Source organism: Carassius gibelio, chromosome B8 (assembly GCF_023724105.1).
Source record: "Carassius gibelio isolate Cgi1373 ecotype wild population from Czech Republic chromosome B8, carGib1.2-hapl.c, whole genome shotgun sequence".
Taxonomy (NCBI): Eukaryota; Metazoa; Chordata; class Actinopteri; order Cypriniformes; family Cyprinidae; genus Carassius; species Carassius gibelio.
In genome coordinates this window covers 3,121,591-3,193,679 of record NC_068403.1, presented here as the reverse complement: position 1 = coordinate 3,193,679, position 72,089 = coordinate 3,121,591, and the positions used below count along the sequence as shown (strand labels likewise).

The following is a 72,089-nucleotide window of genomic DNA, read 5'->3' as shown; positions in this document are numbered from 1 at the left end:
TGGCACTTCTCGGTGGCAGCTGTGCGGGGCTGGTGCTGGATCCTGGGGGCAGAAGCCTGCAGTGATCTCCGCTCTGTTTCTACAGAGGTCTCAGAGCTCTGCAGAGACTCCTGGGAGATCACGAAGCCACACGCGCTCAGATCTCGTGATGCACAACCACCCAGATCCAAGTTCGCCGCGCATGTAGGCCCGTATCCAACACACGTTGCTCTGCGACGCGCGCGCACGCTGCGCTCGAGAGTTTTAATTAGGCAGCTTGGAAACACACCGCGCTCCCCTCGCGCTCAGATTTACTCATCTCGCAAAGAGCCACACTCGGTCGCTCTCCGAAGGAGATGGCACGTGCGCCACCTCGGAAATTTGAGGGAGCACCGGTGTGGCTGTCCTGGAGAAGCGGACGGGACAGAAGCCGTGCAGCTCGAGGAGGAAGCGAGATGCGCTTTTATACACAGCCGTGTTTTCAGCATCTCAAACTTCACGCGCATTCACACCGACGATAGTGACACCACACTGCCATCCAGGGTCCACGGGCGGCAGCACAGGCTAACAAGTATTGTGTGTGATTTGGTGAATATACTTTTGAAATTAGCATATGCTTTGCATAAAATAATATGAGGCCCATTCAAAGCATATTTGCCACCTGATTCACTCCATAGCCTATGGACCATATGCACAGACTGTGATAACGCATTTCCACAGTAACATTGTAAATCTAGCAACGTTATATATATATATATATATATATATATATCTTACTTTTTAACGTGTTTTATTACCTTGGCACTAGGCTAAATTACTGAAAAAAATGTGGTATGTGAGTGTTATCTAGTGTAACAGCTGAGTGACATAAAGAAAATTTGATATCGTTCTCTGTTTTAATGCAATAAACATTGTTTTCCTTCTTTGGAAAGTCATAGCGTGAGCTATTTTCTTTAAAATAGTGAGACTTTGCTTCATTTATAACTATCGTTAAATAGCTAAGAATAACAATGTGCATTAAAAGTGTGACCCCGGTCTCATAAAAATGTTTATTAACAGAATTTTTTTTTTTTACATGCTATTTATATGCAGAAACTGACTTTGGCGTGTTTAATGCTAGTAACAAAGCACAATAACAGACAATGACCCAATTATTTTAATAATCTCATGTATTTTGAACACACAACATTTTGACCAATCTATTAACTGTCAGCCCCCCCCCCCCCCCCTTTTTTTAACATAGACATAAAAGTGCACTATTCAAACTTAAATTGTTTAAAATTTCATTAAAAAATAAAAGCATAAAGTTATAGAAGCTTAAATTTACTGTGAAAAAATGTCCTGTATTATTTTTATCTTATAAAATAAATATTTTACAAAACGGGTTTCAACCCAAAATTGCTTAAAAATTAAAGCCATACATCTAAATAAATTGTGTTCCAAATTTGAAGTTGATATAAAAAAAAATGCAGGTTCCTATGCAATTTTGTTTAGGCGTTATACTACAAATAGCCACTGGGTGCCATCCACTTATGCATTTTCTGTCACAAATGTATCAGTTTCACTCACAGTATTATTTCTATCACAAAATAACCAGTACATTTGGAACCTTGAGACTCAGACCTTTCCGACGATATGTATTTTGTTAAGATTATGAAAAGTTTTGACACCTTCTGTGTTGTTATCATTAGCACAGAATTAGAATAATAATTAAATATGAACAGGCTTCAATCTCTGTGACATTCTTGAGTCCCTCCTTCGGTGTATATCTATAGGATTTTTCCATGCACTTATTGCACAACTTTCCTCAACAATTTGACGTATAACATCTGAACACAAATTATGCAGTGTATGTTATGCACTGCAGTTAGTGATTGTTCCCTTGCATGCAGCACTAATTAAAATTAAAACAACATAAAAATAGACACGACTGACCTCGAGTCAGAGTAAATGAACTGTTTGGCTTTAAACACGATCTGCGAAGTGTCTAAACAGTGTCATAACCGCTGGTCCTCTCCGAGTGTGGGAGTGTGTGACCGTCACAGTAATAGAGGATCGCAGGATTGACAGATTGCTCTTGTGGTGGGCGTATACGGCTGTGTGTGTGATGCACAGATGAGAGAGAAAGACAAGAGCAGGAGGCAGGGAAGAAGCCATAGTGATTTTCGATAGGTCTCTCATCCTGATCTTCTCATGGCCTGTGGCCTCTCTGGCCCCAAAACGAATCAATCAGACTAACCTACCGCCTGCAGTACACTAATATCGAATGGTGTGTGTTTGTTTATGTGCGTTGAGTAGTTAATGAAACCCACTGATATGTTTCCGTGCAATGTGTGTGTTCAAGCACTCATGAATCTTTGCAACAGCTGCCAAAAGTATGTGGTAGTTTTGAAGGAATTTGTTTAAAATATACATTTTAAAAGAACTGTAAAATAATAATGCTGACTCTCAGTCTGTAAGTATGTTTTTTTATTTAAAGGATTTGCCACTGATGATTCAAACTCCAGTTTTGAGCAGAGTAGAGAAGCGTTTTTTGTTTGTCGATTCTCTTCTCACAAATGCAAACATGGTTTTGTTTACGTGGCGCGATACGCAACACAATGCATTAAAAAGACAGTATAAGGCATTATAATCCATAATTATGTCCCCACTGGATGCAACAAATGCCTAATTTCAAGCGTTTCAGAAGGCGGGGCATAGAGGAGAAACAAAAATGTACATTTTGTGGAGAAATTAAGTGTTTTTTTAACATTAAACCGCTTAAACATATTTAATTACAACAAATACACTAAATAATGTTCTTTTTAGCAACGTCATATGACCCCTTTAAACTGTGTTATGAAGACGAATGAAGCTTTTACTGGTTTGGAACAAGACGGGGGGTAAGTGTAAATTAAATAAAATATGAATTATAATTAAATAAATATTTTGAAAAAATTCAGTTGTACTTTCAGTACTAAATTGGTAAATTAAAGTTCTAATAAAAAAATTTTTTACGATTAATTTCAACTTAAATTATATAAAAATAACTGAAATAGATTCGAAACTTGTATAACATAAAAAATGAAGACAAAGTTTGTTAAATTAATGTAAAATTTTTAAATTAAATTTAAATTAAACTTTAAATTAATTAAAGTGATTGAAAAATGTATGTTGATGACAATTGTTTACATTGTAGCAAAGCTGCAAAATAACGATTCAATTTGCATCACCTTTATAAATTTGTATAAAACATTTTTTAAAAAGCAAAAACGCGTTATGTAATTTTTATCGCTCAAGTATAGTTTAGAAATCTTTCAGATTTTTTTTTTAGAAAAGGTACATCGCCATCGAGCTTTGTACAAAGTGACTTGAATGTGTTAGATGTTGTAAACTCGTACATACAAACTTTGGAGAAATAAAGAAAAAAATTAAGTAGATCTATTTAAAGTCAACATGTTTAAAAACAACAACTATTAAAACTGACAAAAAAAAAACTAAAATTCAAATGAAAATGGATAATTTAAAAACTAAAAAAGGTGGAGAAAAGGTTTTTACCCAGAAATTTCTTGTGAATTAAACATGAGCATTTAAAGTAAAAACTAAGCTTTTATTTTCTTGCAAAACACTCCAATAACCTGGTTTATGTACAACTTATAATTCACACCGTTCCTTCTCATACTGTAAATTCCTTTAATCAAAAAGTTGTTAGATTAAAATAAAAGAGATTATTAAAACAAGCAGGTCGTTCTCTGCTTACAGTGTATAGTAAATTATACAAAAATAACACTCGTCTATTTATTAGTTGCAACAAATGGAAATCAATGATGTTTCTTGATGTGCCACAATATGCAGAAATGAAGTTTGAGATCTGCTGAAGAGGGAAGAATTTAAGTCTTACTGTAAGTCTGAGTCTGTTCATCTCAGATTTATCATATGACTATATGCACAATGCACAAGAGATGATGCTCTATGAGCTTAACAGCATCTGTCCCCATTGACTCTCACTGCATGAAAAAGAGCAACGTGAACATTCTGCTGATCTTCTACTTTGAGAAATGAAACATCATGATGGTGAGAAAATCAAACAAATGAAATATTTCGATGGAGGATCTGTCAGTAGGCTCAGTGTGAAGTGCAGGAGATCATACGGAGGTTGTCGGCCGTTCTCAGCATTGTCTGGTCTCATGATGTGTTCCTCTGCACAGCGTATGTTTGCAGACTCGTGAGGAGTGATCAGATGTATTGTGCTGGTCTGTTGGGGGTCTGAGCGGCTGGTCATCTGTTGTGAGGTGGTGGAGATTATGCAGCTTTATCAGGAACAGCTGATCCTTTACACCTAATTAGCCTCATTAACAGCCTCACCTGAACTCAGCGTGCAGCACGGCCACCTGGGAGCCACCGCAGGTAAAGATACCTCACACAGGAACCGCCCTCCGTTATTATTACACCAGCTGCACTGTCACACACAGCAGCTCACCTTTCACTCACACACACACACACAGAGAGTGTGTGCACATTTAACACAAACTGTGTTTTACTGCAAAAAAAAAAGAAAGAGAAGGACACACACACAGCTCTTACAAAAATAATATTACCATGATCTTTTGACTATGGTAAGACTGTACCATGCATCGATACCAGACAGCGTGTTGTTACTGTTAACTAAATATATTAAAATAGTTTTTGGTAATTGAATTGAAGATAAAAAATATATTTATATATTAGAGAAAAAAAACTAAGAATTCTAGAAGTATTAAACCTAGAAATTACTAAAACTCAAACTTAAAAATTAAAGCTAAATAAATAAATAAAAATTAAATTATGACAAAAAGAAATCCACAACACAAAATTACTAAACCTTAAAGTACAATCAAAAGAAAACTGAAAATATTAAAATAAAAGCTAATTCAAAATATTTTTAAATGCTATAAAAGTATGTAAATATGAGTTATACCAGGCAGTGTTGTTATTGTTAACTAAAATTGAAACTATTTAAATTCAAATTATTATTCAGGAATTGATGGCTTAAATAAAATAAAATATAAATATATTATGAAAAATTTCAACTTTAACAAAAATTTTAATATTTGCCTTGGCAATCAACTGAAATGAGTTTAATTTCTAGTAGTACTAACATTATTAAAACTAAAACTAAAATAAATTAACTAAAGCTGAATTAAATAAAAATACATTGTGACCATTAAAGTTAAATACAAATATAAAAACATCAATAAATAAAAATAAATAAATAAAAGCAAAATATTTTACTCACATTTTTTACAGTAGCTGAAATGAATAAAATAAAATAAACATTACATAATTTTTTTTAATTAAAAAAAATTACAACTGTTGCCTTGACAACCAACAAAATACATAAAAAAGACAAAAGCACATAAAATTACTAAAAAGAAAAAAATATTAAAATAAAAGCTAATTCAAAAATATTGATAAATACTATAAAATTACACATACAATAAAATACTGTACCATTTACATGAACATGTTGACTGAACAGGACTGTGGTATAACCATAAAAAGATTTTTATATTATTATACATTATTATTATTATTGATACTGTTATTGTTGTCATATAACTATGGAATTATATATAATTTACTGTTTCCATCACAGTACTTTTTTGGATGAGATAAATGCTGTAAACAAACACATTAGCCATAACTCAGAGATGCATGAAGACATATGAAATAAACAAAGCACTGAAGCATTGCGTGTAAAAACAAATCCCCTGGCTACAGTGTGTGTGTGTGTGTGTGTGTGTGTGTGTGTGTGTGTGTGTGTGTGTGTGTGTGTGTGTGTCCCTGTTGAACACCAAGCACTCCACTGTCACCAAGACAACCAGCACCAGATGAGCTTTGCCAGATTTATGCTATGGTCCACATTTCAAAGCAAACTAAAGCAAGTATCACCATTTGTGCACTTTATCCTCATGCAGTAAGTATTAATGTCAGGTGTGTAAATACAGAGTTTCAGATTCCTCAACTCAAGTGTGTGTTGTTGAGCAGAGCATGATGCTACATTACTAACTGATCAGACACAATAATTTCACCTGCTGAACCAGAAAACAGGAGACAAAATAACCATCCAGAACACATGAGCACTGTGGACAAGTACGTTTTGCAAGTTGGTAAAATATATGTTTTTTTTAATTTAGAAAAAAATCAATGATTCAATATAATAGAAAATATAACTCACAGTTTGAGGAAAAAAAAATTAAAACATATTTTAAAAATGTATTGTAGTTTTTCCTCAAATATATGTATTTACAGTGTACATAATTAACCCATGAACAACCATCCAGAACACCTTATGTGTCACGCTTCAAGTCCATTGAAGATGAAGATCAAAGGCAAAGATCAAACTAGTAACAAGGTTTATTAAACATATAAAATCAGAATACATGGCAATTAATGACAAACAGGAACAGAGCACAAAGGAAACAGGAAAAGGAAAGCAAACTAAAAGTCCTCGATAATAAAAAATAATCATAATAATAATAATAAGACAGAACGTGACTTTATAATCATGGCAGTAAGAATAAATAAATTCATCAATTAATTAAAGTAAAATTTAAAACATAATTAGAAGTAGAAAAACATAAGTAGAAATACATTTATATGGTAATAATATTGTAAAATTAATATAAATGTGAAAATAATTTTTAAACGAGATGTTTTATATATATATATATATATATATACACACACACATACAGAGTAACATCCAAAAATTATGGAAATGTACAAATACACTTGGTATTCCTAATTTTGTTTTATATTTTAAGCAATACTATAGATTTTGTTTTTTTATATAATTTTTCATATTTCTCAAATTGTGGTATTTCTACAGTAAACATTAATACCATGACTCTGTCCAATCAACGTGCAAATAAATCATGCTATGTGGATGTTACAGTACTGTGCAGTTATACACTGCCACACAAACACGACACAAGAAAGATGTTAAATGTGGCATTGTTCATTTAAAATGACTGCTTGCCATCCACTGAGCCGCCCACCCACAATTCATTTCCTCTCTCTCTCTCCCTCTCTCTCTGTCTCTCTCTCTCTCTCTCTCTCTCTCTCTCTGTTGTCAGTCCCATGTCTCAGCTCTCCTCCCTTAATGATGTGTGGAGTTTAATTAAACACGATCTCAGTCATCTCACCTGTCAGCTCTTCTCTTTCTGCCAGCTCAGAGTCTGGCCCCCTGGGTAAGAGCCACCGTCGCTCTCCCTCTCCTTCTCTAACTCTTTCTCCGTCTCTTTCCTTTAATCTCACATCCGTACAGCCATGATGGCTCATCTGTAATGTGTTGTATTGTACCATGGTATTCTCTGACATACTTTATGGTAACATTTAAATACTATGGCATATAAGACTTTTTTGAGGAAATTAATAGATTTATCCATCAAGGATGCAATAAGTTGATCAGACGTGACAGAGAAGACATAATGTTATAAAAGATTTCCATTTCAAATAAATGCTGCTCTTTAAACCTTTTTTTAGTCATCAGAGAATCCGGAAAAATAAAATGTATCATGTTTTCCACAAAATTACTGGGATGCACAACTGTTCAACATTTATAACAATCAGAAATCTTTGTTCTTATATCATTGTTTTCAAACTTGTTATGAGCCACTGCACAAATTCACTACATTCAACAAAACATTCATAGACAATTACTGTCAGTTTTCACTTATTTTGTCTTGCATGCACATGCATGTTGTTGCATCAAACTCTAGTAAATTAGTTACATTTAGTACTTCATTTTATAAGATATATTCAAACCTGACATTGGGCAAGAAAAAATTAGTTTTCTCTTTGCATTTATAAACATTTTCTCACCCCACTGAAATATATTCATCTTGTTTTCAGCATAAAGTTAATATATCTGAGTAAAAAACAGAATAGTTTAATACTTTTAATGACATCAATCCCTAAGCATCATAACTATATTAAGACCCTGCAGAGGTTGCTTCAGTCAGACTTTATTTTTGTCCGTTCTGGTTGATCATGGCCACTCGTGTCGCTGCTATAATAATGATGTGTCGTCTTTATTGTAGCAACAGGCTCTTGTCAGCTCGTCTGTCTCTTTGCACGCTCAGGAGTTCCTGTACTTCTGCTTGCCTCCTCCTTTGTCTTTTGCGTTCGTCACAATCTGTCGTGGGACGCTTGAGTGTGTTGTAGGAGGTAGGGGGTCAGTCAGGCGTGCGGCGGAGGAGACAGGAGTCCCCCATGTGGAGATTCCTCACTGTCTGCTTTAATTGAGACGCACTGTCATAGTACTGACAAACACATTTGCATGGTGAGTTTCTGTGGATGGAGGGGTTTAGAGAAGAACTCTGCTGTTAATCAGCTCTCCATCAACATGAACGACAGAAACGAGGCTCGTCTTTTGACGGTGACAGAAACCGTGCTTTTATATTCCTCTAACTCTTGTTTGCTCTTCTCATCCACTTATGTTCAGTGCACACTCGACTGATGTCTACAACGGTGTGTCCTCAGCTGAGGAAGAGTATTAAGGTCTTATGCATGATATATTTTTCCCTCATTCATGATTTCTTTCTTTTTCTACAAAAAGGTAAGTTTTCTTATGAAATCACCACCTTAAGATAGTCACGATTTCGACTCCGCAGACATGAAACAACGCTCGTTCTGCACTAAGTCGCGGGTCACGGCACATTGTTTGATTGCACACTGACAGACATAAGAAATCCTAATTGCACCGATGCAAAGATTCAAAGCAAGGTGGAACCCTGCCGCTCAAATGCATTAGCATTAGCTCGCATTAAACCAAAATGGAAACACGAACTAGCCGTTCTCATTGGCGGATCGCTGAGAGAGATTTTGCACTCTGCCATAAGCAAACTCAATATGCATTAATGAATTCCATTGAAATGCAAAGTCTAGCAGCAATTTGTTCCATAAAGCTCTTAGGGAAATATGGATTAGACAGGGGGGCGATACATTAGGTGTTTTAAATAGCTTTGAGACGTTGATTTTTTTCTCCATCTTGCTTGTTCTTGACTGAGAAAACCTGCTGTGGTTTCAATATGCATGAAGCCCTTTTCATGTAGGCCATTCGCGCTCTTTGTTTGGCTCTGTAGGTGGCATGAGGTGGTCAGTAGACACTCAGGCTGGTTGTTCACATGTTTATAGAGTCACAACAAAACCTGATTTATTGTTATGTTGCTGCAGGCAGGTCGAAGATATTAGAACTGGGCTTAAGTTTGAATCAACTACATAAAGGACTTCTAATCTAAGAAATGTTGGATGGGTTGAGAGCATGATTTATGCAAATGTATGTTCAAGTAAAGAAAAACATAAGGTTTGTATATCTATAGTGCCATAGATTGTTATATATGGTTTGCAATCGATAATAATGTCAAGCCATAAATGTCCATGTTGATCGGAAGCCGTGTCTCTATGCAGGGTTCACTGTTCTAGATTCACATTGAGTTAGGGGCTGTCTGTAGAAAACTTAAAATGTATTTGCATTGCCTTGTAACAAAAATTTATATATGTTTCAGTTCAAAAGTCGGTATGATTTATTTGAAGGAAGTCTTGTTTGCTCACCATGGACGCATTAATTAAATGAAAAACACAGTAAAATATTTTTGCTATTTAAAACAACTGTTTTCTGTCTGAATTTGTTGTAAAATGTCATTCATTCCTGTGTTGCAGCGCTGAATTTTCAGCATCATTCCTCCAGTCTTCAGTGTCATCTTCAGAAATCATTTTCATATTGTGATTTACTGCTTAAGAAACATTTCTGATTATCTTCAAAACAGTCATGCAGCGTAATATTTTCGTGGAAACCGTGATACATACTTTTTTTTGCAGTATTCTTTGATGAGAAGAAAAGAACAGCATTTATTTGAAGCATAAATGAACATCCACCTGTTGCTTTGCGCTGGATTAGCACACGTTGCACAAGTTCACAGTGTCTCCATGTGCACTTAAGACCATGTTGTCTTCAGTACTTTATAAATGGAAAGCATCCTACTTAAATCTCATTTGATGTAATTATTTTTTGGAACCTGATGGACACAAGACAAGGCTGGCACATATCTACGATGGTGCATGGTATAGCTTCAGGTCACCAGAATGAGAGTAATTCCCACACACATTTACACTTCCAGGAGGCCCCTGGTGTGGAGAAGAGAGCCAGACGAGAGAAGGGCCAAATCAGTGACAGCAGTGACTGTACGGCTGCTGTTAGACCCTGAAGCGCAGACTTAATTAAACAGACCCTCTCTCTCTCACTCTGTTCCAGGGGGTCTTTAATGAAGTGGTCTCCTCCATCGATCCTGCTGAACATTGGGTCTCCTTCCTCTGCTGGTTTGGCTGGCAGCCATTTGGCTTCGCTCTGTCAGCTTCACGCAGCTAATTAGCTCTGTTGTTCTTTTGCCTCCCTGAGATTTCCTCCCTGTTTCAAGTTGAGGAGGGAAATGCAAAGAGGGCTAGATCAGGCATAACAAATCCAACTGCCACCAGTCTTTCCATTAACAGCATCATGCTACAGCATTGGAGAGACGTAGCTTCATGAATAAAACAATGGCCAAAATGTCTGTATTACAGTGTGTGGATCCATGTCAACAAGTTATATCACACTAATAAACTCTGACAGTTTTTGAACAGAGTAAACACCATATTTAATATAACTGAATCGTTTGTATAGCCTATTAAATATAGCTTTCGTTTTTTAAGTGATGTCAAACTAGGAGCTTATTCATTGGGAACTGACAGGATTAAAAAGTCTCTAAAAATGGCAGTGCCCATTTTAAGCAACGTAGGGTGTTTTCCCCATTAATTTCTTTCAAAGGGATTTTAAAACATCTGCATTCAAGATTTATAAGCCATGAACCAAACCCGCCAGCTGCAAGGTGAAGTGCAAATTTTCTTTTGAAGCAAACAAAAACTGGACAAAATTTACTTTAATGAGGGAAAGAACCACAATCTATGGGCTATATTGCAAAATATGCATACATTTATATATAATATGCATGGCTTCTACCTTCAGCTTTGGAGGAATCTTATTAATTTTATTAGAAATAAACAATACAAATACTTCGAACTGGAATTTCACATTGGGTTTGAGTCAAACAATACAGTCAAAAGCTATATAGTCAGTTTCAGTGTTTAAATTGGCATTCTGTGTGTGTCGGGTTGAAGATAACAGCGGTGACAGGAGATATTTAAGGTTAGCTCATATCAAGCGCAATTGCAGCGGAACTGCTTCATTGGCGTCATATTCACACCCACCGAGCCAATTTAGCATCTGGGAAGCAGCATAATAACAAGATATACAATTATATGCTGGACTGACCCGAAACCATTAGACGGAAATTGTGTCTTATTCAAATAAGACGCGAGATATCTCCATATGTGGGCAAAATGAAGCGCGAGAGCCGCGGAAATCCTGTGAAAAGGCGGGAAAGCGACTGCCGCGCGCGAGGACTCTGCGAACTCGGGAATATTTTTATTTTTATTGACGGGGATACTGGTAATGAGGAAAAGAGAGGTTAGCAAAAACAATTCAGCTTAGATGTGAAGATATTAAGCGCTGTAAAAGACGGGATTCATTGCGTCAGCTGTGAGTTTCCATTAAATGATGAACTTGGTAAAAAAACAAAAAATTGTTTTTACTATTTTGTTACTATTGTGATTCTTTGTACGTTTTTTTTTTTCTGTAAAAACATTTAAAATTACTATTTTTTATTATGTTATTTCCGTTTTCCAATTATATCAGATACGATGGCATTATAAAGGTGTATGCTTAACATATTAATACTTAAAAATAATGTGGTACTTTTAGTAATCTTTTTTTAACCCTGTTCAGTATACTTTGTCCCGCAGAGGATTTTCTTTTGATAAAAAATGCTAGTTAATATTATCGAATTGGACTAAAACTTACTGACTTTCCTCTCATATGCAGTGTAACACTTGAAAATTCACTTTTTTCTTATTTTACTCTTGTGATGTTACCAATCAAAGATGGGCTACAAAACATTGCTTGTATATCTTTATGCTATAATATTACCAAATATCAGATTCACTCTTTATATCAGCTTGTTTTCTTACAGTTAGAACAGCGTTTCTTTTTGGAACTGATTAATTAGAGCCCTCACTGATCTGAGTTTATGCACCTCAGTTTTTGAGTGAACACTTGATAATTTTTTTTTAAATATTGCATTTTTCACAAAGGGTTAAGATAATCTTGAAAGTTTTTTTTTGAAGGCATCAGATTCACAAGCCAGTGAGCACGTGAGCTTGTTCTGCCCTCTGCTGGTGAAAAACCTGAAGTGCTAAAGGTGCTTCAACAACTGCAACTGCATAAATATGCATCAGGTATATGATTGCAAGTTAAAAAGTGCTGTGCCTGAGGAAAAAATGCACATCTATAGGTTTGCTTTTATCTTCCACAACCCTATCTGAGAATATATAGCTATATACGGTTCTTCTAAAGGAATTTCCGAGCTCTATGCATGTCATCACAACGACATCCATCTGTTTTACCTCAAACGTGTTTGCAAATGAACGGGCCATACCTGTGAGTTTATACAGTCCCTCAGTCTTCCTCACATTGGCCTGAGTATCAATGTTTTAGCGCAGCTGACAGCCCCAGAGAAACACATCTCTAATCATGGCAGGGTGTCTGAACACAAACACCGGGAATGACATCCCGTGCCAACAATGCACATCCGACACTTCTCTCCCCCTCCAGATCCCTCCTTTTTGCTCTCGTGCATTGTTTTCCACGCTTGTCTCCCAGCAGCGAGAGCGTTTCTCTCTCTTAGTGTCAATTAAAAGAGTGAACTCTCTGCATTTGTCAACACATCATCTCCGGGCCCCGGCGTGACGCGCGGATGATTTGTCGGTGCTTCCTGACACGGTGTGGGAGACGGTGATCTCCCTCATTAGAGACAGAGCGAGAGCCATCATATCTGACATGATACTTACCAGCTGAACCCCCCCACCCTCAGCCACGAGTCTGTCAGGCCTGTCACATCAAGCCCCCTCCACCGTCTCCTCTCAGGGAGAAGCCAAGACTGAGAGAAGAGTTCACACGGGCAGCCATTTACTCACAAAGTCAAAGATTTGGTGGACGTGCACTCAAAAGTTTGTTGATGTAAGGATCTCATATAGATGAATCTCTCAAACCTGTCAACATGTCACCTTCAAATTATAACTAAAACCTTACCATTAAGATAAAAAAAAAAAACTGGTGAAGGTTTACTGATATAACCTATTCTGCTGCTGTTATAGTTGTAGTCATATTTTCTACTAGAAATATTTATATTTTGTTTTAATTTTAGTAATTTTATTGTGTTTTTGTATATTTTTGTTCTTTTTAAATGTCATAAATATAGCACAGGTATATTTGTAGCTATTGTTTGGTTCAAAATTATAGATCTTTTTTATGTTAATAAAAGATAAAATAATGACAAAGATTTTTATCTTCTCCCACTTTGGCCTGAATATTCGCCATACTTTTTCAAATTATGTTACCTTAAAGTAACAGGCTTTCTCTTTATAATAGGGAAATTAGTTTGACTGTAATGATCAAACAGCTTGCAAAATAGAAAAACCAACACAACAAGGAATCGTGATAAAATCATATTTCTTAAAAATATAATTAAATTTTTGCCATATCTCCCATCCAAACAAACCCATACACCCTGATCATCCCCCCAAACCATATATATAATGTATAATGTAATGTGTGTGTTTGCATGTATATAATGTAGATGTATGCACCACATATGCACATGCACCTGATGCCGATGACAGCAAGTGTGCAACCGTTCCTACCTACCTAAGTTATCAGTTTTCACCAGTGCAAACTGTAGAAGCTTGATTTTGCATTACTTGGCAATATTAAACACGAAGCTAAGTTAACTGATAGGTTGCCTTGGGAAAAAAAGTGCTATAAGAATATAAATTGACTTAATTCCAACAAATGCTACACAGAATGCAAAAAGCTGTGCTACTGTTAAATTAAATTAATCACTTAGCTGAGGCTATTATAATGCACATATGGAAAAACCATGTAAGCAGTGCAACAATACTGAAAATCAAGAGTAAACCAGAGCAATACAAACCTAGAGAAGACGTGTGTGCAGAAAAGATAAACAGGAGAAAATAAAGTGATTTTCTTCATCTGTACTAAAAGTTAAAAAACTTAAAAGTTAAAATTACTTAAAATAAAATGCCCACTAACTGAAATAAAATACAATATAAAAGTGTTTAACTTGATTTACTAAAACAACTAAAACAGAAATAAAACATTTTGTTAAATAAAACTATTTATTTTAAACATTAACTATACTTTTAAACTTTAATAATTTCACCTAAATTAAAACTAAATAGTAATTTTAAAAAAAGACAAAAACAACAAATTTTAGACTTTAGAATTAAAAATTTAATTGAAAACAAAATATAGAGATGATCAAAATATAAATAAATAAAAACTTGATATCTCAGTGACACTAAAATAACCCTATCTAGTACAAATATTTATTTGAGATGCATAAACATTTTTTTTTAGAAAGCAAGACTTCTCATCTCATGACATGTTGCATATTTGTACATAAAAACAAAAATAAACATTTATTTTTTGCTTGTTATAGTTTTTCAGAAAACTTACTTTTTTAAAATTAAAACGTAAAACATGAAAATAAAATAAAAATAAAATAAAAATGTTTATAAAACTATAAGTATCTTAATGATACAAACATTTTGAATAGAACACTTTTTTATGGTTTTAGTTTAATTTCAGCAAATTTACTAAAACTTTAACCAAAATTAAAATGAACCTAAATATGAAAACAGAAACTTTAATAGTATTTAAATCATATTAAAACAACATTTTGTGGAGTTTTCCTACGTGCGCCTACAATACGATGCGCATTCAACCATTGATATATGTGCATTATTAGGAATGATGTGAAGTAAAGTCATGTGATAGATGGAGCACACTCACACACCTTTGAACCCCCAGAACACGAGGACCGAAACACATTGATAAGATCTTCACAGCTGCCTCTGATTTCACACGGCGTGCCACTCGCATTCGATCACGTTAACTGCACATCCAGAACTATCACCATCAGCACTGGTGCCCCTCAGGGCTATGTTCTCTCTCCGCTGCTCTTACTCGTTTTGCCATATTTTCTGGAATAGAAGTAAGATCCAGTGTAATTTTAGTATCACTGAGATACTATTATAGTTTTCATCACTAATGGGATATTACATACATACATACATACATACATATATATATATATATATATATATACACACACAAAATAACATTTTTTTTAGTTAAAAGTTTAGTTTTTGTCATTTTTAAAAGACTATACCGATTTTGATTATTTAAATTTTTTTTTTTTTTTACTGCAAAAAATAATTTCCTTCCTGAGTATTACTTTTTTCAAGTACAAATATCTAAACATTCTTGAATCAACATACATTTACTAAAGAAGCAAAATGCCTTAAGATATTTAGCTTTGTTAACTGAAAAATGCATTCATTTTATTAGTTTTTGCTTAAAACAAGAAAAAAAAATTGCAGATAAAAGTAGGCAAATTATAATAATAAGTCAATTGATTCTCAGGTATTTTAAGAATGATGTCTGTACTTAAAAACAAGACAGAAATTACATTTCTTTTCACTGTAGTACATTTAGCGCATTAAGTTTAACTAAACTAAAATGAGAAAAAAATATTTGTTATTTTTTTTTTACTTCCATTAACAATTATTTTTAATGGTTTAAGTTTTAGTTTTCTATAAAAATCTTTTTTTATTATCTGACTTGCAACTTACATTCCAAATTATTTGTATTTGTGCTGAATGAGAGATTTATGTGAGCCCACGTTTATTTCTATAGGGCATTTTCCACACATTTCAGTTCCAATAAATTAGTTTAAGATTAGCATTTATAATAAATTAGGTTTTAGAAAAATAGAAAATGAATTATTTCAGCAATTTTCATGAGTTGAAATTTAGAGGTTAGGGTTCGGGAAAGCCACGTCCAAATTGAAAGGAGGTATTTATTTATATTATGCATAATAATATTTTAAATATTATTGTGGGTGTCGATAGATAAAAGACGGATCTTGGTAAACATCTGAGTTTTGAATACTTAAAATGCTTTTTAAAGATGTTCTTTGGTTGTGGGAGAGCAGTTTGCACCAATTCTATAGAATGGCCCTTATATAACCCTACCTCTAAATGAAAACATAACTTACATTTTTATTATTGTTAAATTAAATTACTTTATGCATGGCACGTTTGTTTACAATAACAGACCAACACGTGCCTGTATGTTCACAAGGACACTCATAAACGCACGCACACGGACTCAGTCGTCAATTATTAAACAAACATGATACTGTTCAGCGAGAGAAAGAGATCACACAAGCCACAGCCATTTCACACACACACACACACACACATCTGATCCTGAACGTCGACACACTCCCGCTGGATATTTCTCAGGATTTTTCTGCATCCTGATGATCTCTGACCATCCCTGATGGACTCAGGTAAAGACCGGCCTTCATCATTCATGCACAAACTCATGAAAAACTTCTGTTTATCGTCACGTCAGAGCGGTGGCGAGGCTGGAAAACAGCCAAGAATTTAGCTATTGTTTAAACGCATCCGTTTATAAAACACACAAACAGGAAGACTGAAAGAAGACTAAAATGAAAACAGCAGATATGAAACGAGAGCTGCTTTTGTTTGAGCCACTGTTATTTTAGTATCATTGATATACTATTATAGTCTTTTTAAATATTGTAAATTATATTAAGTTTCGTATTTTCTGTTTTCACTTCAATTTTACTTAAAAATAGTTGTTTTTGTCATTTTAATTCGTTTTTTTAATGTCTACATTTATTCATTTTTATTAATTAGTTGACATTTCTTAGTTCTTTTAGTACTTCAACAAACTAAACAGAAATGTTGCCTTGGATAATATCTGAACAAAACAAGTATTAAAAAAAAGTAATAATTCAGTTAACCCATGTTTTATTTCAAATTATGAAATTGTTAGTGAAATTTAGTTTGTTAACAATATTAACCCTGGTTTGACCATGTCTTTATGCAAAACAGCTATGAAGTAAAAAAAAACACTTTATTAAACAGCAAAAATATTTTAAATCTACAAAAAAAACGAATAAATACTGCTCTCACTAAGATTACAGCTTGTGAAATGGTTCATTATGTCTCTTTTAAAAGAAATCGGTTTTAGATTAGCTATTTATAATATTCAGTGCACACTTAAATTAAAAATAAAAAAAGAAATTCATAACATCTCTGCTTCTCTAGTAAGAGAATTGCATGTTTATGAGTGTTTGTTATTTCTAAAGTGTGTCAGTTAAGCTGAGAATGAGAAACCTCTTTAAAATGTCCTTTTCTGAGCGTTAAAGGGTCTTGAATATCATGAGTGAATAATTGATGGGCTGTTGTGCAGGTGAAGGTTTCTTCCCGAGCTGAGTTTCCGAATGGAGAGTGAGTTTCGAATAACTCTCAGGTGGAATATTACTGTGATGTGTGTAGCAACAAAAACAAAAATGCAAAAAAAAATAACAGCCTCAGCCAAAGTATTCTTATGCAATTACCAAAGAAATCACTCAAACTCATGATCCTGGTATAAGTCAGAATTTGACATTTGAAAAAAGTTTTGGGTGGATTTTTTATTTTTAAGAAATAAATACTTTTATCAACTAAGGATGCATCAAACTGATTTTAAAAAAATGTGAACATTTATAATAAAACTTAATATTTATTTCAGCTAATGTTTATGTTATTACAAGTTTAAAAAATTAGGGTTTCGATTTTAAGTAATTAAAATATAGATTTTTTAAGTAATGATAATTGAGCGTGTCCATGAAAAACTATTATACATTATAAAACGTTTTATTAAACAGTAAAAATAATAAAGATTTGAATATTGTTTTAAATAAATGGATCTGACTCCAGTAATTGTAAAATTACTGGAGTCAGAACTGTTCTCCAATTAAATGAAGTTTGAGATCAGTAAGATAATATTTTTATTATTATTACTAACTTTTATTTATCAAGAATGCACCAAATTAATCAAAAGTGACAGTAATGATGCTGAAAATAGAGCTGCGTCTTACAGAAATAAATTACATTTTACAATATGATCACACAGAAAACTTATTTTGAATGGTAAATGTATTTTGTTTCATGAAAATAAATGCATCTTTGGTGAACAGAAGAAAAAAATTCTAAAATTCTTAAAAAATCTTGCCGACCCCAAACTTTTTAATAAAAATTAAAAATAACAGTACCCTTAACCTTCCATCTCTCTGTCCCGTTCATCAGCCGCTCCTCCGAACATCCCTGATGACCGAACTCATCCAGGGCCTCCCGGCCTCCAGGAGGCTCATGATTCCTCCAGACAAAGAGAAGCCACGACATTACCCAGCGTTCCTGCATACGACTCGGTCAGCATCCTCACCGCTGGACCACTGAATGACACTGACAGCATCCAAACATCCCATCATGCATACGACACGGACAGCAACCGCACCCTAAACCCAGCATTCGACACGGACAGCACCCACACCCTGCACCCACCGTACACGAGCCCCGCTGGAGGAGACGCCTCGACCAGCAGCGTCCCGGCCAACCCTCCTCCATACAGCCCACCGGACCCCAAAGCTGTCTACGTCATGTACCCACAGTACCCCAACCAGCCCGTCATCGCCTGTCAGCCCGGAGCCAATCTACCTGGAGCTTTCTACCAGCCCTCCTTCCTCCCGTCGTCCACTTACCCGTCCTACACTATAGTAAGATCCCACTTCACCTCTGACACTGATTAAATCAAAGTCTCAAGCAGAAACATTTCAGTTCTGGGTAGTAACTGATTCAGACCCGGTTCTACAGTGTAGAGGGTGACACGGGAGTCTCCCATCCCAATCCTACGAAAAAAACTGGTAGGAAATCCCGTCCTGTCCCAAACCCAGAAGAATGACTCCCATTGCCTTCCACTCCATGCTGTTTTTTTTTTTTTGGCCTGAATCTGAGTTATAGTAAAAAATATATATATACACAGTATAGATCACAGCATGCCCACTTTAGCATGCCCACCCTAAAGTGTAGTTTTTATTTTTTTATTTTATTGATCTGAAATCAGCTTAAACAATGCACAGTGTGTATTGTACACACACTAAATTTCAAATCATCCATGCAAACACACACACACACACACACACACACATATAATTATATAATATATGTGACCCTGGACCACAAAACCAAGTCTTAAGTAGCAAGTATTTCAAACTGAAAGCTAAAATGTATAATATTTCCATCGATGTGGTTTGTTAGGATCGGACAGTATTTGTCTGAGATGCAACTATTTGAAAATCTGGAATCTGAGGATCCAAAAAATCTCAATATTAAGAAAATCATCTTTAAAGTTGTCCAAATGAAGTTCTTAGCAATGCAGATTACTAATACCAAAATTAAGTTTTGATATATTTACGGTAGGAAATTTACTAAAGATCTTCATGGAAAATGATCTTTACTTAAGTAATATCCGAATGATTTTTGGCATAAAAGAAAAATCTATAATTTTGACCCATACAATGTATTGTTGGCTTTTGCTATAAATATACCTCAGAGACTCAAGACTGCTTTTGTGCAACGTCTGACTTCATTCTGATTATGATTTTCGCGGCTATAAAGTGCATGGCAAAGCCTTCTTCTTCTCTTATATTATTGGTGGTTGGAATTGGCAATTCAACTTGGTGCATTAGCAGCTGTTACGGTGTGGAGCACGTCATTCACTTAACCAGACACACCAAAGCAAACAGGAGGAGAGCAGAAAGAGCAACTAGAATTAAGTATTAATTATTTAATATACAAAACGGTATATCTGTGTGTACAGTTGGGTATCATAGTGTTATTATGATTCCCGGTCCCATCTACTACCGCTGACATTTTTTCCAGTCCCGTTCCAATCATGTGATTCCAATCCCGTGGGATTCCCCCAAAAAATGTCAGCCTCTACTACGGGGGGAGATAAAGAGTACAAAGCACCTTCAGTTAAAGATTTTGCAAACAGTTTAATACTTGTAGCAGTGTAGCAGACATGAACTTGCTGAATAATATGCATCGAGTAAAAAAGGGGGTAGAAACTATTTTTGCTCAGAAACAGCTAGCAAATTTCACAATGCGTTAAAAGAAACGGCAAGTAACATTGAATTAAACGTAGAAATTTTGAAATGAATTGAAATGAATGTATAGCATTTTCTTGCAAAACCTTTCTTTTGCAAAAGCTTTACTTGCAACATTTTATTTGCAGTGTATTTGTCAAAATTGATTTACTACTTTATTTTTTATTTACATAAATAATATTCTCAAATTGCATTTATTAAAATTGCTTAGAATCAGCTAATGTCCTACTGTAAATATATCAACATTTTTGTTTATTAATATGCATTGCTAATGACTTCATTTAGACATTTTTAAAAGCCGATTCTCTCAATATTTGGATTTTTTTTTCTGCGCCCTCTTTTTTTAATAGTTGTTTCTCAGCCAAATATTGTCATATCCTAACAAACCACACATCAATGGAATGACAATTTATTCAGCTTTCAAATAATGTCTAAATCTCAATTTCACAAAAGTTGACCCTTATGACTAGTTTTGCATTGCAGGGTCACTGGAGCTTCAGGACTAGTCAGTTTTTTTATTCTTGCTGTTTGGATGTTAACGTGTAACACTTGATTTCAGTACATGAACGGTCCGCCGCTGGGAGAGGAGCACCCTCCGTTACCTAAAGATTACCTGGTCGAGTCTCTGCTGGTGACCATCTTCTGCTGCCTCATGAGCGGCCTCGTCGCGGTCATGTACTCGTATGAAGTGAGCACCTGAAACACAGCGCATTAGAACAAATACACCAGCATACTAATATCAGACTGACACTGATTAATGATGACCTCTGACCTCTTTACAGACCCGTGCGGCGCTGACCAGAGGCGACATCCGTGAAGCGGAGAAAACATCCCAGAAGGCTCGTCTGCTTGTCATGTTCAGTTTGATGTTCGGCATATTTATTTTTGTGGGCTGGATTATTTATGTAGTCACAGTGCTCTGTCCATAGAAACTTTCTCATGCTAACCAAGCATTTATTTAATCAAAAAAAATCTGTAAAAACTGTTAAATATTATTACAACTTAAATAACTGTTTTCAATCTGAATATATAGTCAATTGTAATTTATTTCAGTGATGCAAAGCTGTATTTCCAGGCTTCAGTGTCCTTCAGAAATCATTCTAATATGCTGATTTGTGCTCAAACATTTCTGATTGTTATCCATGTTGAAAACAAGTTGTGCTGCCCAATATTTTTCTGGAAAATTTAATGCATCCCAGCTAAATAAAATTATTAATTTCTATCAAAAAATGTAATCTTACTCACCTCAAACCTTTAAACATTAGTGCAATTGCTGTGAAGATACTAATTTTATAGATGTTGTCCGAAGGTGCACCATCACTTCTTTTTCTTAACTGTTATTTTAAAATGTGATAAATAGTAGTAAAAGTTATGAAGACTATATGGGAACTATATCAGTCGAAACGTCATTCAAACATATGACTGTGAAAAATGTTGGAAAAGCAGACAGAACTGAAAATCATTGAAAGGGACTTTCAAAAAGTGTGAGATTCAAACATTAACGTCTTACGTTTTAAACAGGTTCACCCCTGATTTATTGCATCATGTTCTATGATACTGTATGTACTTTCAGATGATAATCATCAATGGTTTGTATTTTTCTGTCACTGGTAATAAACCTATTTTTATGTAAAAACTACTATCATCTATGACTGTGAACAAACTGAATTAGATGAACAGTCTTTAAATGTTTATAAGAAGAACTATTGTGTGAAACCTAATGTGTTTATGTTGCTCTGAATAAAAAGTAACCCAAAAACGACAACACTATTTCATGTCTTTAAATGATCAGTGAAGACCTTGAAAACAATATATAGCAATAAAATGGCTTTTATTACATTACTAAGCTTGATTCTCTCCACATGGCTTGAAGAGTCGCCTTTAAATACAATGAAGAGCAAAAGAGAGCTAAAAAAAAAAAGAAATGACCAGCAAGAGCTTCCTCTCAGAAAAAATAAATTACCACATTGGCTTAAATGGGTTCATTTCTACATAACCCATAATGATTTACAATAAAGTAAAGTAAAACATTAAATACTGTACACTGAACAAAATATCTAAAGAATGTTTAGCTGCACTTTGACACTAATATAATAAATAAAGATGAAGCTATGAAGCCCAACTCTAAACCTAAAAAAGTTTAAAATAAATAAACAATAAATATATTAATAGGTGTCATACAATACAGGTTGTGCAGTGCAGTTCATTATGGCATAAATAAATCAAGTATGGCTTACATCGAGCAAACTGGCGTATCAGAAATGATGTTTAAAAATGTATTATTGTTATTACTATTATTAAGTAACAAATAAAACAGAGCAAAACGCATTTAAATCAGTAGATGAGACTAAAGAAATAGTTCAGGCAGAATGAAAATTTGCTAAAAACTTCCGAGATCTAGATGAGTTTGTTTCTTCAGATCAGATTTGAAGGAATGTAGCATTGCATCAGTGTCATCAAAGCTTTGCAGTGAATGGGTGCCGTCAGAATGAGAGTCCAAACAGCTGATAAATACATCACAATAATCCACATCACTCTCCAGTCCATCAGTTAATGTCTTGAGAAGACAAAAGCTGTGTGTTCAAAAGAAACAAATCCAATAAGACTTATATATTTTTGCTTAATAATAATAAAAAGTGCTCTGATCTGAATCAGGAGAGAAATCTGCCCAGATCAAAGACCGTTTACAGTCCAAAACAGCCTAATACATAGATGCACTGTCATACGAGAGATGGAAGCGTTATTATAGACTATATTAACTCATATTTTGACAGGAAGCAATGATTTAAAGTAAAAAAATGTCTTGATGTATTTGTTTCTTACAAACAGGCAGCTTTTGGCTTCACGAGACATCTACTGATGGACTATTTGTGGATTATTGTGATGTTTTTATCAGCTGTTTGGACTCTCATTCTGACGGCACCCATTCACTGCAGAGCATCCATTGATGAGACACTGATGCAATGCTACATTTCTCCAAATCTGATGAAGAAACTCATCTACATTGGCCCGAAAGTGAGGACATTATGTGCAAATCTTCATTTCTGGGTGAATGATTCCTTTAAAAGAACAATATAGTTTGGCGACAGCACATTTCAAAACAATAATAGTTACAGTAAAACTCTGTAAATCAGTTCAAACTGGGCATTAAGATGGAGATACTGCATATGATTGTCTAATTAAAGGAGATTTAAAATAATTCTAACTCAAGTGGCACTTAAAGCAGAGCATCTGTACTTTTTCTGAGCATGAGCAGGTATTATTGCACTGTCAAGTTCTTCATGCAAGAAAGACGAGCTTTATGAAGACTTTGAGGCTGGAGATCAACATTCATATTCTGATCTCGATCACATGGTCACTATTGCAGACGTTATTAGCTGTGGTTCATTACATTTGTTACATCTGTCCGCATGAGATGCAGTTAAGGCCGTGTTTCATTTAGGCTTACGGAGGTCTGCTAGAAAGCAAAGTCACCAAACAGTGCAAATATGCTAGTGCTTAGACCTTTGAACATTTAATAGTGAGCTGATATTAGTCTTCAGCTCTCAGGACAAGCTGAATCAAGATGGTTAATTGTATACTGAAGGCAGGAAAGTCATTATGAGTGACAACAGGACAGTTTTTAGTGAAGAAAACAGCCACATACATACATGTGATCATAATGAGTGGATGTTTCAGGCATTTCTGAAGTTCGTTTTGCACTGGTGAGTATTTGTGTGATTTAGTGATTTCAAAAAATGTGACGTTCTATGAATTATAATGCATTATTCATTCATTTATAAGGGTTTAATGTTTAGTATTAGGAAGCGGTGGATTTTAATATTACCAAGTGATATCACTCCTCCAAAATAAAAGAAAAAATGGCAGAGGCTTCTTAAATATTAAAATAAAAAATAAAAATGAAGCCCCATTGACATGCATGTAAACACACAATAGTTAGATTTTCGGTTAAGAGATGTATGCATGGGTTGATCTCGTAAGTTTCTATGATCCTGTGTGTGTGTGTGTGTGTGTGTGTCTCGCCTCTCTAGCTCAACAGCTCCAGATAGGTAACAGGCACCCTCCCCTTCTGGTTTCCTCGCTCTCCAATCAGCCAATCAGAGTCGATTCCAGGCACTGTGTACACGGTGATGAGCTGACCGTCCAATCAGATAAGTGTAATTAATTCAGTTAGAGTCTTTAGGATGCTTTTCAAGCAAACACATATAGCAAACTGTCTAAATATTCAATAATATTCAAATGAAATGGCTTAAGAGCAATCATCAGTTGAACCTATCTTTCTCTGTAGCCAAATATATTCAAAACATCCATGAACCAAAACAGCTTAAAAATCTAGTTTGTAAATGTTTACATAACTGTTCACCACTATATTTACGATGTTTAATTCCACATTGCCAGCAAAATCAGTCAATATACTTCAATATTCAAGGTATCACCCAATTTTACTGAAGAGAAATTTAAACAAGCCAACTATAATGCTTTAAATCATTATGAAAAACAATTCACAATTCATTTAATTTTAACATTAAAGTGACATATGATGAACATTAAAATTAATGTGGTATTTTCAAGTTAGAATGAATATTCAGTGAGAAATAATTCATGGCGGGACTTAATTTTATTCAAGGATCATGAAAAGTTGGCTTTGATGAAGTAAATAAATGCTTATTATTGGAAAAGGGTTAAATATTCAACCTTATTCAAATATACCAAAATATTTTAACATATCTAAAGCAAAATGCATCAAAAATCACCCTAATTGTTTTTTTTATTAATATACAAAATATACGAATATTCAAAACATCAACCATTTTTATAAAAATATTTATAAATAAAATAAACTGGCCTAAATTAACTTATTATATGCATGAAATCGTCATGAAACATTATGTGTGACATGATAAACATTAATATTAATTCGAATTTTTCAAGTGAAACAAAATATTAGGTAAGGGCTTTATTATATTCATCACAATTTGTTTGGATCAAAAAAAGGGCTAAATTAAGTAAATAATTTATTTTATAACAAACATTTTAAATATTCAGAAAAAACTTTTTGAAAATTAAACACTTCAACCAAACTATAGTCAAATATATTTAAAATGTTTAATGCCACAACCAAAACACATAAAAAATCAACATAAAAAAATATATCTTGGTATATTTTCCTCAATGTTCCTCACTATTTTCACAATTTTTAATTTTACATTTCCAGAAAACTCATTGTAAATATATTAGAATTTTCAATATAAATCACCCATTATATATATATATATATATATATATATATATATATATATATATATATATATATATATATATATATATATATATATATATATATATATATATATATATATATATAATGTTTGTACATAAGATATATAATAAACAATAATTTTAATTTTAATTAAATGTGGAGTTTTCAAGAGAAACAGATTATTCCGTAAGAAATAATTTAGGATGGGACTTAATTTTATCCATCACAATTTGACTGGATCATAAAATGTAGGCTTGGATATTGTGCAATAATATTTTTCAGAGCCCCTAACACCTCATCAGACCCATACCAGACCATCTCTCTTCCATCAAACATCTGCTCACCTCATCGGCCCGCAGCGAGAGCTCAATGGAGTCTGCAGCGTCGTAGTCATACAGCACTTTGGCCTTGCGTGTGCCACTGGCTGGCGGCTGAACTTCTTCAATCTGCAGAGCGTCTCTTTCCAGCGGAGACGAAGAGTTCAGCGGCAGGAAGGCAGACGGGTCCGTGGGGCTTCTGTCAGGGAGGCAATTCACATCCAAAGAGTCGGGGCATCTTCTGAAAGAGAGGAGACTGATAAGGGCTCTGCCGACTAGTTTGAACACTAACAAGACGACGAACTCGAAACTCACATGTCTCCACTGCAGCTGTGAGCAGACGGATGGGAAAAGTAAAACAGGTGTTTATAAGAATGACTGTGATGTCATGATCTACAAATCAAATATTGAAAAATTTATATTGGATGGATATGTGCTCACTCTCAAGCCATCTGAGACGTAGCCGAGTTTGTTTCACCGTCAGATTTGGATTGCATCACTTGCTCAGTAATGGATCTCTCTGCAGTGAATGGGTGCCGTCAGAATGAGAGTCCAGACTGGAATGCTGTAGATTACTTATGATGTTTTTATCAGCTGTTTGGACTCTCATTCTGACGGCACCCATTCACTGAAGAGCATCCATTGATGAGACACCGATGCAATGCTACATTTCTTCTCATCTACATCTTGGATTGACTGCGGGTGAGTACATTTCTCATCAAATTGTCATTTTTTAGCAAACTAATCCTTTATGGAGCACCAAGTCATATTTCCACTCTTAAGTTTTCCTCTTAAAGAAATCTTTAATTTAATAGCCAACACTTTACAATAAGGTTCTATTTGTTCACATTATTTAACTATATTAGTCAACATGAACTAACAAAGAATAATACTTTCACAGTCCATCATTTATTAATTCTAGTTTGTTAATTCCATAATTTAGTTTAATACATCTTTCCAATCAGGTAATGCACTATGAGCTAACCTGAATGAACAACCACTTTTTTTGACAAAAATGAACTGGAAGAAATATGAAGAGTTTATTTAAAAAAACATTTTTAAACAGATAACTCTTCATATATTGCTCATGTTAGATAATGCATTAACTGTGAGACCCTACTGTAAAGTGTTACCATTTAAAGCTCTATTTTTATTTTGGAAAAATGATCCAGTAAGCCAAATCTCATTTTGCACAATAAATGAAATCTGATGCATAAGCACCTGCCCAGCTCTCTCTGCAGCTCCAGCATGTATTTGTGACACTGGCTGTAATACATCGCCTGCGCTTCCACAAACTCACACAGGCAGCGCAGATGATTCACCTGCGCAGACAGAAAAGACGTCCTGTCACTTTATAGCACCCAGCATGCTGTGCAAACACAGGGTGCACTTCATTTGTTTGCATGCATGAGGATAATAGATATATACACAGGGTCTTTTGAACAATGATTGTGAACAATGTTTTGAAATGCTTTTCTATGTACTTCAAAGCATGCATATTGAAATATTTTTATGAAAGCCCATCCTAACAATGAGCGTTATCAGTTTGAAGTGGCTTGTTTACATAAAGATATATTATTCAAACACACGCTTCTGTGTGTTAATGCGACTCACATGTGTGCTGCTGATGCCCTCCAGGAGGAGTCTGGTGACCTCAGCCTGTCTGTCAAACTCCGTCTGAGCAACACGCAATTCATGCTCCGCCTGCACATGACAGAGCAAACAAATCCAGAATTGACACCGGCATACGATTCATCTGCATCTAGAGTTGCATGAACACTGTATGACTCTCTTAAGAACGAGTCTAACTAATTTGCAGTAAGTAAAGTCAATCATGCTTTTCAGATTGAAACTAGACTGATGTATATTTTAAATACCTGTTTTTATGAGTAGTTTTAAAGAAAAAATGAGATGGGTTGAAAAATTATTTTATACAACTGGACCCAGAAAACTGATTCTGAGGATTCTATCCAAAGACAAATAGGAAAAATTAGAAGGAAATAATAAATATATCTTATATTACATTATTTTATATGACTGAATTTTTATTTTCTCTTGTATTCTCAATTAACAGTAATATTCTCAATGTTTTTGTCATTATTAAGAAAAATGCTAAATAGAGTTAAAATATTTTTCATTTACTGAATTTATTTCATGCAAAAAAAATATTCTCACTCCATGATATTCGTCCAAAATCAAATTTAGATTAAAAGAAAATTTCCCCATCAGATGAGCATTGTTATTTTTGTATAATTTCTATAGTTTTTTTTATTAGCATTGTAGTTAAAATTATAGCAATTTTGTTGTGTTTCTAAAATTTTTATTAGTTTAAATTAGTCCATAATTATATTTTATTAGTCTATAATTCATGTTGATTTCATTTCAGTCTTAGTTTTAGTTTAGTAAACTATGTTGAGAAAATAAGAAATTATCTCTTGGTAACTAGCTGAAAAAATACAAAAATAAATAAATAATATACTTACGTGTTTTTCTTTTATTTCAGTTCACATTTGTTTTTTCAAGTAACAAAAAGTTTTTTATGTTTTTAGTTTCAGTTTTTATTTTAGCTTTAGTTGGCAATAATCCTGCACTTAAGCGACATGTATAACGTGCTAAACCTGACAATTAATGACAACCAAACCAGAAGACAGTAACTAAACATTACTAGAGAATATATATAAACATCAATGTACAGTATATATCGGTCACATCACACTTACTTTATCAAGCTCCTCATTCCAGAGCTGATCGGAAGAGAGACACAAACAGAAAGACAAGACAAGATAAAAGCACAGAGAGCATTACAACGACAAGAAGAGTTAAACTCAAGATGTGTTTGATTAGAGCAGAACACAAAGGAACTAAGTGTGATTGTTAATATGATTCAGAATAGTGACATCTCCAAGGACCAAACTATAAATGATGAAAGTAAACATGTAAATAATGTGTGATTAGTTTTGTTATAAAGGAAGTATTAGGTTGCTCATTTACATTCTTCATGCATGAGGATGAAGCATGTACAAGAGCAAAGTTATGGAAGGATATTTCTGCCAGGGAATAAACAAACTAAAAAGCTCATTGTGACTTTTTTTTCGTAGAATCTAGCAAATGTAAGTTATAAACTCGTACTATCGGGTTAATGACTTTTTTCTTAGAATTCTGAGTTTACATCTCGCAATTCTGTTTTTTTGTTTCTATTACGGAACAATAAAAAATGATAAAGGTGTTTGTGACTTTTTCTCTCACAATGCTGACTTTGTTTTTATTTTCTTTTTCTTTTTTTCTTTATTCTGTCTTGGAAATAAGTTTCCATATCTGTATCATTGGTAAAATCACATCCCTCACAGAATGAAGGATAACAATGTGATTTTTCAACAGCGTGTCAGAATAATGAATGACAGATTGTGTCTCTCATGAATATTAATCCTGGAAATGTTATATGTGCTTGTGTGGAGGACAGGTGGGATGTTCTTACCGCAGATGCACTGGCAGACAGCACATAATTACGTGGTCTTGTCTCTTGAAAGTCTGGAACAGCCTGAAACAGACAGGAACACACTTAAAGAGACTAACTGGCTCCGTCTTCATCCGCTGCACTGGACTATAGCATGATAACTGCTCGGCATTGGGAGAAACTAAAAACTACAATTATTGAAATATGGATTCTCTTCTAAAAGCTTTCATGCATCCGAACTACAGCTAAAAAAAAATCATAAATCAAATAATGTATTCAAGTTTAGATGATGTTTGGCTAATCTTTAATGAAGCGAAAATAATGAAAAAAAATCTGATCTTTGATCATGCTGAATGATGAAATAAAGATTTTGCAACTGAAAAAATTCATCTTTAAGTGCATTATGTTTAAATTCTGTTGCATGAATGAAACCCAAAACAATCTGAGTGGGTGTGGATTATGATATGATGGAAGAGATGCTACACTTTCTGTTCATAGATTAGCCACTAGAGGACGCTGACAGAATAACTGGAGCATCAGCTTTCACTCTTGACAGAGGAAGGTTTGATTCATTTCTCTGAACCAAACCCTCGATGTCAAATGTTTAGACATAACTATCTCAGACAGCATCATAACTGAAATTAATCCTCAAACGTAACTGATTTTCAACAGGGGCTGAAACTCGGCTAATGCTCACAGCAAAAATCAGTAGTTTATAGTTGCATTTTATTGACAACTTAAATAAATAAATAAAATTATTTAATAAAATAAAATAAAATTTAATTAAATAAAATAAAATGGAGAAATGTTGCCTTGATAGCTACGTAACTGAAATAAGCTTAAGTGTTAAACAAAAAATAAATAAAATAATGAAAGCTAAATATGAAATATTAAAAAAGCTAATACAAAAGAAAAAAGCACATACAATTGCTAAAACTTAAAATTAAATTAAATTAATAAAAATTAAGACAAAAAAATATACTATAAAGCTATTTAAATAATAATAAAATAACACTGGCATGTTTAAAAGCCAACAAAAATAAACTCAAAAATACAAAACAAGCATAAGCAGTAGCTATGTAAAATTGTGTACGACACTTGCACATTTGACTTGTTGCAATAAAGTGAATTTTATATAGCAAGAACACTAATATTTTTTGTAATAAAATACATTTTTAAAATGAAGGGCATAACAACCTTTATAAATGAGGAAATTGAAAATTTAGAAATCATTCCCCCTACTTTTTAGGAGACATAAAAAAATCATAATAAAAAAAACATTATATATATATATATATATATATATATATATATATATATATATATATATATATATATATAAAATGCATTCTGGAAATCTATATTCTAAAGGTTCACTCAGATAGAAGTATCATATCATTCCAGAGAAGATCTTAGTAGAGCTCATGAAAAATGAGGAATAAAACTGAAAGGACTTTATGTCACTGTAAGTAAAAAAATATATTAAAAAAGCAGCATAACGTGCATAAGAGGAAACGCACTGCGATACTCACTTCTCCCTCACACTGTGAAGGTTAAAGCAGAAACACACAGTTAGTGCTCGATCAGCAGATGAGAAATCACTCAATATTCACAACCACTTCACAACAAACATGAGGAAGAGACCCACATCGAGTGATGTCACCAAAGAGTGACAATAAGGAATGAGAGGCTTGAGAATCCAGAACCAGTTATTATTCACAACTAGTTACCTTTTTCCAGAATACCAAAATCCAATTACAGTTTGGAAATGTTTGCATTCTGCAGGACAGAAGATGATAATCTAATAAAATACATATAATAAGAAGGGAGTCTTCAAGAAAATCGACTTTCAAGTATTTGATTGTTTTGCAGATTGACAAACTTCTCCAGTGAATGGGTGCCATCAGAATTAGAGTCCAAACAGCTGATAAAAACATCAATGTTTAGTAAATAAACATTTTGATTGATTTGTTTCTTACAAACACTGAACTCTGGCTGAACTATTCCTTTAAGAAAACTTTAATCTGAACCAAAATCAGAAATGCTAAATCCCTAATGATTCGGATCCCCAGAGAAAAGAGAAGAAGATCTTACAGCAGCTTTGGTCTCCGCCGCTTTGGCCTTCTTGAGTCGCGCTTTACAAGCGTCCAGATCCAAGCGCAGATTCTCCAGAAGTTTACGCTCTCTCTGCGAGGACGACAACATTTTTCATTACATCAGCATCAAGTTAAATCAAATCTGTTGGTACAAGACTCAAAACTCACAGAAATGGTCCTCCAGTCGCCCTCCAGGAAGTTGCGCAGGGGTGTGAGGAAGCTGATGGATGAGGTCTGCAGAAACTCTCTCTCAGCACCGCCCAGTCTCCTCTGACAGTCGCCCACTTTGATCAGGGTGCTTCCTACCACAGACCAGTCACAAGTCAAACCCACAGTGTGGGCACAACTACTTCATTCCCACAAAATCCATTTCATTTCCAACACAGATCAATGTAAATTAAGTGCATTAAATAATACATCTTGAAAAGAATTCTGCTGATCTGTAAAAAATCATCAGTTCAAAAATATCAATAACATGATCCAGAAGAGCTGTGTATTGAAAGAATCTGGTGATACGATACTGCGATACTGTAAGCTAGACAATTTATTGGGATATTTCGCACTGGCTGGTCTAACCTGAGATATAAGCTTTTTTTAAATACTATTTGAGCAAAATAAACAACACTTATGATACAGTTGTTGTCAGATTTCCACAAGTTGATATGATTTTTTAGGGTCTGACTCTGAAATGTCTAACATACATTGGATAAAAACTTCTCAGTGGTAGTGTAAAGCAACACTGTATTATCCTGTCACATACAGGTCTGTTCACAGCGACTCGTTTCCTTGCATGTCGCTTCAAATGTTAATGAGCTCAGCTCGCCCCGCCCCCTCTCTGAGAAGCGCTAAACTTTAGCCGCATGTGAAACTTGCTAACTAGCACGTTATTAGAAAAGACGATTTGCAAAGATTCCTTAAAAAAAAAAAACGTATACTCTTTTCTTCTGTAGATGAAGCTGAACAAACGTGAACATTGATGCATTTAGGTAGACTGCATTTATAAACCAATGGTGGACTCATGACAGCTCATTCAGGGAGGGTCTGTGATAAAAACCAAAGCCTGACGCCACTGTCAATCAACGGTCGTGGGAGGGGCCTGTGCAGAACTACATAATTCTGTCAAGAATCTGAGATCGGCTTGATACTTGATACTGGGATCTCACTTCCTCCAATATGGGTCAGTGATTTTAATGACATCACACTGCACTTCAGCTTCTCATCAAACTTTCTACACAGATGCTATATTTTATATCAATATGAGATTTTGACTGTTATATGTGGATTTACTGAGGTCAACAGCTCTGGTAAAAACTGTAACATAATATAATGTAGAAACAAAAGGCTATTGGCTATTTTAAAAAGTGGGCAGGACTGCTTAATATGTTTCAGTTGAAATGACGTCAACAACACCCAGAACAACGCGGCGTGTTTCAAAGCACATCAGTAGACCATTAAATGTATTTATGTGAAAATTATAACAGAATTTATGGCCAACAACAAATGCAGTCAAAAATGAATCCACAAAAACTCCATCCGTTCATTTTACAAATAGACACTTCAAGGTTTTCTATTAGGGGTGTAACGATTACGTATTCGCGTATTCGTATTGAACCGTTCGGTACGACGCTTTCGGTTCGGTACGCGGTACGCATTATGTATACCGAACGGTTCGTTGGAGTAATTAATTATATTTGGGAAAAAAAAAAAAAAAAGAGAGAGATAGAAATATAATGATATGCGTTCAACAAGGTAGCCCAATAACCCAAACAACGTAACAGGCAACGCCCCTGACACTCCCGAAGAAGAAAAAAACACCATCTTATATGTTTATGTTAGGCTACTCAGCAGGGGCTCGCTCACTCAGTACGCGCTGAAGGCTCGTTGCAAAATAGCCAATGCGTTTAACAGACTAGAAATGAGAAGATCCTTCAATAACCAACAGGTCTGGTGTTTGGGTGCACTTTGGATTCCCTTTAAGCTATAATGGTGATGGCAAGAGAGTGGTGGATAAATAAACAACGGTATGTCGCATCTGCAACATGACAGGGTACACCAGCGGGAATACAAAAAAAAAAAAAAAAAAAAAAAAAAACACCAGCGGGAATATCTGGGATATATGCGTCAGTACTATCTGGGAAAAGACGAAAAAAAGGAGAAACATGCACGCAGCAAACTATCCCTGCAGCATTTAGAAACTATAGCTTACAGGGAATCCAACCCAAACACCAGACCTGTTGGTTATTTTAGGATCTTATATTTCTGGTCTGTTAAATGCATTCGACATTTTGCAACGAGCCTTCAGCGCGTACTGAGTGAGCGAGCGCCTTAGGGGCCGTTCACATATCGTGCCTAAAAACGCGTGGAAAACGCTAAGCGCGTCTTTCTCCTCCTTTCCAAAGCGCTCGGGCAGAAGCGCTCATGAGGCGTCTGTCTTTGCTAAGCAACAATGACGTGCTCTCTCCATGAGACGGGGAAATTTCAGCGAAGGATAAATGGATTTGCAGCTCTAAAAATCGCTTGCAGTAGCTCTGCTACTAAATTTATTTCAAAATTGCAATCCATATACAACTATGATCAGCTGTTCCTTCATCTTGGCTGAGCTCTCAACCTTGTTACGGCAAAGGATGAAGCTGATTGGTTGGTTCTTGTCACATGACCCGCGGTGCGCTTGCGGCATTCTGAAAAGTTGAGATGTTTTTACATTTTGCTGTATCTAAAACGTATCGAACCGAACCGAACCGTGACATCAGTGTATCGTATCGAACCGAACCGTGAATTTTGTGAACCGTTACACCCCTATTTTCTATCCTTTCGAGAGGCTGCATCAGTCTTGTACTTGCAGAGATAAACCATGTATGTCCACTGACTAACACTACAGCCCATCCTAAAAGCATGTGGTCAGTCACAGGACATTAATGAGCCATTTAAAACCACTAAGTGCACTTTAGTTTGAGAACAGACAGCACACAGTTCTCTCTTCACTCTATGGATCTATTATCTGTGTTTCAAATGGCAACCAAACACTGCAATAGAAGCATTTATCATTCAGGAGATAAATAAAAAATAAAAAAACTCAGCACTGGAGTTCATATATATTAACTTATTCATAGATGTTTACTAATATAATCTATGCCAAACCATATTTCATGTTCTAGAGTAAATATTTATTTGTATAGCACTTTTTGCAATACAAACTGTTTCAAAGCAGCTTTAAAATAAAATCATGAAAATTATTAGAATGTCATAATATCTTCATAGCTTATAGTTGCATTAAGCAGATTAGAGCTTTTTGAAAATATAATATAGTTAACAATCAAGCTTTTGAGGTCTGATGTAAATAGTATATATTGTTGTATATCTGAATATACTGTATGTGGATAAAGTTATTATAGATAACAACTAAAACCATAAAAAATATTTCCATTGCATGAAATAAAATACACTAACTGAAAAATAATAGATATTCATATATATATATATATATATATATATATATATATATATATATATATATATATATATATATATATAAAATGTATGCCATATTTTTTAAAAAGACAAAAAACACGCTACAAAATTACTAAAACGTTACTATTAAAATGAACACAGAAAAAAAAGAAAACTAATTAAAAATTTTCTAAATAAGTGTATTTATTTTCTGCACAACTGTATGGTTAATTTCATTTTTATGTTTTAATAATCCATTTTTATTCAGTTTTATTTGCATTTAGCAATGTTTTTTCTTCCCAGCTGTGCACAACTCGATCAAAACTGAACTGGAACTCAAAAACAGGTCACAGGTCTCGTTTTGATCGCAAAAGACTGCTCACAAATCACTGCTTTGACAAATGTGTTTTCTAGAATGACTTTCTAATAGCTAAGAAAGTATCAAATGCATCCTTCTGTCTGGTTTAAAACCTGAAGCAGAGCTCCAATACTATAGTTTCTAAGAATCAGGTTTACTAATATTGATAAAAATTACTCACAGTTAGGTCTATTTAATTATCATGTAAACTTCTACTGAAGGTTATAAAGGGAAAATCTCTGTGGGAGAATGCTGGCCAGGAAATGACATCACAGACTGCTGTGACCTCTGACACTATCGATCAGTCCGATGGGGAACAGACAGGAAAATGCACTGAGATTTATTGGTTTGGCTGCTTCCACACAGCCTGCGGGGAAAAACCATCAGAGACTGCAAAATCAATCCAATCACACTGAAAACTTCAACATCACAATCGTGTTTCCACATTATATCTGCAAAAGAAGCTTTAGAATCACAGACAAAGACAGTGGCTCGTAATGATACAGCAGGGGATTGAATTAGATTAAGAGCATCATGTGAAAACCAAATGAATGGATTTGTCCTCGACCCAGGAGTTCAGCTCATTTTATTCTTACAGACTAAATAAATCAAGCGTTTACTCTTGCACACACATGCAATGCAGTGTTGAGGTTTGCAAAGAATTTTAAAGGACTGATAAAAAAATAAGTTTGGGAAGTTTTAGATTCTTACCGTACGGGGTTTCTGCTCCAAACTCTTTGGCGGCTTCCAGCATGAACTGTCCTAAGATCTCTCCATTAGTGGGCCGCGGGGGAACCTTCCGGTCGAGCTTTTCATACAGGAACTCTTCAATGCGAGCACCTGGAGCACAGACGGACAGATACAGCAACATCATAAACAACTGGACAATAGCAAGCAAGATGTGACACTTTTGTCATACTAAAGGAAGAAAACACGATGAAAATGAGTTTTGTGTTTCAAAAAATTACGTACTTCAGCATTTTGGTCTACTTTGGTCTACCTAGCCCTACTTGGACACATAAATAAATTTCGAAGTCTTTATTTAGAGGACATTTTGTCATATATATAAATATATATATACATTGTGTGTGTGAGTGTGTGTACACATATATACATAAAAACACACACATTTCAATTTGTTTTATTAGGGATCATTTCCAAACTGGTCAGTCCTAAAATTTATTAACCTTTGCTTTAATTTTTGGTTCCCTGTCTAGACTTAAATCTTTCATTAATAATATACAATACTGACAAAAGATTAAAGTTTTTGTGTACATAATATATGTGTGTACTGTGATTATAAAGACACACTCATACAGAAAATATTTACATTTATATATTTATATTCATATAAATTATATTATATAAAAATATATTTAGTATGCAAATATAAAAAAAATCTTCAATATATACATGCATGTGTTTAAATATACATAATAAATATACACAGTACACAAAAACATGGATGCGATAAATCACGATTAATAGTTTGACAGCACTAAGTATGATATTTTATTCATAATATATAAAATATATTCATAATATGTAATATTAAATGAATAAAAAATACTTTGTTTGATCAACAAAGAATTTCTGACTTACAGCTCCAAGACTTTTCTTCCAATAATGTTTTTATCATCATACATAGTATTTGATGTTTTGATTAATAAGATATTTATTCCAGATCATGTTCAAGGTGCCTCAGATGAAACACGTTTCTGAACTGACTCGTGACTCAGATATATTATACACCAGGTGTGTCTGAGTCACCAGCGTCTGCTCACCAGGGTTCGGCTGAAGCACGACTTCAGTCTGTCTGTAGATTTTCTCCGTCCAGTTTTTGGTGCAGTCAGCTCTGGACAGCAGATTCTCAAAGTGAGCGTCCAGCTCGGTCTTCTCAGCCTGTCCCAGTTTCTCCTCTGTAAACTGGAACAAAAGCAACAAGATCAACAAGAACCTGTCACACTCCTGAAAGGAAACGCTTCAAAATAATCAGTGTTGGGAAGGCTACTTTGAAAATGCAATATTTTGCAGTTTACAAGTCACCCTATTTAAAATGTAACAAGTTGTGTAACTATTTAATAAAGTAACTGAATATATTTAAAATACTCTTCAACGTGTTCAATTGTACAGCGGCGTTTTAGTGCCATGTTGAAATCAAAAATCTAAGATTATGAGATTCAAGTCGAAAGTCGAAATACTTCGAGAATTAAGTTGAAATATATTAGACTTTAATCTCGTAGTATTTTAACTTTATTCCCAAAATATTTCAACCGTATTCTCATAATTTTTCGACAGTATTCTCGTAATATTTCGATTTTATTCTCAAAACTTTTCGATTTTATTGTCGTAACATTTCGATTTTATTCTCGTAACATTTCGACTTTATTCTTGTTATATTTTGACTTTATTCTTGTAACATTTCGACTTTATTCTTGTTATATTACGACTTTATTCTTGTAATATTTCTACTTTATTCACAAAATAGTTTGACTTTCTCGTAAGTAGGCGTATTTTGACTTTATTCTAGTAATATTTCGACTTTATTCTCGAAATATTACAACTTTAATCTCATAATCTTAGATTTTGTTTTCAAGGTGGCACTAAAACGCTGTTGTACAATTGTTAATCGTTTTCAAATATGTAAATCTTACACAGTAAATTACTACTACAGTCAGTCTTATCCAAATTATTATTTTTTATTAATTTAATTATTTTATTTTATTTAATTACACATTTTTCTTCACAGTAACTGTAACCGATTCCAATTACATTTATTTTTAAATTAAATTAACGTTACGCGATTTATTTAACGAACACTGAAAACAGTAACTTAACGGTATCGTGATAACGTTATATTTAAATACGACTCATGTTCGACTAATCAATATTACTATTTAATTACTGTTTTATAACATACACTACATTAGTCACATTAATTATATTCGAAACAAGATTTAATTGGGCTCAAAGTGGATTAGTGATTTTATCTGTGAATCTCGGTTTGGTGTTTTGTGTATGTTAGCTAAACGCAGATGCGTGTGTCACGAGTTACACATCAACTGTCACCAGCACTCCGACTGCCGCGTTTAAACTCGTATTTATCCAGACAAGGCTCGTTTTTACCTGAACGGCTCGTGAAAAGAATATCCCAGCATCTGTAGCGAATTTCCTCACGTTGAAATCCATGTTGTAAGCGGAGAAAGAGGCGGAATCACCGCGGCATCAGGCTCTTCGCGGATGCTATTGTGTTTCTGTCTTCAACGGTTTCTTTCTTTGAGGCATGAACGGTTATTAACTGTAGAGGGCGCTAAACGGCTCACCAACACAATCCTCCATTGATTCGCATTCAAATCTCAGAAAGGTGTTTGTGTTACTTTAAATATTTGTGCTGGTAAGAGTATAATCGTTTAAATCTGTTATCTTCTTACGATTAATACCTGATTTATAAATAAAAATCATCTGCTGCGAATTCTATTAAATTACTCTTAAATTACAATCGACTGTGATTGGTCCATTTTAGCAGCGCTGAGAAAAGTAATAGTCATCACGTGAGGTTACGCTGTTTCAGCGTTTGTCCTGATAATTAATTATTAATAATAATAATTTACACCAGAATATGTACACGAAAGACTTTAAAATAAATGTAATTCATTAAGAAAAACACACAGTGAACAATAGAATAATTATTATGTAAACTAATTGTAATGGACCAATTACAGACAACTTCCGCCAATCCCCACCTATTTGTATAATCCATTCATCTAAATTGCCATTCTGCTTATTGTGTTTCTATGGGCTAGTCAGCCTTATTTAAAGAGCAACAGCTCAATTGACTTGAGATTGCATGAATTTATGAAAAACGAAATTACAGCTTATGAAACCAGAACTTTTCACTTTGTTAAAGCACACATACACACTCACCTGATAATTGTGAACTGATAGATAGCTAGATAGACAGATTGATAGATAGACTATTATTTTTTATAAAATTAGGTTGAGCATTTTACTAACTGGAAAACATTTTTATATATACCATTTTAATGCTTTTAGAAAAAACTAAAGTGTGATTAATGCAATAATTTTACCAACTGTAAATACAGTTTGCAATACATAGCTAAAATTGTTATGTTATGCTATTATATTTTAATCAAATTATATATTATATCATGTAATTTTTAACTGTAAAAGAGACTTGTTTCAAAAACCTTTAAAAAAATGTTAGCTATACCACAACTTTTAAATGCTTGTTATAAACTGGTTATCTTTGTTAACTGGTTAAATAAAATATGGCTTTAACAGGGGCGGGATGAATACTACAACACAGTTTCTTAATCTTTATTAAAAGCACATTTGAGATTCACAAAAACAGTGCGTTACATACAAACACAAGTGAATTTCACTGAAATTACAGACATTTCTTAAGTTGTAGGTCTATCTCATTAATGCAGCTTTAAAATGTTAGCTTATTTGAGATATGAAGGGCTGTGCATTTTGTACTCTTTAACTCACTCCAAAGTTCAAGAACAAGTGAAGATCTCAGTGTTTGGTGCTGAAGAGATGAACGTCATTCTGCTTGAGTGATCCAAAGAGAACCTACATAGTGTTTAGTGCTGATGTTGTGATTTAGAAAGCGCTAAAACTAATGCCAATCTGGAGTACGTTCCCATTACAAGAAATGAGAGAACTCCTTTTTAAAGCTTAAAGAGAATGGAAATATATGAATAAAGCAGTCACAGACTGGTACAAGCACTCGGTTCACATGAGCAGCACCAAAGAGTCGATCACAGCTTATCGAGAAACACAAAACACACTTCATCTGCAGCAGAAGCATGTGTTTCTGAAAAACTCTAGCACAATCTGTATTGAGGGATTGTTTGCTGAAGAAAAATAACCAGCCAGCTGGTTCTGGGGAATCAGAGTTCCTCTGTACTGGAAAACTTTCATAAATTCACGTTAGTGATAAAGACCAACTTTAATGTCCTGATGTTTTGATCTTATGAATAATCAAACATCCATCGATGCTGCATTAGAGTCACACTAAACATCAACAGCTGGACATATAGTATATATATATATATATATATATATATATATATATATATATATATATATATATATATATATTTTTTTTTTTTTGTTTTTTTTTTTTTTTTTTTTTTTTTTTTTGTATGCCGTTTGACCCCCAAAAGTATTTGGGTGAATGTCATGAAATGTCGCCAAAAAAAAAAAAAGTCTAGGTCAAATTTTTTATCTCAAAATCAGAATTTACTGAGAAAAGGAAGACTATTTTATTAGTTTTATTAAAAATTGTTATTTTTTTCATAACATTTAAGTACATTAGCCCATTTTTTTTTTTATTAGCAAAATAATAATAATATTAAAAAATAATAATAAAATGAAACAAATGATAATAATAATAATAATGTGAAAAAATAAAAATAAAGCAATTACTTAAAAATAATCAATGTCAATACAGAGTGATGGGAATTAGAAAAAATGTTTTTTATTGTTAAAATAAATAAAAAAATCATAATGATAAAATATAAATCTAAAGGAACAAATGAGAATTTGCTGAAAATGTATGCATCCTCAGATGTAGATGAGTTTGTTTCTTGAATATGGAAATACGCAAATGATTATTGTGATGTTTTCATCAGCTGTTTAGACTCTTATTCTGACGGCACCCATTCACTGCAGAGCAACCATTGATGAGACACTGATGCAATGCGAAATTTCTCCAAACCTGATGAAGAAACAAACTCATCCTAATCTCGGATGACATGAGGGTGAGCACATTTTCAGCAAATTTTCATTTTCGGGGGTAAAATATTCCTTAAAATTTTCCTAAATTCAAAAATCTCTTTATAAAGAAAGAATTTCTTCTCATGTTGATTTTGAGGTTTAATGTGACCGCGACTTGTAAAGAGATTCTCTTGTAAAGTGCATTAAGCTGGTTTTATAACACTAGAATCTGCAGGGAAGGAGTTTAGTGTTGCACAGCAACAAGTTTAAAGATGAGAGGACAAGAGCCAGCAGACAGGACGTCCTGTGGGTCAGAGAACATCTCTGGTCCTTTCACAGCACTCAGACCGGCTGGTGCTCCAGAAAAAGCCCACCTATGAGCCCGATCATGTCAAAACTTAGTGTTCAATGCAAACAATAAACATGACATCAGACTCGGACGACAGTGAAACACAAGTACACTTACAGATGTGAACGAAGACAAGACACACACACACACAGAGGACATCAATGTGCAGCTGCACTCAGTGGTACACACGGAAGCCTGTTTCCAACATCGAATTAAAACATTAAAAAACATTGCTACTTTTTAATTTCACAATTAGGGCTTTGTTTCTTGCAAATCTGACGAAAAAAAGTAAAATAATTGTGAGATGCAAAAAAAAAAAAAGAGTTTACGCCTCGATTCTGAATTGCAATCCACCATGGTACAAAAAATGAATAAAACATTTATAATTGCAGAATTGTGAGTTTATATCTTGCGATTCTGAAATTATATCTCGCCGTTTTGAACTTAAATGTTACAATTCTAATTTTTCTCAGAACTGTTTGGAAGTCTGAATTTTGAGATAAAAATCCACAATTACCTTTTCTTTTATCCTGTCGGAAACATGCTTCCATAGAAATGAGATCAGATCAGAAAAGCGATTGTGTTGTGCAGCATCAGCACACGCCGCAGTGGTCTGGCACTGAGACTTTCATCAGGACTAATTTAGATGTTAATGAAATATCAGATTCAAGAGTAGATTTGTGTGATTCTTCAGTATTGATGATGAAGTGACGAAACAGGAACACCACGGCGGTGATCTAATGGCTTTCGATGACGACCGGCTCATAAACTCCTGCAGAGACCCTGTAACACAACACACAGTGAGATCAGTGAGTGTGTGTGTGTGTGTGTGTGTGTGTGTGCTCTGATGCTGTAGTGTGCTGTGTGTTTGTGAGGAATCACCTGTTTCCCAGCTGGATGCCGCTCAGCGCTGTCGATCCGTCTCTGCTCACAAACAGTCTCAGGTTACTATCTGAACACACACACACACACACACACACAGACGGATCAGAAGGTGAATGATGACTGACCTCAATGCATCTCCATTGAAAGTGGATTTTGTCAAGTGGAAGGTCAATATTTCATCACTACATACATCAGGACGTCGCCACAAGATCATATCAGGTATGATAAAGATGTTCAGCCAAGTCTTGTGCATTACATTTAATTCAAATGTAATAAAGAAAATATTGTGTGTGTGTGTGTGTGTGTGTATGCATGTGTGTATATATATATATATATATATATATATATATATATATATATATATATATATATATATTGCATGTTTTCATCATTTTATATATATATATATATATAAATATATAGTTTGCATTTTATCTGCAATATATAACATTTATTTTTTGCTGATATACAATAAGTAACTAGCATAATATAATAAATAAATAAATAAATATAATGTTATTTAAGTTTTATTATAATTTAAATAACTGCATCAATAATGGAAATGCAAAACAAAACTTAAAAAAATTATTTTGCATATTTTCTATTTTTATTTATCTATTTTATTTAATTATATTATTTATATATTATATCTATGCAATTTATATATTCAGTTACGCAAGCAGACGCGAGTATTTCTGCCGCAAACGTACATTACATCAGTGTTCAGACGCTGCTCATGGATCAGATGAGATCAAGTTTGATTGTCACCTTCGTTGTTACTGATGTCAGAGAAGTTCTGACTCTGGACGATCTTCTCCACGATGTCGTCTGCGTCGATACGAGTGTCGTTGACCCAGGTCGGGCGATCCTCCACCGAATCCTGCTTCCTCCTGGAAATGCCAGAAACATTAACTGTTAGAGCTGCATCATAAATCACAATGAAATCACAGTTATCATGTGTATCTTTCAGTGAAGCACGGTTCTGTGATCAGCAGTAAATCTCCATCCGAAGGCCCGCAGAAGAAACACAAAACAAATCCAAATATTAAGAAAATCATCTTTAAAGTTGTTCAGATGAAGTTCTTAGCAATGCATATTACTAATCAAAACATGGCCGTACCGTGGCGGTCTGTTTGTGGGTAAGATGGGCCGCGGGGGTCGTGGAGGCCGCTCGGGACGGGTGTCACTCTCAGACGGGGGGTCGGCGCTCACACTGCTGCCTGTAGATGTGTTCCTGCGATGGGTCAGATCCGACAGACTGGAGGAGCAGGACTGTTCGGTGCTGTAGCCTGAGCACACACACACACACACACACACATATGCATGATCAATAAACATCATGCAACACATGATGCTCCACATAAAAAAAGCAGCGAAGCTTCGCGGAAGAGCGATTTTATGATGTTTGCATCATCATATATATTTGAACATATATTTGAGCTTCAAACAGATGATTATGAATTATTTCAAAGTAGTCGATGAATGCAAGTTTGTTTCATGAAATGACTATCAAACACTTTGACCATCTCCTGAGAAAAAATCCGGACCGTTTGTTTTAATTAAAGTCCTAAATGTTAACAATTTACAGAGTAACAGAGAAGAAAAATCCTACAGCAAATAAACCATACAAAAAAAGCAATAAAATATAATATGCATGACAAAATGTTTTGATTTCTTATAAAACTTTGACAATTTTTTAAACATCAGTCAATAATATCATATGAAAATCTCATGATTACGGTAATATTTAAAACATGTTTATTAAAACAAAATTATTTAAAAATGTAATCAATGTTATTTTAGTATAATTCAGATACGATTATAGTTTTCAGTATTTTTTTAATGTTATTATTCTTTGTTTTTATTTTTACAAATAACTGCAATATTTTAAAATCATAGTATTATATTATTTAATATTTTGATCTTTTAATTGCAGTAGAAGTTTTAGAAACTATTGTGTTTTTGTCATTTTTATTCATAGATACATAGATATAGACACGTTTTCATATGTTTTTGTTTTAGCACATCAAGTTAAACTAAAATGAGCTGAAATAAAATGATTAATTTTAATTTAATTGTAATTTTTTTGATTGATTGATTTCTTATTCACTTAACGTATATTTTACCATTTCATTCATTTGAATTTTTGGTTTTAGTTTTAGTTTATCAACTCTGGATCTATTACTTAAAATGTACTTAAAATGCACCATTGCGCAGAGAGATGAACTGTAATGCAGCAATAGTTTGACAAAGCTGCAGCTGAATGTCCTGCAAAACACAGAGTCGTGTGAAAGAGCTTTAAGTGTCTTTTAAGTGTTTTTGCCGGAAGCGCTCCTGAAGTGTCAGTAGCAGTGTGTTAAACAAAAATTCCCAACACCTACAGCAGGGAATACAGACAGGAAGCTGTGGAGGCACTTCCTGAAAATGTACAGAATGCACTGGGCTTTCCTCTCTTCTGGAAACACACACACACACACACACACACACACACACCTGATAGTTTGCTCTGCTGACTGGCATAACTTGAGTTGCGTGAATGTCCCGTGTGAAACAATTCATCAGGACTTTGACCCTGATCCACCTCCTCGGGAAAAGCTAAAGAACAAAAACAGACCAAACAAATGTAAAATGACTACAGACATACTGCACTGAAAATTAACAAACAGAAAGAACATAAACATGGACATGAACTGTGATATTTTGTGAAATATGTTGCTTTTTTTTTCTACCAGAGCTGAGTACAGAAGGTCTCTGTTTAGTCAGTCGAGGATAAACCTCAGCGGTTCCTTCTCCTTTACAGTCCAGCTGCAGGGAAGGGTCTCGGCCGGCCACAGAGATACATTTGGCGGTGATTGGGGGACTAGTTAAACACAGAAAGACTCTCATCAGTCACATTGCTCATGATGTTTGTTGTAATGTCGTGTATCAGCCTGAAGGGGGCTCCAGAACTCACGTTTTGAAGCAGGGGTCTCCGGATAAGAGGGTCATTCCGATGGTCACCTTCAAAATCACAGGAAAGAACATGTTAGATCTTCACAGATGAGTTTTTTGTGAAGAATGATGCTTGCATAAGTTGTTCCCTAGACTTCACCTGAATATTTTTAAGCGAGATGATCGTGACATAACCATCATCCCGCAGGAGAGAGCAGAAATGACATAAATCACATATTTAGAAAAATCCTAGGGTGTTAATGTTTCCTTTTTGTTCATATTAAACAAAAAAATGTCTGTTTTCTTTCTTTTATTTATTTAAAATCTTTCTCTTGTATTTCTGTCTACTGTGCCATGTATGTGTGACCCTGTCCTCTTGAAAAAGTTTATATATTTATATATATATATATATATATATATATATATATATATATATATATATATATATATATATATATATATATATATATTTGTTTGTTTATAATTAATTTCTTGCATTTCTGTGTTTATTTATTTTCATCTAGTTATTATTTATTTATTTACTATTTATTTTCTATCTACAGCTCTGGTTTTGCAGAGCTTTTGGCTTGATTTTAAGAATGATAAGTTTCTATTATACTTATTTATTTTAAATTATTTTTATGTATTTATTTATTTACATTTTATGTATTTATTTATCATTGTAAATCCATTTCGGTCTACTGTCGTTTAAGTTTAAGTTTTATTTAAATATTAAAAAAAATTATGCACGTACTTTTATTTCATTTGTTTGTTTATTTTACATTACCTTCTCAAATATCTGTCTCTTGTCCCTTGTTTTTGCATTTATTTTATTTATTAGTCTTACATAATTTTCTTGAATTTCTCTTTATACTCTATTATCTACTCTATATACTATTTATTTATACATTTTATTTCATTTCTTTCTTTTTTTAGCTTTTGTCACTTGTATTTGAACCCTGTTCAATTGGATTTTTATTTATTTATTTGTTATTTGGTTGTTTGTTTGTTTGGTTAAAGTTTCTGTTTTATTTATGCATTTTCATTTATTTCATCTATTTTTTTAAATTAAGTTTTCGAATTTCAAAACAGGTGGCATGATTTATAAAAAAAAATTGTTTTGGTTTTATTTTTAATGAATTATTATTATTATTAATTTTATATAATTAACTTGTCACTCACTTGAAAATGCTGTTCCTAATAAATTAGATAAATGAGTTTGGTAAGAAAAAAAAATTAAAAAAGGAAGAACACCAGCACTGCAGTATGTGAGCTGGTGTTTGACCTCTGACCTTCAGGATGGAGTTGTCCTGCCGTGTGTTCTTGGTGTCGTATCCCTCCAGCAGACAGCAGCGCGCGGTGGAGCCCGAACCAGCAAACTCTGCCATGTTCAGATCAGCAAAGCCCAGCTGATGGGATCACACACACACACACACACACACACACACACACACTGACGCTGGCTTTTGTTTATAAGCACAGGATTCCCATCATGCCATGCCAAATGTGAAATATGTGCTGATTATAGTTTGGCAGCGTATAGAGCATATGGTGCACATCAGACCGGTTCCCTCCTGCTCTTTCTCAGCACACAGTTTGTTGAAACTTTGCCTTTCAAAACTAATTTGATTATAAGTTGAACCGAGCTACAGATCCGTCCAAACAGATGACAGTCACCGCAAAACGAATCACATTTTCCCAGAATAATCCACTTCTGGAGCTTTCTTTTGCTCATCAGGAATTTATGTTTTTTTTTTATCAAAAATACAGTAAAAATCTGAAATAATTTTAGAATTTAAAATAACTGCTTTCTATTTGATTATGTTATGAGTTGGTATTTATTTCTGTGATGCTCCGCTGTATTTTCAGCATCATTACTCAGTCTTCAGTGTCACATGATCTTCAGAAATCATGAAAATATGATGATTTACTGCTCAAGAAACATTTATTATTACTCTCAATGTTGGAAACAGTTGTGCTGCACAATATTTTTATGGAAACCGTGATACATTTTATTTTTCAGGATTCACAGATGAATAAAAAAGTTCAAAATATATTTTTTTGTATAATTTCTCTTCTGTGCTTTAATTAAACATAAGTTTGGGTTTCTTTTATTTATTTATATATTTATGTATTTATTTATTTATTCTGCTTTCTATTATTGATTTAAAATAGTCTACTGTCTCTAATTTTCACCCCGTCGGCTTTATTTCAAATCAATCCTTTCTATTTATTTATTTATTTATTTATTTTATTTTATTTTTTTTATTTTATTTATCATTTTAAGTTATTTTCTTGCGTTACAGTGCTTTAAATTTTCCGTTTTATTTATTTGTTTATTTATAAAAAAATTATACTTTTGCTCCCTGTCGGCTTCATTTTAAAAAAATATAATCTTTTTGTTTTACGTATGTTTATTCATTTATTATTTTTGTATTCCTGTCAACACTTTTTTTTTTTAAGTACAGCGTTTATTTAAAATTGAATGACTTTGCAACATTATAAATGTCTTTGCTACTAATTGAATGCATGCTTGCTTTCAGTTTCTTTTTTCTGTTCTTTTGTGCAACCATAGTCTCATGAAAATACAAGTCTAAACTGATCACTCTTACAAGTCAATTAATTTCAGTTAACAGACATTTCCTCAACTAAAAAGCAACTTCCAGTGCATTCAGTATTTGCTATTTTGACCCCAGCGAAGCATCATTCCTGTTGCACGTAAATGTTTAGTATTTAGCTGCTAGTTAAACATCCTGTTGAGTTATTGTCACGTCTCCCCGAGGGTTCATTTCCCCGAACACCTACCGCTGCCAGATGCATTTATTTAAAGAGCCCTTCTCCTGCACAGCACCAGTATTTTTAGATCGAGGGAAATCCAAACTTAGCTTTGCTGCGGGGCAAAATACAAGGAAAGGTTGTCTAACTGGTGAAGAATGAAGCATTCACGTCTCTGTGCACTATCTAGGGCACTCAAAGGTTACAGCCGGTCAGTCCACCAGATTGAATGCTCTTTTAAGCATTGCTTATGTAAGATAAGCGTCACATGCATGCTCATGGGTTCATAATAAGCGTGTAAATCTTGTGACAAATGAGTTTACAACATCATATTGAGATGAGTTAGGGCCTCCTGTACACAATAATACTGTGAAGCTTTATGATTTTAAGTGTTAATGTGATGTATGACTCCAATAACATCTTGTAAAGGATGCATTGAAGCCTAGCAGCACCTATAGACTAGATGTATTTTATGAGCTTTAAGTGATTTTAATGTGTTGCAAGGATGTCAAGAGAAAACAAAGCATTTGCAGAAGCGAGTAATAGCTCAAATTGGGAATCCACTGATTCAGTTCCAGTCTTTCATAAATTCAGTTTGCTATTTTATGGCTTGATTTATAAGCGACACGACTCTTTATAACATCTCGCGATGAAAGAGACCAATCCTGTGCATATTCAAAGCTTTATGCAACAAATTGTTATTTTATGTGGATTAATAAGATTGTACACAACTAATAAAATCAGTGAAATGCACAAGCATTTAAAAAGTATATATATTTGAATGTTTTTGAAAGTTTCTTCAGCTCACCAAGGCTGCATTTATTTGATTAAAAATACATTAAAAATGGTAATATTGTGAAATATTATTGCAATTTCAAATATATGTTTTCTATGTGAATATCTGTTAAACTGTAATTTATTTCAGTGATCAAAGCTGAATTTTTAAGCATCTTCAGTGTCACATGATCTTTCAGAAATCATTCTAATATACTGAATTACTGCTCGAGAACGATCACTCTGGATGCATCCTGGTTATATTCTTGATTTATTTGAAAAAAAAGTATTGTTATTATTATTATTATTTTATACTTTTATAAAAAAAAAATTAAAAAGATTTGAACTGATGTTCAACTGAAATAGTTCAGTTAATATTCGAGCCTTTGAGTGAATGTTAGATTGCTGCATGTTATTCAGAAATGTACAGTAAGGAAGGATTTCGCTCACCTTTGAATAAGCTTTTCCTCCTTTGAGTTCCTGGAATGAAAACAGGAAGAGTGTGAAGTTCAGCGACGGGACAGTCATGGATGTTTATCCCTTCATCATGAGACTGAAGCGTGAAGGATTCCTCTCACCTTCCTGATAGAGACGCGACACACGCAGGGGTCCAGGACGCCGGTGTTGGGGTTGGCGCTCATTTTGCACACAAAGGAGAACCTCTTCCTCCAGCGAACGGCGTTCTGGTGGACCTCTTCTCTGTGAGCGAGAGAACAAAGATGCACGACTGTTATTTCAGATACAGATCCAGTCTGAACGCTGATGATTTGTTGATGTTGGTTGTGATATCGACTCTTCAAGCTGTGGCTCTGTTTGTGATGGCCGCTCACGTAATAAAGCGTTTCCAGGCTGTTTGCGACTGGAGAAGATCAAGACCTTCATTTATTTCCATGCAAGAGCCATTCTGAAGCGTTTAGACACAATGTAAAGGAGATTCACATCATGCACTGAAACCAGTTTCCACCAAATTAAAAAAAAATCTCATTTTAGTTTTAGATAATAAGCATAATGCAGTTTTATACGCACTTCTTAATGATATAATCATGTATAAGTTCAAGATGATGAAAACATCACTATCAGGTGAAGTCATTTATCATGATTTTATAACACTGCGCATAATATTTAGGAATTTTTTTAACTAATCGAGTATAGATGCACACTGGCTTTTTCTGAGGTAAAAGTAATGTGAATTATTGCAATATGAGATAATTTTATCAGTTGCTTACTATTCATACAATAATACACATACTGTTGTAGTTTTCATTAATAACCATTGCTATCAACCTCTGATAACTAGTTAAAGTTTTTAACATAACTCTGTGAAAATTTGATTACTGTACTATTCATTCTGTAATATATTTGTTCTACACTGGTGTTAAATGTTACAGCTTTTGATTGCATTGATAACAGATCACAGATTTGATTATGTCTGTTGTCTTTTACTGATTGCATTGAAGTAAACACACTGACAGTCAAGTCGTGTCATAGAATAAGCTTAAATTTAACATTTTCTGTCAATGGATATGGCTAATAAAAGTGGCTTGGGTCATTTTTGATGCATCAAAAGGAAACTAGATGCATTAAGAGCTGGGGGTTGAAAACTTTTGGAAAAAATTGGCTATCTTCATTGTGTTCAAAAGTTTTCACCCCCCAGCTCTTAATGCATCTTGTTTCCTTCTGGAGCATCAGTGAATGTTTGAATCTTTTTAAATAGTTGTGTTTGAGTCCCTCAAATGTCCTCAGTGTGATAAGATGCATCTCAAAATCATAAAGTCACTGCTGGAAAGGGTTCAAATATGCAAAGATGCTGGAAAACTGAAGAATCTGCAGGAGCTTAAAGATTTTTCTGAAGAACGCTGCTCAGTTTAACTGTTCAGAACAAACAAGGGACTCATGCACAACCATCACAAAACAGAAAGACAGACGAGGATCATCAGGTAACAGCATACTGTATTAAAAACCAAGGGTTCACAAACTTTTGAATGGGCTTATTTGAATAATTTCAGCCTTTTTTTGTGTTGTTGACTAAATGTAAACATCTTTTATATACAATATCTTACTCAGGACAGTATGATCTCTCTCATTTTGTTAAAAATTATTCATTTTCACAGATTCTGCAAGGGGTTCACAAACTTCCGCATGCAAACAAACGGGACGGGAACTGCTCAAAAGTCAAACATTCACAAACCTGGTGCTCATTTACTATGCAAACACACAAGTGTCAAGTCAAATACACACACAAACACATTCACACACACTCACGATTGTCATTGAGAATGTAAAGAGAGGCTTGAACAAACAGTACTCAATATATTCATGAGCTTCTGACCATCTATACGTCTAATGATATGACTGAGAAAACAACCCCAACAACAACTTTCAGTTTTTCTTAAGAAACCACGGAGTTGTGTAACAAATGAAACAGCAAGCATCTGACTAGCACAAATCACCCAGAATAAGCCCATAGCAATGTGAGCTTCTTAAAAACCTCGCCGTTTCTGGGAATCCAGGTTTGCAGCTGGATCAAATAAAACTGTTGAATGCTTTTAAAACATTATGTCATTATGGATTTGCTGGATATAAACACACACGAGAGATCAGGACCAACTCCATCTACAAAACATTGTGTGTATGTGGCTTTTTGCCAACAATGGCATCTGTTCCTAATCCTTCTTCACACTCACACACACACACACTTCATATCGCACTGAGGAGTGGCATAAGTGTGTGACTCAGTTTCATGTTCTCAGACGAAAACAAACTGCTTACATGTTTGCTTACACACACACGTTCATCTAAATGAGGACACAACACACACTGGTTTTATAATATACAGTTAAAGCCAAACCATGAGGCTTCGAGAGACATGCTTAAATATGTGTTTTAGGAAACAGAAACAACTTAAACTAGAATAGAAATAACAGAACTAGTGTCAAACGTGCATTGAATCTAGCTTCTTATACAGATGGATTTATGTTTTAATAAAGCATGTCAAATGGGTCTTAAGACGACAGACACTTTTAACGCAACAGAAATAATTGTATAAAATAATTTAAAAAAAAATACATAATTTTATGATACAAAAAAATATATATTACGTAATAAATGTATATATTTTATATTATAAATAATTACATTTATATCTATTTATTATTTTTGCCAAATACTCACTTTTATTTGAAACGTCAGTGTTTATTTGACACTGAAGACTGGAGGAATGAAGCTGAAAATACAGCTGTGCATCACAGAAATAAATTACATTTCACAATATATTCATGCAGAAAACTGTTATTTCACACTGTAATAATATTTTCACATTTTTTTATTTTCCTACTGTATTTTTAATCAAATAAATGCAGCTTTGGTGAGCAAAAACATTAAACAGTAGTGCATTTTTATACACGGTCACCAAATATAAAAACAGTGAAATCAATCTGATTGGAAATAAAAAAGATTCACTTTATTCATGCATCATTTCATTTACATTTTAAGATATAAACACACACACAGATCCTTAGTATCTGCAGCAGTAACATGAAGCAGCTGATTAACGCGCCGAGGGTCTTCAGAGGGTTTAGTTTTGTACGTTTCTTCTGTTCCAGCACTTGTTGTTATCAGATCCGGTCTGGTTCATTCTCTCCCCCCCGACACATTCTTTCCCAGCATTCCAGGGGCCATGGTACTTTGTTCTATCCCTGTAGCAACCGCAATCACGGTAACACTGACGGAACGAGACAAGAGAAAAGGAGGACACCCATAATGCACCGAGAAAGAGAGATAAATAAGAGATGCATGCACTTTTTCTTCAAGTATCAGTATTGCAATGCAATCCACCAATGCAACATCAGATTTCAAAGCACCAGTCGCTAGAATAAATATTCCCACAAACAACAACACAACAGGCTTTGTGCGTTCTTGCACTTTCTCCTCTCATGCCCTCGGCTCGACTCTCTCCCACGGCGGCTGAAGGCAAACCCAATCAAGCGCTCCTGAATGCACCGATTGTTGGGAGACTCGGGACAATATACAGCGTACAAAAGATCCACGAGCGAGATTCATGTGGGATAAATATGCATTAGATGTGAGGAGCAGGGAGAGAAAAATGACCGGCAGGTGTGTGAGATTCAAAACTCTTTATTATCAGTAATAAAGATGAGATGATAAACAATACAAGCTTTGATTGTTTAAATAACGTGCACGGTTAATGTGTATCGTAATTTTGCACACACACAAAAAAAAAATATTGTTATTACTGTGTAAAAAACAATTAAATAAAGTAGTTTTTAAAATTTTAAATAATTAGATAAAATTATTTAAAATATATGTAAAAATAAATAATTAGATATTTTATATTTTATAAAACAATAAAAAGTTGTTTGTGTGTGTATATTAATATAAAACAAGTTTTGTGTATAAAATAAATTGTAAAACAATAAATTTGATTTTAATACAGAAAAATGCATTCAGCAAAGTTTGATACATTTTGATTTTGACACTTTTTTTGGGGGGGGGGTGTATATCATATTTAATAAATATTTAATAAATTTTATACAAAATCATAAAAAATATTATGAATGCATGAAATATCACAAATACCATGATTTTTTCATGATGTTTATAAATCTGAACTAACTTTAAAAAGGTCAAATTATCTTTTTCTTCTAATCATTTAAGCTATTCTAATGAGACTTTTTTTCTGAATCCTTAATATTACACACAAAAAAAAATATATATATATATATATGTATATACACTCAAAAAAATGATTTTTCACATTTGTTCACTTTACCTGAACAATTCATGTTGAATTAATGCCATTTTGGCTATTTTTCAGTTCAACATGATTGTGTCATGTTAAACTGACTTAAAACTGTGACTCGTTGGTTTAATATAAAGTTTTCATTTTGAAAGAACATGTTTCAATCAAGTACCTCAAAATAAGTTTTACACTTCCCATCATGCTTTGCACAGGACTGGATATGGGGAGAGAAAATGTTGAAATAAAGTGTTATTTTATGCAGTTTTTAGTAAAATGTGATAATAAGGAGACTTTTTCATGTCTAATGCTCTATTATATGGGCATTTTAAAAGACTTTATATTGGTGTATTTTGTGCGAGTTACCGTTGTGGTGAAGTGTGGAGCTTGTGGTTGGGTTGAGGACCTGCCAAGTTAGCTAAAATTATAAAAATAGGGAAGTTGCGGCCCAATGGTTAGAGTCGAACTGGCAATTGAAAAGTTGTGAGTTTGAGTCCTGGGCCAGCAGGAATTGTGGGTGGGGGGAGTGCATGTACAGTGTTCTCTCCACCTTCAATACCACGACTTAGGTGCCCCTGAGCAAGGCATCGAACCCCCAGCTGCTCCCCGGGCGCCACAGCATAAATGGCTGCCCACTGCTCCGGGTGTGTGTTCACAGTGTGTGTGTGTGTGTGTGTGTGTTCACTGCTCTGTGTGTGTGCATTTCGGATGGGTTAAATGCAGAGCACGAATACTGAGTATGGGTCACCATACTTGGCTGAATGTCACTTCACTTTTGTCACTTTCAATTACAACAATAAAGGTTTGAAAATGTAACATGTTTTGTCCATTTATTCAATAGAATTAAGAAAATGTAAGGTGCTTATATAAAGCAAGTAACAGTAAGTTATTGAAAATGAGTAAAGTTTATGTATTATACAAGCTTAAATCACAGTTCATCAGTTTTCATAAAATGTATTTAATTCATTTACGTTAACTGAACATGAAAAGGTGAAGCTTAAACAAATATTAACTTTTGCGTTGGATTTATGTGATTACATTGGATGGAAAATTGACATCTAATTGAATTAAATAAGTTTTAACTTTTGGGGTTAAATATTTTTTTGAGTGTATACACACACACACACGCACACACACACACACACACACACAAATACAGTTTCTGCACTGAATATTCATGTAAGTCTGATTGTGTGTGGTTTCTGGAGATGTAGTGTGCTGAATGCTCTGAACAAAACACAGAATACAAAACAAAAGAGAGAGGCTTCATTAAAGAGAGGAAACCCTGAAAGAGGACAGATCCTCCCCCAGCGAACACCAACACAATGATCACAATGAGCCGCTCAAACCACAGCTCCACAGACATCAGACCACTGCTCAACACCAGCTTCTGCCACTTTGCAAAATAAAAGCATGCATTCCTGTACCTTATGTTTTCTGAATGCAGCCGGTGCTTTGTGAGGCCTGTCGCTGTTAGTGCTGTCCAAAAAAATACCTAATTAGTCGAATTTAACATAAAAATCCACATTCGAATGGAAAAACATTGCATTTGAGTTTTAGCTGTGCGTAAGACAGCCTTTAATGTAAGTGTAATTGCATTTGAATGTTTTTTAAGCCTATCCAGTTGAACCCAATGTGGAGAAAATATTATTTACGTCAAAACAGAACAGATATTAATTGCATTTTGTAGAGGGAAATCTATCCTCGTTTCACTCGCGTCTCGCACAAGAGAGCGGCATGTTTATAAAGCCACGAAAAAAAACGAATGCAAGTTCAACTTTAAAGAACCATGTCTCACGACTTTACGGCGTTTTTTTCTGCATCTAATTTTTTTAAATGAAAAAGTACTCTTGGCTTTCATCCCTTTGTATTAAACTATACATGCATACATACATGTTGCTGTTTTTTTGTAATTCTTTAAGCAATTTAATTAATTATATCTAGTTTATTTAAAAAAAAATTATGCACTTTTTTCAAAGACAGTCGTGTTATTTTATTGCTTTGAATAAGCGTGCATTAGTAATATTTCACTCAACGAGCCCTCTTGTGGCCTCAGGAGAGAAGCCAAAAACTGATATTATCCATTTTTCTTTATAATATTGATAATATTTAAGCACAAAATTTAAATTTCGATTTTTCAGCAATTTTGACAGTCCTAGTCGCTGCATGACCCTCTTCTGCATCCGTGTAGCCCTGTTTTTGCAGATGATTCAGTCGAGCAGAAATGTGCTGCGCTCAAACAGGATTCTTATCTCCCATCCGTGTCAGAGTCCAGGCGGCCCGTGTCAGAGCTGACCGCGCTTGGACAAACATTGACGTCATCGCAGACCTTCCTTTACTATCTGCTGTCGGACGCTGAGCCTCTGGCCACATGACAGCGCAGGATAACGGAAGGGGAGACGGACAGAGGGTTCGGCTCGTTTCAGCCAGGAAGTTTAGTATACTCTGTTTTCACTTGAATTTTAGTTCGTTTTAGCAACTTTCTTGTGCTTTTGTCATTAATATATATATAGTATTTTTTTTAATAATACAAGTAATAATATTTTTTATATATTTTGCATATGTATTTTTCAGTAAGATTTGTATTATATTTGTATTTATTATTATTATTTTTTATCTTTTTAACATTTTATTAATTTATTTAATTTTTATATATATATTATTATTTTTATATATAATTTTATTTATTAATTTTAGTTTATTTAGTGTGTTTTTAATTGGATTTTAATGCATTTTTTATTATATTATATTATATTATATTATATTATATTTAATTATATTATATTATATTATATTATATTATATTATATTATATTATATTATATTATATTATATTATATTATATTATATATAGTTGAGTTTAACTAGATGTACTATAATTACCAAAACTAAATAAACTTATTATATTTATTTATATATATATATATATATATATATATATATATATATATATATATATATATATATATATATATATATATATATATATATATAATTTATAAGTTTATTTAGTTTTGGTAATTATAGTAAATCTAGTTAAACTCAACTTAAAACAAGGAAAGTTTTCTTGACAACTAGCTGAAATAAAATATGTTTTTTTATTTTTATATTTATCAGTTAACATTTAGTTTATTTCAGTTAACTTTTTAAGTTTAAGTTTAAGTTTATTTAACTATTTCTTTAAATGTATAATCACTATAAGTTGTGGGTACATCGGATATAAGTCTAAAAAGCAGAACAGAAATATCCAGTTCTGCAAGTCTTAACACTTTAATATCGAATAAAGTCGCTGATGTGTTGAGTTAAGGTTTCTGATGCACTGATGATGACAAAATAAACACTACATGTGCTGTTATCAACTCAACAGTTTCTTAGCAAGACGAAATGAGACTGAATGAGATTTATGTATTAAACACTTAATAATTGTTGTCAGCTATTTATATGACAGATTGCTGGTTGAGTGAATCTCTGAAACTTTCATTTTTGCATACAAGATGCGTTTGTGGGTTGGGGAAACATCACTTATACGTGCAAAACGCAAGCAGATCTTGAGTTTGTGAGGTTTTAAAGTTCAAATTTAATTGCAACAGGGGATTTGACTGGCCCCGGAGGGACTGAACGCGATCTGAAGCGTCTTCTCCTGCTGTTTTGTGATGTTTGGCCCTTCTCTGATGTCGCTGGTAAACAGCCGAAGTAATCAGATGAGACGGACTGAAGTCCTGTGGACACTGAATAATGAGGAAAAGCAAGAGAGAAGAAGAGCGTTCCCAAAGCAGTGCGTGCTGGACGTGTATCGTTTAGTCTTATCGTCCAGTATTGTTTCGGTCAGGAAGAGACAGCTGCTCACGGTCAACAGTTTCCAGAAAAACTGCTTACACAGATTCACAAATCAGCAGTTATGAACCTGCAAGTCGAGAAAAAACACTCTGCAAATGAGACAGTCGGCACATTTGTTCCTATCTGATGGTCAGTGAAAAACAAGGAGCTCTAGAGTGAGTCGTAATGAGCTTTATGAGTCACAGACACTGAGAAATCTACGGAAGCTTGTTTAAATCAATTCAGACCAATTCAACAACTTTTTACAGTTTTTCTCTGAATTCTCACATTTTATCTCACAATTTTTATTTTTTCATCCATTTTTGGTTTATGACTTACAGTTTTATTTTATTTTTTCCTCTGAATTCTGAGTCTATATCTCGCTAATTTAAATTTATTTCTGGATTTTGGGTTCATCAACATCTCACAATTGTTACTGTTTTTCTTTGAATTCTCACATTTCATCTCACAAATTTTTTTTTCTGGAATGTTTGTTTATGACTTACAATTTTAATGGTTTTTCTCTGAATTCTGAATTTGTATCTCGTAATTTTGACATTTTTGCTGGAATTTTGATTTAGGCAACATCTCACAATTATTACATTTTTTTATTTGTATTCTTATGTTTTATCTCACAATTTTTATTTTTTAATGGATTTTTGGTTTACGACTTACAATAAAAGTCATTTAGAGTCTATATCTCGCAATTTTGACATTTGGATTTTGGGTTAAGGTAAAAACTCTACATTTTTACCGTTTATTTCAGTGAATTCTAATTTTATCTCTCACAATTGTAACTTTTTTTTTTTTTTTTTTTTTGATTTTTATGTTCACATCTTACAATTTTTTCAGTTTCTGCCACAGAATAAAAATAGTAAAGGTAACAGCATTTTCTATGTTGCAATTTTTTTTCTTTGAAAACTAAATATATATTTAAAAATTCTGAGTTTATATCTCACAATTCTAAGAATGAAATCAGAATTCCGTTTTTGTCCTGTAGCATTATTTTGAATCTACATAAAAGCGTTTGATCATCAATACTGTTGCACAAATTAGTCGAACAGAGTCAAAACTGAGGAAAGCTGCTTCCTTTTTCAGATGAATCAACTCATCAAGAGTAATTCAAAACCATACATAAATGATGATGACAAAAAAATTATGATTATGTGTTGGTGTGTTTTCTGAAAAAGATGTCTAGCTATTTTAAAATGTAATAACATTTGACTAAATTAAGTCAAGAGCCAATGCTGATGCACCACTGTAAAATCTTTTCTGAAAAACATATTTACGGTTAAACTTAAACATTGCAGCATGTCTAATTTAATCTGAAGAGGAAGCTCTGCATTATTCATCTTGACTTCATTCATCAGAATGGTTCATCTTTGAAGCGCTGTGATCACGAGTACCTGTGACAGAAGCAGCTCGTATTTCTGAACCTGTGATTAAACTGAACTACAGCCTGTACGTCCAGCAGAAAAACACACAGCTTTCACTAATTAGAGGACAGCTGAACATGTGGCAACAGGCTGGTGCATGGGGCGACCCACACACCCAGTGGTTTGGGCTTTTTATGGTTAACCTTTCAAGAACAGCAGCACAGCAGACCAGCTCTAAAACTACAGACCATTATGCTGTTTTTTAGAAAAGACGTCCAATAACATCGTCATCTAAAAGAGCAAAACTAAAGTTGCACTAAGTTGTCAGCCGATAACAACGAATAGCTTACAAGACTTTAAGCGTAAAACAAACCATCATTAACCAAAACATGTTGGTTGCATGAACTGAAAATTTACTTCTTTCAGTAAATTCAACATTTATTCACTCTCAAGTCAATCCAAAAATCATATAACTTCTGTTGTTGTTGGTGATGCATGCAAAATAAGTCATACAGACCAATTTTTATGTTGCTTGAACTAAAAAAGCATCCATGCAACATGGGCAGAAAATAGAGTTAATTCTGCTGGTGAATCGTGAATCAAACATAAGGCGTGCAGCTGGACACTTTTAGCACAGAACCTGATGATTACGAATGACAGGTGTTGGTTACATAACTGAGAAGAATCTGCTTTAAACATCAGCTGTTTCAGTGTTTTGGTCAATGCACAAAATTAGCAAACCTTCTAAATCAGCCGCTCTCACAGGCGTATGAGGAACGAGATGCTTTTCATTTAAGAGCAGACCAAACCCTCCTAATTATAAGTCTGCTTAACGAAGATTCGGCCCACCCAGCCTCCTATGACAAACTACTGTTCATGGATTGGAAAATACTACATTTTATAAATAACAATCTGCATTTGTGTGTCAGGGAAGTATTTGGATTACATTTATAGCTCTTTTGAGTCACTCTTGATACTGTTCTGAAGAATCTCATCTGAAACTATGCTGTAGACATTTATTTTCAGTATATGACATCTATATGACATTTATTTCATGGATATGTTTTTAGAAGCAGTTTATGAAGAGAAAGATTGCTGTTTATGGCCATGAATTGTTATATTGGTGCAAATGAATGAAAATGATTAACTACAAATGTTCTTTGTGTCTGTTTAGTGGGAACAAGTCTAGATAACCTTCCTTGATTTTGTTTTTTACTAGGCGTTTTTAACATTTAATCATATGCATGCATGACTATCTTAACAAAACATTAAAAGCAACACAAAGGTGTTTTTATGTGTGTGTGTTGCATGCAATAATTGACCATTTCTTTAAAGAGATGTTTTGTTAATTTTTAGTTCATGCAACTAACAGTCTTTAGTTATTGAGGCTTTATTTTATTCTCATATGTGACCCTAAGATGCACAGAGATAATTGCAGCAATAGCCAACAATGCATAGTAGATTTTTCTTTTAAGGCAAAAATCATCAGGATATTAAGTGATTATCATGATTCATGAAGATATTCAGTCAGTTTCCTATCGTAAATATATCAAAAGTTAATTTGATTAGTAATATGCATTGCTAAGAACCTCATTTGGACAACTTTAAAGATGATTTTCCTAATATTTAGATTTTTTTTTTTTGCTCCATGAATGTTTTCTACCCTTTTCTCACTAAATTGACAGAAGGAAGGATTATAGTTAATCATTTACATTAATTTGCACCAATATAATAATTAATTGCAATAAACAGCATTCTTTACCTCCATATATTGCTACAAAAAAAATTTAATTGATGAAAAATGCAATGCAGGCACTTCTGCAAACGTTCTGGAGTAAATCATTGATTTCTAAATTGATTTACTGAGACTGAAGTGAAATGAATTATATGAAGAGAAACTAGTCAAATCGCCCAGAAATAAAATAGTGTCAAACGTCTAATTTATTGCTGTGTCTGCGGGCGATGGCCTCATTCCTCCTGTTCTTGTCATCTGTCTGAAACCGTGCGAAACCAAACATCTATCACCAAACTTCCTACAGAACAAAAAGCAACTTTCCGTTTCTGATTGCATTTCAACAATATCCTGCAATCCTCAAAATCTAGATAAGCAAACATCAGGATGATGAACCCAAAAGACTCAACCGCAGTCTGATCTGTGACCTTCCTCTCACTCACGTTCACTGACGTCTCTGTCTGTCCAAGAGCTTGACTTCCTCCTGAAAACCAGCCCAAGACTCCAGTGAAACAAAAGCGGTTTATGTGCTGAGGGAGGTGTGTGTGTGTGTGTGTGTGTTTGAAGGGTGGGAGACGTGTGTGACTTGAATGAGAATGTTTAAAAGAAATAAATTAGACCTTTACAAGCTTGTGGTCTGGCACTGGTTCAGCTTAAAAACAGATCTGTCAACATGATCTGATCAAAATAACTGGCCTTGAAGGAATAGTTAACCCCAAAAATTAACATTTGCTCCTCCTCAGGCCATTCAAGATTGTTTCTTCATCAGATTTGGAGAATGGATGCTCTGTAGTGAATGGGTGCCGTCAGAACGAGAGTCCAAACAGCTGATAAAAACATCACAATAATCCATCAGTTATTGTCTTGAGAACCCAAAAGCTGTGTGTTTGTAAGAAACAAATCCAATATTAAGATGTTTTAAGATGTAAACTGTGGCTTTCGGCTAAAATATGATGAAATATGATCTCATGATGTCTCTCACTTCAAAATCCACCCAAATATTTGTTTAGAGCTGTTTTTGGACTTTAGGCTTGTAAACATTGTCTGATCTGTGCAGTCTTGATGGATGTTTCTTAAAAACATGTAGCTTTTGTCTTCTTCAGACGTTCACTGATGAACTGGAGAGCTGTGGATTATTGTGATGTTTTTATCAGGCTCTCATTCTGACGGCACCCATTCACTGCAGAACAAGAGATGCAATCCTTCACTTCTCCAAATCTGATGAAGAAACAACTCCAACAGAAACATTTTCAGCATTTGTTTTTTTAACCGTTCCTTTAATTGCAAATTATTTGTGAGAGCATGTTATTGCAAAGTTATTGCAAACTCCAGCAGTGAAACACCGGGATGCACGGATGGAAAAACTGCTGTCTGAAACAACAACTGATGTGGAGGACAGCGAGTCTTTCCTGTTATTCTCAGACTGTAATGAGCAAAGAGGAGAAAAGACACCAGACAGCCTGGAAAACAACAGCTGAGCTGTAAATCACACTCAAATAACAACTACGCATTGTTGACTTTACTCTGATTATAGGAAACCTAAACTCAGTGTTTCTGTAAAGTGAGTTTGTTTGAAATACTACAGTTTTTGAGTCATGAGTAAAACGAAGGACAACAATGAAATGAATGATTTAGATCACACAGACAAATCCATGATGGAGCTCAAAATGACACGATTTAATGGATGAAGTGAAACATACAGACAGCAGTATCAGACTACAAAAACTAAATACAACAATTCAACAGACACTGCATCTGGAAGTGATCTTGTACGTGTGAGTCTGTCTTCACTTCCCTCTGATCACATGATCAACATCCTCATTTAACCTCTCAAACTGAGAAACTGATCATTAATAACAACTGCAGGCAACCAATCACAACTCTAGCAGTGTTACTTTACAACCAGATCAATGGGCACAAGAATCTGAAATGTGATAAATAAATAAATAAATTCATCTTCTAGAACCAAATACTCCAAAATCCAAAAAAAAAGAAAAAAAGTGACAGTAAATAAACAAAAACAAATACTACTTGAAATTAAATAAACATTTATTTTATTTTAATATTTTAACTAATTGCGAACGCAACATTTTCTCATTTTCATTTAGCTTGACTTGGAAGTACAAAAAAAGCTCAAGCTAAAATGTGAAGAGAAAAAGAAGAAGAGAAATCCACAGACATAAAAAAAAATATTTTATATGTAAAAACAAAACTAATAACAGACAAAAACAAAACAAAAACAAAAAAAACTTTGTCTAAAATTTTAATTTTAATTAAATTATTAAAATACTTATTCAGAAATTACTCAAAACTATAAAATCTCAAATAAACTCTGCAAGAAGGTCCTGCTCAATTTAAAGCAAGTATCTTTGTATTTTAAAGCTGCAGACCAACAAGTACATTAAAAAGAAAAAGTTCCCTGGTACTTTTCAGAACTTTTTGCAGGTTTTAATTACTTAAAATCGATATTATAATTTTTTTTAAATAAAATAAACATTAGCTGAAATACATTTATATTTTATTATAAATGTTCACATTTTTTTAAATCAATTTGATGCATTCTTAGTTGATAAAAGTATTTATTTCTTAAATACATCGGAGCAGCATGTAAACACATGATGCATGAATACAATCTGTCACTATGAGAGCATCTGAAATTACAAACAAATACTGCGATGATGAGGAAGATGAAGAGGTGTTTTACCTGGATGATGAAGCAGTGAAATCTCCTCCATCCAGCAGTCTGATCTTACAGAACAGGACTCCGTTGACAAACGGCACAGCTGTCAGCTCCTCCAGAGTAACGAGGGTCTGAAACTTGAACTTCTTCTTCTTGACGAGAAACGCCATGAACTCGAGCTGGGTCTATTCTTTAGTGAAGTCTAATGTTTGAAGGCTCTGATCTGGCTGTGGGAGATCTCTCTGAGGTTCATGTTCTCATCAGCAGAATCAAGCGAGTCCTCGGTGTTTCTGTCTGCAGTGTTTCGATCAGACGAGACTCTGTTTGGATCAGGGATTGTGAAGCTCCGCCCCTTTCTCTCTCTCTCTCTCTCTCTCTCTCTCACACACACACACACACACACACGAACACAAACACACGAACTGATCTCCGGTCAGTAGTCATTTTAATATTGCCAATGATAAAAGGTTTAAATATAACTTCCAAATGTAATTTATACTGAAATATCAATATTTTAAATATATATATAATTTATAATATAATACATCATATGTGGAGATTCCAAAACAGAAACCCCCAGCTCTCCCCCTCCTCGGTGAGTCATTGGATTTTTTACACACACACACACACACACACACACACACACACACACACACACACACACACACACACACACACACACACACACACACACATATATATATATATATATATATATATATATATATATATATATATATATATATGTATGTATGTATGTATGTATATTCAAGTTTTTGAACAGTAAGATTTATATATAAATTTATATACCATTTAAAAGCTTAGGGTAAGCATATTAGTATTCTTTTTTTTTTTTTTTTTTTTTGATGAAGACGTTTATAATGTTACAAAATATTTATATTTCAGATCAATGCTGTTTTATGAAATTTATATTCATCAAAGAAACCTGAAAAATCTATACTAAGCTTTTTTCAACATAATAATAATAAAAAAGCCATGTGTTCTGAGCAGAAAACTAGAGTCTAGAATCTTTGAAATAAATTGCATATTCAAATAGAAAACGGTTATTTTAAATAGTTAAAATATTTCAGAATATTTCTGTTTTGCTGTACTTTAAATAAATGTAGGCTAAGTGAGCAGAATAAATGTATTTTATTCTATTTATTTTATTTATTTTACTTACTGTTCAAAAACTTTTGACTGGTAGTGTCGATATTTTACATTTAGTCATTTAGCAGACTTTTATCGAAAGCGACTTACGAATGAGGACAATGGAAACAATCCAAATCAACAAAAGAGCAATGAAATATAAGTGATATTTTAAAATAGAAAACATATATTAAACATTTTTATCAGCTGGTTTATTATTAAAAATACTTGAACATACGATTACACAGATATCTCTCTATGTTAAAATACTAAAAGCTAATTTCTTCATGTCAGAAGTATAAGTGTGGAGTCCCTCAGATGAAATAAAGTGCACTTTGTCTCCCTCTAGTGAAAAAGTCACCTACATGCAAGAAGACTGAAAGTCAAAGGGAAATGATGTTACATTGTTTAACTAAAGTAGAGAAACTGCATTAAAACTCCTCATATATTAGAAGTGAAAGTAACAACATCTAACTAAAGTAGTGGAAAGGTCTAAATGAAATCATATATGTATGTCTTTCCAATTGTAAACATGTCAGAGTACAGTTAATCAGCTTGTTTAGTGCTCGAGTGAAATACATATATACCCAAACGTAAATGTAAATGGATATATTTACAATAAAGCCTGTGGCACACATCAAGACTTTTAAGCATCAATAAAACACAAATGAAGACTCAGACGTGTGTGGAGAGTTTCTTTATTTAGCATACTTAAATAAAAAAGGCAAATTCTCAAAAGCTAAAGAAACAAAAGTCTCCACAAAGAACCGCTGAAAGTGTGTTTTCTATAGGCCTCTGACCCAGATTTGGGTTTTGAAGGTTTGTTTTATGGTCAATTGCACTCCCAAAAATAAAATGTCTTTGCAACTTCTTTTTTTTTTTTAAGCATCCAAATGTAAGCAACTTAAACTGAAAGGACTTTACAGTATCTTCAAATTGTCAAAAGCAAAAAACTGAAGTCTTTTGTAAAGTGAAACGTCAGTATTTTGGCCACTTCCTTAAAACGCTCATAAAAGTCCTCATTACGCTGCATCGCTCAAGCACATATAAGCACAAACTCTTTGAGGCACCGTGCTGTACAATAATTTACAGTCTATTCTAGACCACACACACACACACACACACAGGTCTCTATTGTGCGTCTTCTGTCTGTGGCGCTCCTTCTCCGGTCTCTGTGGCAGCCGGTGGAGCAGTGTTTGGGCTGTTGGTGCTCTGCAGGAACTTCCTCAAGTCCTTCAGAGCGGGTCTGAACATCTGGATGAGGGCGAGCAGGGCGGCCTGCGTTCCCTCCAGAGCCTGGGCTTGTCTCTCCTGAGCGCAGGCCTGGGCCTCCTGCGAGCGGCGGATCATCTGCAGCAGGTCGTTCTGGTTCTCCAGGTGCTGGGCGATCTCGCGCACGTGCAGGTTGGTGACGCGGTGCTCCTGCAGCAGTTTGGCCGAGTTGAGCGCGATGCGGCTCTTCAGTTCCTGCGGTTTGCACTCGGCCTGCGCCAGCATCTCCACCGGAGCCTCTGTGGTGACGGTCACCGGCGTCTCCGTGGTGCAGTACTCCACCATGCCTTCCTCCAGCGTGTGGTACGTCGTCTCGGCTGCGGAGGAATAATCACACACACACATATGTGACCCACAGTTTGCGATGTAACTAAATTCAGAGATGCAAACAGGTATGCATGCAGGAGCATGCTCCATATGTTATTTCTTGTAAAGATATTTGCTTTAAATGCTCATTTGTAGTTAATTTAAGGTAATATATATCCCTAAACAAGATTTTATTCATTATCGTCAGATAACATCATGCATCCCTAAAAATTGTTTTGCAGTTTTGGACATTTAAGTAAAATATATATATATACGGTTCGGTTTGCTGTGGTGGCAGGGTTCATGTCATTTTACCAGCAATGCGAAGGAACAACAGATTCACTTAATTTAATTATAACAACAAAAATAACTTGTCTTTTTCTTATTAACTTTGGCTTCACATTTTTAGTGCAGTCAGCATACCTGAGAAAACAAAAATGAGATAAATACTTCCAATGTAGACTAGTCAGAATAAAACATTTATCTCTTTAGTGCAGTCAGCTTATCTGAGTGAACTAAAATTAAATATATTATAAGTAAAAAATGTATATAAGTATCGTTCACCATTTGATATGGAGACATTTGATATGACAAACATTATAGGGTGCAGGAGTGCCTGGCTCCAGTGGAAATAACTTTCCAAACAGTTCAGAGATTGGTGCCTTTTTTGCTGGAGGATCATCACTGCTGGATGCCACATCTAACTGCTCCTCTGAGACCAATTTAACGTCATAGTTATCTTGTATCTTCATTCTGAAGGCAGTGGGAAAGGTTTCTTGTTTTTGAGGCTTCTTACGTATACCGCTAATAATATCAATGTTGGGGTGATGTCTCCGGAGATAAGTAAGTTTTGAGAAACAGTTACAACAGATTGTGTGTGCTTTTTCTACGACACAAATTCCATTCTTGTACTCCATTGGAAAACCAAAATGTTACCACACAAGAGAGACTTAAATGTGTCCGTGGGATCTACTGTCTATGGAGCAGCCATCCTGCGTATGCTTCAGAGCGGGTTTGCGAATCATTTGAATCAGATCGGGACCTCATAACTGGTTGATTTGAGTCATTTGAGTCACAAGATCAAATCGCGACTTCATAGCGGGTTCGCGAAACATTTGAGTCATTTGAGCCAGATCGGGACTTCAGAGCTTACTCGCGAATCATTTGAGTCGTTTGAGTCCGATCGGGACTTCAGAGCGGTCTCGCGAATCATTTGAGTCAGATCGCGGCTTCAGAGCGGGTTCGCGAATCATCTGAGTCAGATCGCGATTTCAGAGCGGGTTCGAGAATCGTTTGAGTCGTTTGATTCAGTTCGCAACTTCATAGCGGGTTCGCGAATTATTTGAGTCACATCGGGAATTCAGAGCGGGTTCGCGAATCATTTGATTCGTTTGATTCAGATCGCAACTTCAGAGCGGACTCGCGAATCATTTGAGTCGTTTGACTCAGATCGGAACGTCAGAGCATTCTCGCGAATCATTTGATTTGGTTTGTTTTATTATTTGCATCCTTTTTATTTTATTTTATGTACTTCAGTCTCTCTGTCAATGCTTTACACTCATCATGACATAATGACAGTCTGAATATTATGCATTAAATTTTAGTGGAAACACTTTTTCTTTTACTGTGTTGAGACATGCTCCGTTCGATCTCGTACTCTATCGCAAAAGTTGTCAGTGTTGTGCTCTTGCTTAGACCTTTGCTTCATTTTTTATCTTTACATACACACACACACACACACACACACACACACACACACACACATACATATATATATATATATATATATATATATATATATATATACACACACACAAACACACACACACACACACACACACATATACACATACATACATACATGAATCATCTAATCAAATCATCTAGACTGTTTTTGATTAATCTGTGAAAGCAAGTTCAGAATGACGCGTGTATGATAATAAACAGTAATAGCGCGCGCAGCATCAGCGTCCCCCAGGTCCTAACGCCCTTCTGTAAAGCGTTTCGATCTGTAGGGGGCGCTGTTGGCCTACTTCTAATTAAATAAAACATAAATTAGGCTACCCAAATAACATTTAGACTGTGTTTCTGATTAAATAAAGCAATAATTAATTTCATAAAATAATGAGTAAACTTCAATGTACTGTCAAAAAAAACGTCATTGTTGTTTATTTAATTCTAACTAATATGTTCTAGTTAAAAACTAACCAATATTACAAATATTTTGCTAATAAATTCTGCACAGGAGAGACTTGGTGTTGTTTCCAAACAAAAGGAAATATATCGGTATCGGCCAAAATGAGGTGAACACTATCAACATATCGGATATCTGCAACAATCCAATACTGTGCATCCCTAATATTGTTGCAACATTTTACAAATATCAAGATTTAATATATTTTAGCAAAATGGCATGTTATAAAAGATGAAGTTGCTCTAAAAAATATAAGACAACAATGTTTTGGGAGTTTAGGACACAAAACAGGACACAGGCTTAAGCAATAACTTTTATTTACTATTTGGGTTTATGTTTGTGCTTTGTTTTTTAAGATTAACTCTTTTTTTCCAAGGCATGGATTTTGTGGTGGTTATGCATTATAAATGTTATAATGCTATGCTATTATAAAGAGAAAATAGGCTTAGATGAAGGTCATAAGTCACACTAAAATCATACCTTCAAGAGTTTTGATCTCACACGCTGCTGCGGCTGCTGGTTGAATGCCTATGAAGAGAGAATAGCACTTTTATTTCCATTTTTAAAACTCAAAATGTAAGTTATAAAACATAAATAATTGTTTCCTTTCGAGATATCATCACTCTGACACTGCAGTCAAAACCTTAGTTTTTTCAGGCACTTTGGTGAGTTTTCAGCTATGTTGCTTTTATATAAAACTGACATTTAAGAGCTTATTTTAGTACTATTTATCTATTTCTGTCTGTAGATTTTCATTACAATACATATTTTTAAAGGCCTTTTTTTCCACATGAGACATTTTTTATCTCAAAATTCGGACTTTTTTCTTGCATATTTTGATTTTATATCTCACATTTTGGTCTGTTTCTCCCAATTTTGATTTTTTATCTCACAATTTTGACTTCTTTCTTGCATATTTTGATTTTATATCTCACAATTTGGTCTTTAACTCCCAATTTTGAGTTTTTATCCCCAAAATTTGGTCTTCTTTCTTACATATTTTAATTTTATATCTCACAATTTGGTCTTTTTCTCCCAAATTTGAGTTTTTATCCCCAGAATTTGGTCTTCTTTCTGACATATTTTGATTTAATATCCCACAATTTGGTCTTTTTCTCCCAATTTTGAGTTTTTATCTTTCTTGCATATTTTGATTTTATATCTCACAATTTTCATTCTTCCCTTCCCAATTCTGAGGCTATATCTCAGAATTACTACTTTTTTCTCTCAATTTTGAGTTTATATCCTACAGGTTTTTTTCTCACATTTTAAGTTCATATCTGACAATTCCAAATAAGTTTATAGTAACGTTACATTATAATTTCATTCCTCCCTATACAAAAAACAGAAACCATCTTTCACATACATCTACATGTCTGTCTCTTTTAAGTAATTAGTGTCTATATTATTACTATATCACAATTCTTAACCAGACCCCAGACCTCACTAATGTCTGAGTGAGTGTCGAGTCTGCGCGCGTGCGGTTACGCAGCAGTCACGCTATTGTCTTACTCTGCGTTAGCGCGGCGGCGGCGGCGGAGCTGATGGGCACCGTGATCTCGGCGGTCGCGTCCGCCGCAGGGAGGCTGATGATGGTCGCTTCTCCCAGCAGATTGCAGATGCGCTGCTGCATGGAGCTCAGGATGACGGGCACGCTACTGCAGTCTCCCGTGCCCTCCATGGCCGCGCGCGCCTGGGCCACTTTCCTCCGAACCTCCGTCTTCAGATCGGACCATTTCTTCTTGACCTCCGCGAGCTCGCGCTGGCAGGTGCTCACGGCGTTCACGCGCTTCAGGATCTCCACCCACGCGCTGTTCTTGGCGATGTGCGTGACGCCCGCGTTAAAATGATTCACCAAAATGTGTTTCTGCTTCTCCATCTCCTCCACGATGATCTCCACCTCCCTTTCGGAGAAATTAGTTTTTCTCTTTTTGGCCTGAGACGCCATAACGTATTTAATTGGACTTAAGAGAGGTGGGGGGGTAATATAAAATTGCGTAGAATACGTAAAAATAGTAAGTTTTTGTCCTGACACAATTGCGCAGCGTAATGGCTTCTTGAATCGACTTCTCCTCCAACAACAACGTTCGCGGACGCAAATGGCTGAAGTCCCGCCCATTCGTCGCCTCTTACGAATCTCATTGGCTTAGATTTGCCATTGTCGGTGACGAACTTCTTTTTGATTGGTGGAAACTGTTATCAGTTATCAGGTATTACGACGCCATACGATTGCGCTAGACTTATTTTCAACCACACGAGGGAGCTATTTCATAATATATATATATATATATATAAAGAGAGAGAGAGACAAACACACAGCTTTGTAAATATGTAAATGTTGACCATAATAAATTATATAACAGAGACAAAAGAACATATATAGAACTTTGAAAGGTTTGGTCCACTTGAAATGTAGACTAGTGTGTGAGTGCATATATATATATATATATATATATATATATATATATATATATATATATATATATAATGAATATGAATGATATAGTTACATAAAATAATTATTCTATTTTGTTATATTATAAATCTCTACATTTAAAAAAAGCAAAATGATCCTGGTCTTATTGGCAAATTATGATGCAGATGCAGATAAATGTGGCACATAATATAAACAACAGCCCTGATATCCGACTGAAGTATCTACAGTACGACTCAGACTATTGTCACAACAAAACCCTCTAAAAATAGTCTTAAGTGCACTGGCAGGATGTTTTCATCATCCTCAAGCTTGTGCAAATACGTGCACTTGACAGTAAAGATTTGACCCGCAGCATTTCTAAGAAGTGTGCAAACTTATAACCTCACTAATTTGAACAGGACAAAACCAGTGCTTTGAAGTTCATGCAAACTATAAATCTTCTAAAACGGGTTTGTCTTTGATAAAGGCTTCACAGAAGTATTAGCAGTGGACTGGAATAGACCGTTCTGAGAATTCAGATTGATATTATAGTTTAATAAAAACTGAATTCTTAGAATAAAGTCACCTATTGTAATCAAATGACAGCAAACACACAACCCGAGGCCTTCGTATACGCTCAGACTAGCATGTTATGTTTAACAGTTACAATGTGATCTGCTATTAAAGAAGTGTTGACCGCATCTGGTTCACTGTGTGAAGTGTGAAACAGCTGGAATTTAGTAACCTTGTACTCTTTATTATCAAAACAATAGCATCTGTTTGGGACAGAAATGTTCAGAAATTGTTCAAAGATCACAACCACCAACCTGTTTAAGTTATATATTATCCTCAACACACTTGACTGAAGTTAATTTGTTCTCATGCAGAGATTTTTAAGAAACTGTCTCTCGTTCGTAGACGTTTGTGTGGTCAGACATGCAAATTAAGTTCTTGGAATGGAGAAAATCTGTTATAAATCTCTGTCCATCAAGGGCTCTTGCCTCATCTTTTCACTTGACTGGCAGAACTTTGTGTTTCATTTTCATGGTCATGACATGCTGAAACACAGGAACAGGAACCTTCACAGCACACAGCGATCTCAAAAAGCTTCTATGCCTGTTATTGTTTCTGTTGCGCAATCTGAATATGAATTCATGATGCTCTTGACTGCAATTAAAATGTCACTATGAAATTTCCTGCTCTTGTGGTTTTGCCTGCAACTTGTGAATGTAAAACACACTACCATGCAATCAGGGTTTTTTTCATCTAGGATGCATTCAATCGGCACACGAGACATTTATAAAAGATTTCTATTTCAAATAAATTCTGTTCTTTTGAACTTTCTATTCGTCTGTGAATCCTGAGAGACAAAATGTATCATGATTTCCACAAAAAAAAAAAAAATTAGTTTTCAATAATATAATAATATTACGTGTTTCTTGAGCAGCAAGAATGTTTTCTGAAGTATCACTGAAGACTGCTGAAAATTCAGCTGTGCATCACAGAAATAAATTACATTTGACAATATACTGACATAGAAAACAGTTGTTTTAAATTTAAATAATATTTCACATTTGTACTGTTTTTACTGTATTTTTGATCAGATAAATGCAAACTTGGTGTGCAAAAGACTCTTCTACCAAAAACATTTAAAAATCCTATTGACCCCAACCTTTCTAACAGTATTTCTATAGTATATAACAGCTGTTTTGTACATTTTATTATTGAAAAATTCTGAATCCTGTTCAGTAAACAGATCTGGGGTGTCAGTGACTTTCTTAAGCTGCTCTTTTCTCCTGTTTT

At 34.3% G+C, this 72,089-nt stretch overlaps 4 protein-coding genes and 1 long non-coding RNA gene across 9 annotated transcripts; 1 reads left to right on the top strand and 4 right to left on the bottom strand.

Moving 5' to 3' along the window:
- Positions 1–3,742: 3,742 nt before the first annotated feature.
- Positions 3,743–4,450, bottom strand: LOC127962907 (uncharacterized). Its single transcript, XR_008154683.1, has 2 exons — positions 4,324–4,450; positions 3,743–4,240 (listed from the first exon to the last, which is right to left on the bottom strand). It is a non-coding gene; the product is annotated as an uncharacterized LOC127962907 (long non-coding RNA).
- Positions 4,451–16,369: 11,919 nt separating this feature from the next.
- On the top strand, positions 16,370–21,953 carry LOC127963941 (proline rich transmembrane protein 1B-like). The gene is made up of 4 exons (XM_052564044.1): positions 16,370–16,529; positions 18,340–18,806; positions 20,758–20,886; positions 20,981–21,953. The coding sequence occupies exons 1-4, from the start codon at positions 16,520–16,522 to the stop codon at positions 21,125–21,127; spliced, it is 753 nt and encodes a 250-aa protein (XP_052420004.1). The 5' UTR covers positions 16,370–16,519; the 3' UTR covers positions 21,128–21,953.
- Positions 21,954–22,012: 59 nt separating this feature from the next.
- On the bottom strand, positions 22,013–38,415 carry sh3glb2a (SH3-domain GRB2-like endophilin B2a). 5 transcript variants are annotated; one of them, XM_052564039.1, is made up of 12 exons: positions 38,257–38,415; positions 36,915–37,056; positions 35,842–35,970; positions 31,494–31,627; positions 31,324–31,416; positions 29,251–29,313; positions 28,496–28,519; positions 27,390–27,479; positions 26,997–27,097; positions 26,091–26,105; positions 25,803–26,016; positions 22,013–24,333 (listed from the first exon to the last, which is right to left on the bottom strand). In XM_052564039.1, exons 1-12 carry the CDS (start codon positions 38,317–38,319, stop codon positions 24,226–24,228), a joined length of 1,176 nt encoding a protein of 391 aa, XP_052419999.1. In that variant the 5' UTR covers positions 38,320–38,415; the 3' UTR covers positions 22,013–24,225. The 5 variants fall into 5 exon arrangements, with proteins under 5 accessions (XP_052419999.1, XP_052420000.1, XP_052420001.1 ...); XM_052564040.1 differs by having other exon boundaries at positions 25,803–26,013; XM_052564041.1 differs by lacking the exon at positions 26,091–26,105.
- Positions 38,416–39,454: 1,039 nt separating this feature from the next.
- LOC127963659 (protein FAM102A) lies at positions 39,455–63,276 on the bottom strand. Its single transcript, XM_052563679.1, has 11 exons — positions 62,974–63,276; positions 49,168–49,288; positions 49,040–49,069; positions 46,333–46,449; positions 45,063–45,109; positions 44,839–44,969; positions 44,603–44,704; positions 43,230–43,398; positions 42,878–42,999; positions 42,107–42,176; positions 39,455–42,007 (listed from the first exon to the last, which is right to left on the bottom strand). The coding sequence occupies exons 1-11, from the start codon at positions 63,117–63,119 to the stop codon at positions 41,962–41,964; spliced, it is 1,101 nt and encodes a 366-aa protein (XP_052419639.1). The 5' UTR covers positions 63,120–63,276; the 3' UTR covers positions 39,455–41,961.
- Positions 63,277–64,780: 1,504 nt separating this feature from the next.
- Positions 64,781–69,974, bottom strand: naif1 (nuclear apoptosis inducing factor 1). The gene is made up of 3 exons (XM_052562425.1): positions 69,383–69,974; positions 68,351–68,398; positions 64,781–65,687 (listed from the first exon to the last, which is right to left on the bottom strand). The coding sequence occupies exons 1-3, from the start codon at positions 69,816–69,818 to the stop codon at positions 65,230–65,232; spliced, it is 942 nt and encodes a 313-aa protein (XP_052418385.1). The 5' UTR covers positions 69,819–69,974; the 3' UTR covers positions 64,781–65,229.
- Positions 69,975–72,089: the final 2,115 nt, after the last annotated feature.

Bases quoted from the DNA above. Each gene is read 5' to 3' on its own strand.
- LOC127963659 (XM_052563679.1), bottom strand. From the start codon at position 63,119: ATGGCGTTTCTCGTCAAGAAGAAGAAGTTCAAGTTTCAGACCCTCGTT. The intron at 45,110-46,332 runs GTCAGAGGTCAA...GTGATTTTGAAG, and splicing joins AGGACAACTCCATCCTGAAG to GTGACCATCGGAATGACCCT. The intron at 44,970-45,062 runs GTGAGTTCTGGA...GTGTTTAACTAG, and splicing joins GGAGACCCCTGCTTCAAAAC to TCCCCCAATCACCGCCAAAT.
- LOC127963941 (XM_052564044.1), top strand. The intron at 18,807-20,757 runs GTAAGATCCCAC...ACTTGATTTCAG, and splicing joins CTTACCCGTCCTACACTATA to TACATGAACGGTCCGCCGCT. The intron at 20,887-20,980 runs GTGAGCACCTGA...ACCTCTTTACAG, and splicing joins CGGTCATGTACTCGTATGAA to ACCCGTGCGGCGCTGACCAG.
- sh3glb2a (XM_052564039.1), bottom strand. From the start codon at position 38,319: ATGGATTTCAACGTGAGGAAATTCGCTACAGATGCTGGGATATTCTTT. The intron at 31,417-31,493 runs GTGAGTTTTGAG...TCGTCCTCGCAG, and splicing joins GCGACTGGAGGACCATTTCT to AGAGAGCGTAAACTTCTGGA. The intron at 24,334-25,802 runs GTGAGCAGATGT...TTGGACGGTCAG, and splicing joins TCTCGCTGCGGGCCGATGAG to CTCATCACCGTGTACACAGT.
- naif1 (XM_052562425.1), bottom strand. From the start codon at position 69,818: ATGGCGTCTCAGGCCAAAAAGAGAAAAACTAATTTCTCCGAAAGGGAG. The intron at 68,399-69,382 runs GTAAGACAATAG...CTCTCTTCATAG, and splicing joins CGCCGCCGCGCTAACGCAGA to GCATTCAACCAGCAGCCGCA. The intron at 65,688-68,350 runs GTATGATTTTAG...ATTCCTCCGCAG, and splicing joins TGAGATCAAAACTCTTGAAG to CCGAGACGACGTACCACACG.